Source organism: Oncorhynchus mykiss, chromosome 20, assembly GCF_057628025.1.
Source record: "Oncorhynchus mykiss isolate SJ-2025 chromosome 20, ASM5762802v1, whole genome shotgun sequence".
Lineage (NCBI taxonomy): Eukaryota > Metazoa > Chordata > Actinopteri > Salmoniformes > Salmonidae > Oncorhynchus > Oncorhynchus mykiss.
In genome coordinates, this window is record NC_143041.1 from 9,610,509 (window position 1) to 9,680,367 (window position 69,859).

Here is a 69,859-nt window from a genome sequence, read left to right on the forward strand (position 1 = left end):
GCTAATGTCTCTCAGGAACTTCTTCTTCCTCCCTTTCACAGAAAAGTATGACTATGTTGGCAAACTTCTGAAACCTGGAGAGGAACCCACCGAGTACACTGATGTGGTCAAGGACAAAAAGGACTAAAACTGTGCACAAGGGAAGGAAATTCAGATATCTTCATTTTTCACATAATGTGACGCATATTGCCTTGTGGCCATTGAGCAAAACGCTTTCTCCTGTATATGTTTTGTATTATCTCGTCATGGACCATTACCTCTTATGCTATGTTTATATACCATAGACCTTTAATTTACCAAAATACAGCAGATTTTAGGTTAAGGCTGTAACGTTTGAATACTGTAGTGTCTTTTTAAAGCACTATACAGGTAGTATACTTCGTTAATTATTTATATTTGTGTTTTTTTGTAAAGCATTCTTGTCTGATTTTGGATGCGTTCGTAAATTCGCTCTAGCCATCTACTCCGATTTCAGAGCCCTTGCCAGCGTGCCGGAGCGCAGAATAACTGATGAATTTATGAACGCTTAACACCAGTTGAATATGGCCTGTGTCGGTAAACGACGGCAAAAAAAAACATTAAAATTGTTGCCAGCAGCACAGTTAGTCACCAGCGCTCTGGATGTCATGAAAACAGCATAACCAGCTCTGCTAGGGCGAGTAAAACGGTCAAAGTGAGGTGTTCTCTCATTTGTGTCTGGAAGCAGCTAGCCAACTAACCACCATCAGCCAGTTAGCTGGGTGCCTGACTACCGTTGTGAGGTCAGAACGCTCGAATCAACCCTACTCCTCCGTCAGAGCGTCCAATGTGGCTCTGAATTTACAAACGCGGACTCTGGCACTCCAGATTGAATTTACGAACGCACCCTTTGTCTATATTATATTGTTACTTTAAAAAAAATAATAAACAAAGATATCAAGCTACCTAGCTATCAGACACATTTTCGTATATGAAGCCAGTCGGCGGTGGTAATAAGCCAGCAAGGAAGAAGCTAATCGGAAACAATATCATTTGATCCCGGAACCTAGCGTAAAGTACTTATTGTAGTGAGGGAACTATTAGTCAGACGCCCTACAGTATTTCCGGGAAAAAAACACAACCAAGGCTCTTTACAGCTTTCACATCACTTTTGTAATTAAAATATTACATATCTTGGAGGTAAGATAATATTTTTCATAGCTAGTGCCATTTGCACACGATTTGTTTAGATGTCAACCATGTCACCAAATGGTTTAACAAACTAAATAGACAAGGCGACTAGCTAGCATAGCTAGATAACTTTGCTCTAGTCCATCGCGCGATGACAATACGAGTTGCCCTTGCTCTCTGGCACGTTAAATTGATTATTTCATAGAGTTTTGAATATTTTTTAAATGACTGACTTGAATATATTCTAGAAACTCACCAAAGTAAAACGGTTACTACTGTGCTTGAGAAACACTAAATGTAGCTCTGGTTGACACCATATCATGCGCATGGACCAGAGCTACTAAAGGATAGCTCGGCTTACGTCTGGCAAGTTGTTGATGTGCTGTCAGAAAAACTTGATAGCTAAGTAACAGTGACAAAGTTATTGTTCACTGGCATTATTACTGACTGACATTATTGCTCTTCAATGCCTCTAATATTTTACACTGTTTTACGGCTCGTTTTGCAGTGACAACATACAGCACTCGAACATGAACGTGAACCAGGGTCAGGGGACAGTGGGGAGTGACCCGGTGATTCTAGCCACCGCTGGATATGACCACACAGTGCGGTTCTGGCAGGCCCACAGCGGCATATGCACCAGGACAGTCCAGCACCAGGACTCTGTATCCTTACCTTCGCCTGCTTCACACAAATCTATCAAGAGAGACATTGCTTGCTAGTTTTGCCTTTATTTCGTTTCAAGATCCCATGTCATTGTTGGTTGTAGCAACTTAGAAAGGCTCCAACTCCTTGATTAGATATCTTTTCTTAAATAAACAACATCCCCTAGTGAGCACAATATGTTGATAACATATTTTCAAACAAAAATAGTATTTTGATCTTAAGGCTGTTATTGCACAATCATTATAGCTTAGCTGCCTTTAATGCTTTTCTTAACTAATACTTTCAGCAAGTGAACTCCCTCGAAGTTACTCCCGACAGAAGTATGATTGCTGCTGCAGGTTTGTGCAGAAATAAGATATTCACACCCATACTCATCATAATCATTAACATGGTACTTGACTGTGTATCTTTTCTTCTATTCCAAAGGTTATCAACACATTCGTATGTATGATCTAAATTCCAACAACCCAAACCCGGTCATAAACTATGATGGCGTCAGTAAGAACATTACGTCAGTGGGCTTCCATGAGGACGGCCGCTGGATGTACACAGGAGGAGAGGACTGCATGGCTCGCATCTGGGACCTGAGGTACTCTTGATAATATGGCGACTGTCGCTTCCTGCTGTGTTTCTGCCTGCCTGCTATGGAATTCTCACCAAGCTACATATATTGCTCTGGTCCTAGGTCAAGGAACCTGCAATGTCAGAGGATCTTTCAGGTCAATGCTCCCATCAACTGTGTATGCCTTCATCCCAACCAGGTAAGTCAGTGTCTCAAAAGCGATGAATGAAATATGCCACCACTAGAGGGAGCACTGTGACTGATACAGTACTGTCTGAGTTGTACCAAAGACAATACAGTATGAAGGTAGGCTAAAACTGCTTCTCCAAAATAAATCTATGATCACACGTGTAGGCGATGTCATAGCGACGTTGGTTAGCGAGGCTCATGCGTAGAAACACGTCATTGGGTCTAACTGTCGTCTCGCGCCGAACTGAGCATGTGGAGGCCGTCAAATCAAAGGCACTCCTTCGATATAAAAGTTGTTTTGACAAAAATCAAAATGTCAGTTTGTCACTTTCATGAGGTTGGCGTAGTAACCTGTTCAATTACTTAAGACATTGGCTAAAATCTAGGTTGCCCCATTAGATTTTGAGAAAATGAACAACATTGACTTCTAAAACCCCAGCCTGGTTTGTTTCGCAAGTGTTCCCGGAAGTCTTGCAATGTTGCGCCTCTGAGTTCAGAAACTCTGCGGTTGTACTGTAACTGTTGATAAACGCCTAGGTTAATCCTTGCCTTCTTTAAAGCGGCAATCAGCAGTTTAAACAAAAACAAAGCGTACTCAAATCAAACGTTATTGGTCACATAGTGATATTATTGCGGGTGTAGCGAAATGCTTGTGTTCTTATCTCCAACAGTGCTGTAGTATATAACAATACACACATCTAAAATAATGGAATTAAGAAACATAAATATTAGGCCTCCCGGGTGATGCAGTGGTCTAAGGTACTGCATCGCAGTGCTAGCTGTGCCACCAGAGACTCTGGGTTCGGGCCCAGGCTCTGTCGCAGCTAGCCGCGCCCGGGAGGTCCATGGGGCGACGCATAATTGGCCTAGCGTCGTCCGGGTTAGGGAGGGTTTGGCCGGTAGGGATATCCTTGTCTCATCGCGCACTAGCGACTCCTGTGGCGGGCCGGGCGCAGTACACGCTGACCAGGTCGCTAGGTGCACAGTGTTTCCTCTGACACATTGGTGCAGCTGGCTTCCGGGTTGGATGCGCGCTGTGTTAAGAAGCAGTGCGGCTTGGTTGGGTTGTGTTTCGGAGGACGGATGGCTCTCGTCCTTCGTCTCTCCCGAGCCCATACGGGAGTTGTAGCGATGAGACAAGATAGTAACTACTAACAAATGGATACCACGAAAAAGGGGGTAAAATTTTAAAAAGATACATAAATATTAGGACGAGCAATGACGGAGTGGCATTGACTATAATACAGTAGAATAAAGCAGTATGTAAACATTATTAAAGTGACTAGTGTTCCATTATTAAAGTGGCCAGTGATTCCAAGTCTATGTATATAGGACAGCAGCCTCTAAGGTGCAGGGCTGAGTAACGGGGTGGTAGCTGGCGAGTGATGGCTATTTAACAGTCGCATGGCCTTGAGATAGAAGCTGTTTTTCAGTCTCTCGGTGCCAGCTTTGATGTACCTGCAATGACCTCACCTTCTGGATGATAGCGGGGTGAACAGGCTGTGCCTCGGGTGGTTGATGTACTTGATGTTCTTTTTGGCCTTCCTGTGACATTGGGTGCTGTAGGTGTCCTGGAGGGCAGACAGTGCCCCCGATGTTGCGTTGGGAAGTTTGAGGGTCTTAGGGGCCAATCCGAATTTCTTCAGTCTCCTTAGGTTAAAGAGGCGCTATTACGCCTTGTACCCCACACTGTCTGTGTGGACCATTTCAGTTTGTCAGTCATGTGTACGCTGAGGGACTTGAAGCTTTTCACCTTCTCCTCTGCGGTCCCTTCGATGTAGATGAGTGTGCTCCTTCTGCTGTATCCTGAAGTCCACAATCAGCTCCTTCGTTTTGTTGATGTTGATGTTTTTTTCCTGGCACCACTCCGCCAGGGAACTCACCTCCTCCCTGTAGGCTGTCTTGTCATTGTCTGTAATCAGGTCTACTACTGTTGTGTCTTCTGAACTTGATGTTGGAGTGCGTGGTCACTCGGTCATGGGTGAACAGGGAGTACAGGAGGGGGCTGAGCATGCACCCTTGTGGGGTCCCTGTGTTGAGGATCTGCGAAGTGCAGGTGTTGTTTACTACCTTCACCACCTGGGGGCGGCCCATCAGGAAGTCCAGGATCCAGTTGCACAGTTCAGACTTAGGGCCTTGAGCTTAATGATGAGCTTGGAGGGCACTATGGTGTTGAAGGCTGAGCTGTAGTCAATGAACAGGATTATTATATATGTATTCCTTTTGTCCAGATGGGATAGGGCAGTGTGCAGTGCGATGGCGATTGCATCGTCTGTGGATCTATTGGGGCGGTAAGCAAATTGAAGTGGGTCTAGGATGTAAGGTAGAGGTGATATGATCCTTAACTAGCCTCTCAAAGCACTTCATGATAACAGTAGTGAGTGCTATGAGGCGATAGTCATTTAGTTCAGTTACCTTTGCTTTCCTGGATACAGGAACAATGATGGACGTCTTGAAGCAAATGGGAACAGCAGACTGGGATAGGGAGAGATTGAATATGTCCGTAAATAATCCAGCCAGCTGGTCCCTGCCACTGTTTCGGTAAATAGCTGAGGGATTGGGCTGGAGAAATGTAACCACTCTCAAATTCATGGACAGAGCTATGAATGCAAGGACTGACTATCCATGATAACACAATTATAGTTTTAGCCATGTTCTGATGGTCTACAGTGTTTGTTTACATTTACTTTGTTTACAGACATAGTAAAACGAGCTTATTTGGGGTTTTGATGGGGTATGGAAGTTGAACTCCTGGGTACATATAATTCATTTATAAGTCCAAAAATGTATGTAGCAACTGCATATTGACCCTTTTTTTAAATTCTGCTTATTGTATCTAATTGATTCTCAATCAGGCTTGTGTATTTTCCAGGCTGAATTGATCGTGGGGGACCAGAGCGGTGTGATCCATATCTGGGATCTGAAGACCGATCACAACGAGCAGCTTATTCCTGAACCAGAAGTGTCCATCAACTCAGTCCACATTGACCCAGACGCCAGCTACATGGCAGCAGTCAATAGCTCGGTCAGTGTGCTTAAAAATATAATTTTGTTATACTGGACACTCTAGTACAGGGATGGGCAACTTTGATGGGGTTGGGGACAGAAAACATCTGAACTCGTCATGAGGTGCCACAGTTTCTCACGGGTCTGTGCAACTATAGTGCCAGTCAAAAGTTTGGACACACCTACTCATTCAAGGGTTTTTCTTTATCTTTACTATTTTCTACATTGTAGAATAATAGTGAAGACATCAGAACTATGAAATAACACATGGAATCATGTAGTAACCATTTTTTTTAAAACAAATCAAAGTATATTATATCTGAGTGAGACTCCATAACCAAATCAACGGGGGGCCCCCAGCCGGTAATTCGACATTGATAACAAGTTTAGATTGCCAAGCTAGCTGGGCGCTAAGCTATCTAAAAAAGTTACCTGACTGACATAACAAGAGGCACATTTTTGAAATGTCACTTTCTGTAGTCTCTATTCTAACTCGAAACAGTAAGTTGAAACCCCTACTGAGGGCCTTCAAGAATGGGCGGTTGCCCATCCCTGTTTTAGAGTTAATTTAGTCTAATACGACACATTTTTCCATGGGGTGTAGAGCAAATGTTTTAAAGCACGTTTGCTGCAATTCTACACATTTTGCCATGGGGCTGAGAGAAGATTTAGCCATTTTCTAACTAATTTCATTCAATTCTACACATTTTGCCATGGGGCTGAGAGAAGATTTAGCCATTTTCTAACTAATTTCATTCAATTCTACACATTTTGCCATGGGGCTGAGAGAAGATTTAGCCATTTTCTAACTCATTTCATTCAATTCTACACATTTTGCCATGGGGCTGAGAGAAGATTTAGCCATTTTCTAACTCATTTCATTCAATTCTACACATTTTGCCATGGGGCTGAGAGAAGATTTAGCCATTTTCTAACTAATTTCATTCAATTCTACTAATTTTTCCATGGGGCTGAGAGAAGATTTAGCCATTTTCTAACTCATTTCATTCAATTCTACACATTTTGCCATGGGGCTGAGAGAAGATTTAGCCATTTTCTAACTCATTTCATTCAATTCTACACATTTTGCCATGGGGCTGAGAGAAGATTTAGCCATTTTCTAACTCATTTCATTCAATTCTACTAATTTTGCAATTGGTCAGAGAGGAAATGAGCTGTTTTAGAGCTAATTTTGTACAATTCTAAACATTTCGACCATGATAAGTTTAGATAGCTGGCTGCTAAACTATACTGAACAAAAATATAAATGCAACAATTTCAAAGATTTTACTGAGTTACAGTTCATAGAAGGAAATCAGTTAATTGAAATAAATAAATTAGGCCCTAATCTATGGATTTCACTTGACTGGGTAGGGGCACAGACATGAATGGGCCTGGGAAGGCATAGGCCCACCCACTGGGGAGGTAGGCCCAGCCAATCGGAATACATTTTTCCTCACATGGGCTTTATTACAGACCAAAATACTCCTCAGTTTCATCAGCTGTCTGGGTGGCTGGTCTCAGACAATCCTGCAGGTGGTTACACGTGGTCTGCGGTTGTGAGGCCATTCGGACATACTGCCACATTTTCTAAAATTACTTTGGACTTTGGCGGCTTATGGTAGAGAAATTAATATAAAATTCTCTGGCAACGGCTCCGGTGGACATTCCTGCAGTCAGCATGCCAATTTGTGGCGTTGTGTGACATAACTGCACATTTTAGAGTGGCCTTTTATTGTCCTCAGCACAATGTGCATCTGTGTAATGATCATGCTGTTTAATAAGGATCGGACCCAAATCTAACTGCCTGTAGCTCAGGACCTAAGTCAAGGATATGCATATTTTTGATACCATGTGAAAGGAAACACTTTGAAGTTTGTAGAAATGTGAAATTAATGTAGGAGAATATAACACATGAAATCTGTTAGCTCGTATTTTTCTTCCATCTTTGAAATGCAAGAGAGAGGCCAATATATGACTTAGTAATCTAGGTGCAATTTAGATTTAGGCTACTAGATGGCAGCGGTGTATGTGCAAAGTTGTAGACTGATCCAATAAACAATTGCATTTCCGTTCAAAATGTTGTATCAAGACTGCCCAAATGTGCCTAATTGGTTTATTAATGCATTTTAAAGTTCATAACTATGCACACTCAAACAATAGCATGGTATTATTTCACTGTAACAGCTACTGTAAATTGGACAGTGCAGTTAGATTAACACAAATTTTAGCTTTCTGCCCATATCAGATATGTCTATGTTCTTGTTACTTACAACCTCATGCTAATCACATTAGCGCACGTTAGCTCAACCATCCCGCAGGGGGGACACAGATGCTGTAGAGTTTTTAATCAGCTTCTTGATATGCCACACCTGTCAGGTGGATGGATTATCTTGGCAAACGAGAAATGCTCACTAACAGGGATGTAAACAAATTTGTGCACAAAATTTGAGAGAAATAAGCTTTTTGTGCATATGGAACATTTCTGGAATCTTTTTTTATTTCAGCGCATGAAACATGGGACCAACACTTTACATGTTACGTTTATATTTTTGTTCAGAATAATTTACCAATAAAAAAAAAAAAAAGTGCTAATTTGAGTTTAAATTGTGATCACTGTCCATCTCTCACAGGGAAACTGTTACGTGTGGAACCTAGCAGGAGGGATGGGTGACGAGGTGACACAGCTCATCCCCAAAACCAAGATCCCCGCTCATAAGCGCTACTCCCTCCGCTGCAAATTTAGTCCTGATTCCACGTGAGTACACCACACACATTTTTTTAAGGAATGTGTGCATAATCCAGCATGAACTATTTAGAAGTAGGAGGCTTTGATTGCATGTCTTGTATAGTTACTGTATATGTGACTTAACTGTGTCTTTTCTCCACAGTCTGCTGGCGACCTGCTCGGCGGACCAGACGTGTAAGATCTGGAGAACATCTAACTTCTCTCTGATGACGGAGCTGAGCATCAAGAGTAATAACCCTGGAGAGACGTCCCGAGGTTGGATGTGGGACTGTGCCTTCTCTGGAGACTCACAGTACATTGTCACAGGTCAGTGTTATATTTCTTCCCAGTGTGTTTTATTATGCACGATAACAACTAAATGATTCATGTGTATTTACACTTTATCTAGCTCTGTTCCTGTAGGTTTTCACTCCAACCCTAATCTAGCGCACCCGATTCTAACAATTAGCTGGTTGATAAGCTGATCAGTTTAGTTACAACTGGGGTTTGAGCATCAACTTACAGGAGGGTAGCTCTCCAGGAACAGGGTTGGAGAGCCCTGATCTAGGGTAAGGGATAGTTTTTGCTGTTGGAAAGTGACTGACTTCCGTCCTTTCTAGTGTGGCTAGATTGTGATGATTAATCCTGAGCCGCGACGGCATGGAGCCTCAAACTCATTAGTTAACTCACTTTTGGGCAGTTCTGACTTGTGCTCCAACGGATCAATCAGTAAATGTGATGAATTTCCTTCCAGCCTCCTCTGACAACCTGGCACGGCTGTGGTGTGTGGAGACTGGTGAGATCAAGAGGGAGTACAGCGGCCATCAGAAAGCTGTGGTGTGTCTGGCCTTTAACGACAGCGTGCTGGGCTGAGGAGACCAGTGGATGAGAAGGAGCTACACTACAGCGAAGCTCTGTGACTGTATATATATCTATATCCACACACCCGTCTGTCTGCTTCCACAAAAGCTTTTGATTTATCAGGATAAGAGAGGTTGTTTTTATATTTCTCATAAGGACCACATTTTGACAGATTGGGGATACAAGGAGGTCTATGGGCTTGTTTGTGTCTTATAGCTTGGGCGAGGAGTTCACTTACCATGAAAAACTCTGGGCCATAGCTAGATTCATGTATTTGGGTTCAATAGCTTAATCAAAGGTGAAAAGTCTCAAATGTGAGGTCTTTGAAAAACTGATGGATATCTGTAATGTGGACTGAGTCCCAATGTGTGACTGTACAGGATATGATGAATTCCAGTAAAGACTAACTGGTGTGTAACATTTACTCTGTGGTGCTTTTGTCTTGATTCTCTGTTTAATACATCATAACAGGAACTACCACAAAGGCTTTGTTTTTTAGTCTGAAGTGTTGGAAAGATTCTATTTCCCTTCTCTATAGTAAAAGAGACAATCTGTATTTTACACAACTGTTCTTTATTGAAGGGATCAAGTAATTTTAACACAATCCAATAAACAGGAATGGTTACACACACAATGACTCATCTGCTGTGGGTTGCAGTACAGGAAATAACAAGCACAAAAAAAACGGACTCTTATACTCTCCAAAACTGCCACAAGGGAAGGTATTAAACATGAAGGGAGGGTGACGAGGGGAGTCTGCAGATAAACTTGACAGCTTGTTTCCTTCCCTCGGAATGGAAAGGACTGGGGCGAAAGCTTAGAAGGGACTAAGGTATCTGCAGTATTGAGTCAAAGCTGGCTGCTGTTCCCCGGTTGTATTCAAATAGGTTTTTTTTTTTTTGCAGCCGGCGACTTAGCAGGGATGAGAAGGATCACTTTGTTTCCCTGATCAGCGTTGGTATGTGCTGCCTGACAGTGGATGATGGCAGGTCACTCCGGCAGGTAGTAGAAGCAGACAGACACACAGATGTTACTAGGGAAGCAGATGTCAATACAGAAGTAGACCAGACGCTGTTTACCTGGACCTTCAGAGAGAGAGAGAGAGGGTTTGTTACTAAACAGGCAGTTTGGTAGCGAAGACCAACAAAACCCAAGTGGTGTAAAGTAAAAATAGCAGTGAGTTCAGCCTAAAGGTTGTGCTTCTTATTTACTTCTGGCACACTGCAAAGGTCACACAGCACTTCAGTTTAGCATTATGCTAACTAACTGTAGCAGGAAGATCACTAGTGCAATATCTAACCCTTACTATAGCAGAGAGCACTGATGGCTACTCTGAATCCCCAAGTGAGTAAAGCTGGAAATAATGTATAATTAACAGATGGTAGTTGGCTTGCATACTTTGGGGTTTTGCAGTGATGAAAAAAGTACTCAATTGTCATACTTGAGTAAAAGTAAAGATGACTTACTAGAAAATGTCAAGTAAAAGTCGCCCAGTAAAATACTACTTGAGTAACAGTCTAAGTTTACTGCTGCGACGCTGCAAAGGTCACACAGCACAGTAGTTTAGGATTATGTTTCTCACTCTGCCCTATTCTGGAAAGAGCTGCCAACACAAAGACACAGGGAGCAAGCCCCCCCTCAGTCTGAGGAACTTGTTTTACAAAAGAGCCCCTGGTCTTTCCTTTGTATGAAATATGACGATTTATCCCAGAATTGAATATAAAATTGGACCCACTTTAAAATAAAACAGTCCACAGTTACATGTACATCATTGTGTGAATGTGTATTTAGCATGTAGCTATAAATGTGAAGAAGGGTACTCACCGTCTTGTCTCCTGGTCCAGTGGATGGAGCTGTGTCGACACAGGGCCTGTAGAGGCTCCTCCAGGGTGGACACATCAACCTGACTGCCCCCCATCACCCCCAGGAACTCTGTCTGTCTCTGGGTCTCATTCCCCAACAACACCTCCTGGCAGAAGAGGAACACATTTTTCTCTGGATTATGAATGATGAGAGCAAGCTAAAGGGACAGCAAAAGAGGAATTATGATTGCACTGCTTGTGAGGTCACCTCAGTGTTTTTACTAACAACAAATACAAGTTGTGTCAATTAAGATTATATATAAGGATAGAACAGTGTGCTTTGGCAGACCTGAAACTCAAGCTGCCATTATAGAGCAGTGTCTCTATTAGATCACTTCAGTGGTCTATGCCAGGTTATACACTCAACCCTGCATCATTCGCAGCTGAACTCTGGTCTCTCTCATTTGGCACAATGGCCATTTAGTAATTGCACCATTTACACTGGTGATGAGTCCGATAGGGACCACTTAAAGTACCGTTATGCCTGAGCGAGCCTTCTAACAGTCCGATTCCCTCCACTCTAAAGAGCATTATGCTGCAGAACAGATATTTTGCTCTCAGAAAGGCCCAGCCTTTTCTATGTGGATGAAGTCTATCCATTAAATCAGACACTTAATGACCACAATCAGTGGGTGGTTCTCGTGCTGAAGTATAGTTCTACGAGATACTTAATACCGTGAGAGTCAGAACTCAAATACAAACACAAACGACTATGTTTCTATCAGATAGCATGAGAAAAGGATAAAACACTTGGGATTTTGGCATACGTGGCATATTTCTCTTTTGAGTTTATATGCAACTTAAGTCTGTACAACCACTTAATGATTGAATGAGTCCAGCTGCACAATGGCCCATAACTGTGGGGTAATGAACCGGTAATTAACTAATGACATGAGTAATCATACACCAGCTCTTGTGAATAAATGAATTATCCTAGGCCCTGATAACCATGATTCAATCTGATATGAGCAAGTAATCGACTCATAAAGTAAAACGCTAATGGGCCACAAAATAAAATAACTAACAAATACCCAGCAAGGACACTGGTAGATATCGACATCGCCCTGTAGATACACAGTACCACAGCAGAAAAGCAACCCATCCATTCTGCAATGACCATTGACATTGACCAAACATAGCAAAAAAATCACACCTTATTAAAGATGTCCACTGTAGGACTGGCCCTTCCCTCACTAACCAACCATTGTCTCGCCACTTTCTCCAGCCCAGTGAAGCCTTAACAAACCCAGTAGTCCCCAGACAGAGTGGCCATTGTGCAGATCTGAGCCTCACTGCTGTCCCAACCTGTAAGGGGATCCAGGGAAGAGAGAGTTCTAGGAGGATCAGATGCCCTGAGGAATTCAGTCCTGGAGAGACACTACACTATAAACATTTAAGGCCTTGTTCGGCCTATTACCTCCCACTCGTTCTCTGGACAGGGAGAGGAGAGGGATGCTAAAATCAACACTCCTAAGTCCAATAGGGTCTGGCTGGCCATGGAGTGAGACAGAGATGGCACTAAGCTATGAGTCACTTACAATTATCCACCCCCACTGCCAACTCACACATTAGCAACAGTGTAAGGTAACAGGGCACCCTCAACTGAGAGCCGGCTGACACAGTAGGGTGTTTCTGCGTACTCTTTAGTTGTTGCCATGCCAATAAGTCCCTATGTGACATATTTCCTTCGCATGGTAACAGGCTCATATAAAGTGAAATCCAAAATAGTATATTTCATACACTGTTATATGTTGGAAGGGTGAAACATCTTTACCGTTTGCATTGACTGCTGGAGAAGGGACTGCATGTTTTCATAGTCAGATTTCTCCATCTTACTCAGGTAGCAATTCTCCTGGTTCATAGGTTTGTAACATATCAAACCCTGCACAAACAAACATAACACAATGTCAGTTCAGCACCCATTGGAGCTCAGTTCTAGCATGGGAATCTGTTTCTAGACAACCAGCCTTTTACAATGCAACAATGTGGAATGAGGAAACAGAAAGGTGCACTGCAGCTTGCCTCAGTTCAATACACTTTGAACAGGTCTGCTTCTTACATGTTTGACGTCAAAGAGCACGGTGTATGTGTGGTTGGCCGGTGAGGTCACAGAATAGGTCACCAGGTCGTTGTGCTTGTCCACCAATGCTGATTGTTTGATCAGGGTTCCAGTCAGATCCGGAACTGTGATTCTGACAACCTGTAAGGACCACAGTAGAGGGATAGGTTTACTCAGTGTAAACTCATCATCAACATTGTGATTGTACAAGTGTGAGCGAATATTTTGTACATCAACCACAGTCATGTGTGCATCTACGTTAGATTTGGCTACAACACCTCGCAGTTTTAATGCCAAATACAAAGCAACATGTTCCGACAGGTGAATCAGGTGAGAGTTGTGTCTCCCACCTGTGCGTCGGGCTGTCTGACCCATAGATGCCCCCTGACGCCGAGGGCGATGATGACCAGGAGGAGAGTGGCACTGAGGGTCACCCAGAATGCCTTGTGTGGGAACTGGCAGGACACTGTTGGACCCTCGTCCTGAGGAGACATACACAACAACAGCTTATCACAATCTACATAGCCACTTGTCTGGGTGAGTGTCTGACTGTTTCTGGATTCAACAACATTGTTGACTTCAACAAGTTTGTTAAAACTGAAATAGAATGGAACACTATACCCTATGACAGTGATCACCAACTGGATTCAGCCGGGGGATGATTTTTTTCTTGAGCAAATAGTCAGGGGAGCGGAACATAATGACAAATAATTTGTAGACTTCAAATTGACCGCAAGCCCAAACAGATATATTTAACTAAAACAATAATTTCAAACCTTGCTTACATTTGTATACAATCATGTCTCTCTCTATATAATGCTTGGGAATATTAGGGAAAAGATTTGCAAAATTTCAATCACTTGTAGCTGATTTCCTGGTATTTTTTGCTCAGAAAACTTGGGGTGCCAAATAAAGCCGCCAGTTGGGGACCCTGCTCTGTGAGTGTTGCACAAATAACATTACCACAACTTAGTCTTTCTATCTGTATGAAAATAACTTTTCCAAGAGCAACAAAACCATTGAGGCTAATAAAAAAAAATCTGACTTTTGCCACAGATCATTTAAGCCACCACTGAGCAAGGTACAGATGAGTCCCACTCCTACCATGCGTTGTGAATCCTCCAGCCCGGTGGTTTCTAAACGTTTCCAACACCTCACCATCCTGTGTCCGGTGACTTCTCTTCTCTCACTCCGACTTCACCCTTCTTCTCTCACCTATCTGCATCGAGCTGCGGTCATGACCAGCACCGAGTGAGACGCTCTGCGATACACCTGGCCAACTTCTCTCTCTCGCTCTCTGAAAACCTGTCTCCCCCTCTACTCGCCTACCTCCCCCTCACACAGACACACACGTGACAGTCCAAACCCTTTGGCCGGCTACCCTCACCTTAGACAATGGACAAAGGGGTGAGACAAACTCACCTCTGTGGACAGGCTCGGTCATCGGCCATGGCAGGGTGATATGAGGAATGGACTGAAGGACCGTCCAGTCGATGAAAGGCCAAGGTGACTTTAAGAGCTTCTGTGTTAATAACACCAGGGTCCAGCACAGCCCGCTGTGTTGAAGTTGACACAATCCACAGGGAAGCCTTTAATTTTGGAAAAGGTATGTTTATTTTTTATCAGTGTTTGATTGACTTGAGTCAAGGCGAATACTTTTTCAAGGACAGAGGATGATACAGTAGTTTGATTATTGTATTGGCAGTACAGACAATCTAACGTATTATAGACCCTTAATTACTAAGAAGACTGACATTATGTTACATTAAAACACACTTAACAAGATCATTGATTATTGTGCAAACCCCTAACCTTCTAATTGAATGGGAACAAAAGGTAGTTCTATTTTTACATTTACAATACATCAGGATACAATAAGAGTATAACCCAGTTTATGTATACTTCCTCACGTGAATGGGTAATGTAAATGGCAATAAACACAGCATTGGTACAGTGAATGAGAGTGGACAACATAAGATATATAATTCCTGATGAATTGTCAGTGCACTCCAGTTTACTGTATTTCCGCATAGCTCTCTGCTTTAGATAAATATTGAGTGACGTGATTTTAAATGTATGCACACAGATGAGGGAAATACCCAAAAGGAGTGTGTACACATTTCCTCCGACTGTGTTTGAGATCATTGCTACAGAGGGATATTGAGCAAAGAACACAGGCCTTGCATAGCCCTTCTTCTTTTTCACCCAAACACACAGCACATACTTCACTACCATTTCCTGAACAACTCTTTTGAAAAAAAATATCGAAATCCATTTATCAACACTGGAAATCAGGAGTGGCTTACCCTCGTCCTGGAGAGCTACTGGGTGTGCTGGGCAGGCTTTTGTTCCAGCCCTACTATTTGTTTCCTTTTTTTGCTGCTGAATCTATGTGGTGCATTACAGCAGGGCTGGAACAAAGGCTTGCACACCCAGTAGCTCTCCATGAGGAGTCGGCTACACCGGCTGTATATCTTGAATATACATATTCAGCCATAGCATACTGTAGTTAAAATAACTTTAATATAGGTTTGTTTTGTTGCAGTCTTAGTATAATCGAAGCAGTTGATTAACTCTCTGTACCTTCCTGAATTTTCACATCCGTAATCCGGAAACAAGCCTGGGTTTTCAGACGCACACAGTCCTTAACGGTCCTTTATAATTAGTCAATATTAATCTAATTATCATCTATCAAGGCTAAAGTCTCATTGAGATAAAAACCTATTTTTCTTTTTACTGGTTATCCTTGTAGAGCAGGCAGGAGTTCTGCAATACTCTCTACGTAGTAGTCAGGCACCATGCCAAGGCGTTTTGGACAGCCACTCTCCTGATGGGCCTCAGCGTCGGCCACAGTGGACACCCCGGTCAGGGTCAGTAGGGTCTTCAGGCCACAGTTGGACCCCAGCAGGATGTCCGTGTCCAACCGGTCCCCCACCATGAGGCAGCGGGTGCGGTCCAGGCCGAACTGGCTGGCCACACAGTCGTACATGAAGTGGTTGGGCTTTCCCACCGTCTGGGCCTGGCGCTGGGCTGCGGTCTCCACAGCCTTCAGGATGCAGCCTGTCCCTGGTGGAGACAGAGAGGGGAAGACATTTAGTGTTGTTGACACATGCTTAAACATACAGTAAGAGATGAAAGATCTGACTTGGGGCAGTGGAAAACCCCTCATGTTATCGCATCACACTGGCTCGCTGTAAGCTACTAAAGATCATTAACACACCACTCATGTAGCCTCCCTGTATGTAAGCACTACGGACTATGCCACAGAGGTCTGACCCGTTGTGGCACAGATGGTGTGCACTCCATGTGTACGGTAACCACAGTCTTGTTGGTTAATACTCCAGCTGTTGTCTCTGCACAGCCAACATCCTACTTACCTGGGACAGCTTTGCCTCCTTCCAGGGGCAGTCTGGTGTCAGTGTTGGTTCCCACCAGTAGACAGTCAGGGTTGTTGAGGTACTGTAGGGCTCTGTTCAGTTTCATGTAACTGAAGTGCTCATCAAACCCAACAACCACAGCCTTCACCTCAGGGTCCAGGGGCACATTTGCCCAATCGATCTGGACACCTGATATCGGATCAGGCCCCACACCTGTCTGCTGGATCCCAACCTTTTCTAGTTCCTTCCTCATTGCATTGCTTCCTATGAGATACACTTTGCCCTGTAGTCTGGAGACATGTTTTAGGTACATTGCAGAGCAGTATGCCGTTCCAAACACTTCATCTTCAGTTGCGTTGAATCCCATCAATGCCATTTTGTCTGCATACATCTTTCTAGTTTTAGTGCTGTTGTTGGTGACGAAAAACACTTTCTTTCCATTCTTCTTGAGCAGGTTGATAACGTCAGGGGCGCCAGGGATTGCCTGATCCCCTCGCCAGATGACACCATCACAGTCGAAGAGGACACTGTCCACAGAATCTAACATTTGCTTTATTAAGGGACCGTTCAGCCGGGTGCATTTTGACACAGCCATTGGGAAAACGGGTGCGTTTTGTTCCTCGATCAGTCAGTGTCCAAAAATAACTGGCTAGCTACTGTATGCTACCACTTTCTTGCAGACTAGCCACGACGTTTAGCGAAAAATGTACGAGAACAATCTCCCCGAAGAAATATGACATTAAAATTAAGCACGAGTACTATTTCGTTTGATCTTGCAGTTGAATCATTTGGTGTCTTCAATAACGATTTATTGCGAAGTTTCCTGACCTTATATCATTGCATCAAATCCATACTGTAACACACTTCCGCACCGGTTTAAAGTGACAGGAGCATCCATGTGCCCTCTTCCGGGTTCCTTGCTAGGTTCAATATATACAGGTTAAGGGTGCGTTCGTAAATTAACTTTGGCTATGTACGATTTCAGAGCACTCTCGTCTGTGTGCAAGAGTGCTGAATAACGGATGCATTTACAAACGTGCAACACGTTGAATATGACCATTGTCAGTAAACGTCGGCAAAAAAACGTAATTAAATTGTTACCAGCAGCACAGCTACAGTCACCAAAACGATATGGATAACATGAAAACAGCCTAACCAGCTCTGCTAGGGCGAGTAAAACGGTCAAAGTGAGGTGTTCTCTCATTTGTGTCTGGAAGCAGCTAGCCAACTAGCCACTGTCAGCCAGTTAGCTGGGTGCTTGACTGCCGTTGTGAGGTCAGAACGCTCGGATCAACACTACTCCTCCGTCAGAGCGTCCAATGTGGCTCTGAACGCTCCGAGAGATCAACGCTCTGAATTTACGAACACCAACAGCGCAATTTACGAACACACCACCTAGGTTCCTTGCGGATCAACTTCACACTCCCCCATCAGCTCTGGGACGCAAAATAGTGTTATGTCTTGAGACATTTTATTTTGGAATGTTGAACATTTCAAATTCGCAGATCATTCTTCAGTCAACTGACAGATGATGCAAGACTCACAAACGACCTGGAGGATTTACAAACTTTTACAAAAGTATTTTAGTATGCAATGTATGTTTAGCCCAAACAATATTTAGTCCATATGAAGAAATATGTTAATGACATATTGTTTTATATTATGCAGACTCTGGTTAGCTATCTAGTAGCTAACAACTGTCATTAGCTAGCACAACGGACCCTGTAGCACACGCTGTAGCACACGCTCCAGCAGGTATATCTCTCTAGTCACCCCCAAAACCAATTCTTTCTTTGGCCGCCTCTCCTTCCAGTTCTCTGCTGCCAATGACTGGAACGAACTACAAAAATCTCTGAAACTGGAAACACTTATCTCCCTCACTAGCTTTAAGCACCAACTGTCAGAGCAGCTCACAGATTACTGCACCTGTACATAGCCCATCTATAATTTAGCCCAAACAACTACCTCTTTCCCTACTGTATTTTATTTATTTATTTATTTTGCTCCTTTGCACCCCATTATTTTAATTTCTACTTTGCACATTCTCCCATTGCAAATCTACCATTCCAGTGTTTTACTTGCTATATTGTATTTACTTTGCCACCATGGCCTTTTTGCCTTTACCTCCCTTATCTCACCTCATTTGCTCACATCGTATATAGACTTGTTTATACTGTATTATTGACTGTATGTTTGTTTTACTCCATGTGTAACTCTGTGTCGTTGTATGTGTCGAACTGCTTTGCTTTATCTTGGCCAGGTCGCAATTGTAAATGAGAACTTGTTCTCAACTTGCCTACCTGGTTAAATAAAGGTGAAATAAATAAATAACAATTATAGTAAAAAAATGATGTAGCTAGCTAGTTATATCTCTGAAAGGCATGTTGTTACTTTTTTTTTCAGTTGCCCATTAAGTCCATGCGGGATCAGAAAAAGGAGAAGGGATCATGTCAAATGTCTCAACCTCGGTGATAGCTCAGCCATCACCATCTGATTATATACAGATGTTTCAAGACATGTTGAGTCAAAGCTGATCTACTCCAACAGCTGACTGCAGTTATTGTCTTTTCTGTGCAGTTTTATTTAATAGAGAATACATCTAAATGTTACATGAAAAAATGCCCAAATAGCTGGTGGATTAGATTTTTTTTGTTTTGTTGATCAACCTCACATGCTGCAGAGTAGACTGGATTTATCTGAGTGCTAACCTCTATTCATGGGTATGCTGATGAGGTAAATTATGAATGGATGCTTGTATCTGCTTTTTGCTTTTACATGTGCTTTAATAGTTATTGTGTAATGAACATGGCCTATTTCTCTTTTGTCAGGATATAAGGATGGAATACATGTCAACAACTCCGACTCAATCAAGGGAAGCGGTCACCCAGCAAATACAAGTGAGAGCAGTGCATCCAAAAATGAACAAGACACGTTATGTTAATTTCTTCCCATGAGAACAGTGCTTAACTGACTCATTCTATTTTCAGACTGGACAAAGAATACAACTTCCTATCTGGTGTCAAACATTAAGCCCTCGTGGATGGTAGGGCTTTCTGCTTCAGGTGAGCTATTCAGAATTAAGTTACAAGAAAATAGCAGGGTAGAGGCAGTATTGTTATTGATGTTGCTATATTTATAATGATACATAACTACATACTTTCCAGCAGATTAAGCAATAGAAGCTCTGAGATCCCCAAACAAGAGATGACAATCTGGCTGTAAAGACTTGAAGATAGTTTGGAGCCCTATAACACATTTACTAAGTTATTTTGTTGCTTCTGCCTTTGTTATTTGTCAATAAATCTAGATTACTTTGATTTGGTGTGCAGGTCAATTTGTGCTATGGATGTGCATGAGTTCTGGAGTGAGTGATTAGGATTTAGAACTAATAAAACATCTCAAGACATATTTCCAAGACGTGTCTAAAGACAGTCTTAGATGTCTTCATTTTAGTCTTAAAACATCTCCAGATGTCACAAGACATGGTTGGTGATGGCTGGGTATGTTGTGCAAGCAGCGAGCAAAGCTCCAAATGCATGTGTGTATACACAGCAAGCATTGAATGAAAATGAATTACCTGAAGGCATGATATGCATCCTTGCTTCCTCTAATACACAATTAAACTTGATAGGCATAGACCATCTGCAAATTCATCTCAAGGAACAGACAACAGGGAAAAGGTGTATACAGAAGCTTTATTGCCAGTTAGAAAAATATTTAAGATCCCCCAAAATTCACATACCAACAACCATATCTTTAAAAAATAAATACAAATGACAAACATTCAGTACTGTAGCTAGTGGGCCTATAAACTGCCTCTGTTGAACTCAATTATCTTTTTTCTGCACGGGACGGAGGGGGAAAAATATCTCCCCCAGGTTTCTAAGCACCCCTCTACTATAGAACCACCTTTTGGACTGGTCAGAGGCTGGCAGACCACAGAAGTGGTCAGGTGAGGGGTGGCAGTGCTGGCAGACATTCCCTCGTCCCTTGTACCACTCGTTGGAGGTCTGGTTGACCAGAGCTAGGTAGGAGTGGAACATGGTGTAGCCTGCCAGGAGCAGGAAGACGAAGACCAGGAAGCCCAGCATAAACACGATCCTGGGGAAGGTCAGGAACAGGTGCTGGGGAGAGGCAGAGGAAATATACACTGAGTGTACAAAACATTAACACCTGCTCTTTCCATGAGACTGACCAGGTGAATCCAGGTAAAAGCTATGATCCACTTCAAATCAGTGTAGATGAAGGGGAGGAGACAGCATAAATAAGGATTTTTAAGCCTTGAGACATGGATTGTGTATGTGTGCAATTCAGAGGGTGAATCAGCTAAACAAAATATTTAAGTGCCTTTGAATGGGGTATGTAAGTAGGTGCCAGGCGCACCGACTTGTGTCAAGAACAGCAATGCTGCTGGGTTTTTCCACACTCAACAGTTTCCCATGTGTATCAAGAATGGTCCACCACCCAAAGGACATCCAGCCAAACTGTGGGAAGCATTGGAGTCAACATGGGCCAGCATCCCTGTGGAACGCTTACTACAAGGTGTCGAATAGTCCAAGCCCTGCCAAATTGAGGTTATTCTGAGGCGAAAATGAGCTTGAGGGAAGAGTTCTTAATGTTTTGTACACTCAGTCTATATGTGGGAAGTGAATTTAAATTAAAATATAAAAAAATAAATAGTACATCTGTAAACTGAGACAAAGTGTGTAGTGATTTCTGTGGCACATTAATGGAACTAGATAGGATTTAATTCATGACATTCATATTTAAATTAATTAAATCAGACTTGCTGGGTTTAAACAGGCAGAAGGAAATACTAACTCCATGTAAACATCAGGCACCGATATCATTGTATGTGTGTCTGTATGTCCAGTCTTTCACCTGTATGACAAAGAGCATCCCTGCCTGCTGTTGCTGCCCATCATCATCTATGTAACGGGCTTGTAGGATGCCTGACCGCACCACAGCGTGCAGTAACATGTCCACCGTCAGTAGTGCCATGTCTGCTGCCATGGCACACACACTCAGCAGGTAGAGAAGGAAGTACCGGGTGTTCTGAGCGCCGATGCAGTTGTTGACCCAGACACAGTGGTGGTCGAAGCGCTGCACACACCTATTGCAGACTCCTGGACAAAACAAGGGGAACACATTGGCTATTCAATACAGTTTAGAGACAATAATAGTAGCAGTTATACATTATTATGTAACAATGCATCTTAGGATGTTATACGCTGTTCTGAGAAGTAAAGTTTATAGACTGTACTATGCCTATATAGTAGACATTCAGAGGTACAGTATTAGAACTAATGCCTGCGACTAAAAGCCAAAGGCCAATCTGTACTACTTACTACAGTGTTTTGAGCGAGCAGGTTTGACCAGCTGACACGTTGGACAGCAGACTCCTGGGTGGAACATCCTCTTGTCATATGGGTATACCTGGAGCTGACCAGCATGGCGCTTCTTTGTAACTGTACCTACAGAGAAAGAGCGTACTTAATTATATTCATGGTGGGATTGTATTGCACAATACAATGTGCATCCATAAGAGTTTATTAAAGTACTAGCAGGAGCCTGCTCAGGTGTCATGATATTCCTCAGGAGGAAACTTTACAGAACGTTCACTTCAGATAATGTATTATGTTGTGATTTTCTGTCTACCAAATGGGCCCTACTCATGTGTTATAGTTGACTTACCAGGTTCCCTTCTAATGCAGAGGTAGAAGAAGCAGGATTTGACCACCAGTAGAACATAAGGGACTGATAGGCTAGAGAGAGTGGTGTCCATGTCCCTGCAGTATCCAAACACCTCATAGGTGAACTCTGTGTACACGGCCCCCTCCAGTAAGATATGGAGATAGATAAACATTCTGTTCCTATGAGGAGACAATGGCAGACAGTTAATCAGAGGGACTGTGTTTAAAAAATATATATATTTTCAAAATACATTTTCAAAACTAGAGTGACCCCATTTAGTCAACAGGCTGTTGTTCAACAGATCATTTTTTAGTCGGGAAGTTGCAAAGAAAACAACTAAATTCTGCCATGTCTTGATTGACACCTGTGGACTAAACCATTGCAGGGATGGCACACCAGTAGTACATTTCCCTTTAATTCCCATAATTTCTAATCTACAAAATGTTTGTTCAGTTACTGTAATTCTGTTAATGTCATATTATTATTTTACAATTCTTATTGTCAAATGACAACTTTGTTTGCAGAGCACACAACCTAGTCTACACTTGTGAGAAACAAGTTTAGGTTTGTTTCATTCCATTTACGAGTTATCAAATATAGGCTTATAAAATGTGCCCATTTGGGGATCTGATAGTATTTCTGATTGTCTTAACTCACCACCACTAATGAGCTGTAGAGCTTCTAAAAATATATATTTTCAACTCAAAACAGCAAGTTATTTTTATTTTTCTACATCCATTGAGGATGACAATAGTTCCTCAATCTTTCCAGCTCTCTCCCTTGCGATAACCACTCGGTCGGTGTAAAAGAGAAAGAACATGTAATTCTCTTATCAGGTGGAAAAGTCATAATAGACCTACCTGAAATTATTATCCTTGTACAAATAGCCTACAACTGTGTGTGTCCAGAGCTCACTGGTGAGGGAAACTGAGGGTCCAACATATTTTATACAATGTTGCAAGTTTGTTATCAGGGCTGAATGGACCAAGTTGATACAATGTTTTAAAGTTCCTTGCAGAAAGGCCATGCATAACCAATGTTTATTTTATTTCACCTTTATTTAACCAGGTAGGCAAGTTGAGAACAAGTTCTCATTTACAATTGCGACCTGGCCAAGATAAAGCAAAGCAGTTCGACACATACAACAGAGTTACACATGGAGTAAAACAAACATACAGTCAATAATACAGTAGAAAAATAAGTATATCTACAATGTGAGCAAGTGAGGTGAGATAAGGGAGGTAAAGGCCATGGTGGCGAAGTAAATACAATATAGCAAGTAAAACACTGGAATGGTAGATTTGCAGTGGAAGAATGTGCAAAGAAGAGATAGAAATAATGGGGTGCAAAAGAGTTAAATAAATCAATACAGTAGGGAAAGAGGTAGTTGTTTGGGCTAAATTATAGATGGGCTATGTACAGGTGCAGTAATCTGTGAGCTGCTCTGACAGCTGGTGCTTAAAACTAGTGAGGGAGATAGGTGTTTCCAGTTTCAGAGATTTTTGTAGTTCGTTCCAGTCATTGGCAGCAGAGAACTGGAAGGAGAGGCGGCCAAAGGAAGAATTGGTTTTGGGCGTGACCAGAGAGATACCTGCTGGAGCGCGTGCTACAGGTGGGTGCTGCTATGGTGACCAGTGAGCTGAGATAAGGGGGGACTTTACCTAGCAGGGTCTTGTAGAGGACCTGGAGCCAGTGGGTTTGGCGACGAGTATGAAGCGAGGGCCAGCCAACGAGAGCCAGCCAACGAGAGCATACAGGTAGCAGTGGTGGGTAGTATATGGGGCTTTGGTGACAAAACAGATGGCACTGTGATAGACTGCATCCAATTTATTGAGTAGGGTATTGGGAGGCTATTTTGTAAATGGCATCGCCGAAGTCGAGGATTGGTAGGATGGTCAGTTTTACAAGGGTATGTTTGGCAGCATGACTGAAGGATGCTTTGTTGTGAAATAGGAAGCCAATTCTTGATTTAACTTTGGATTGGAGATGTTTGATGCGAGTCTGGAAGGAGAGTTTACAGTCTAACCAGACACCTAGGTATTTCTAGTTGTCCACATATTCTAAGTCCGAGCCGTCCAGAGTAGTGATGTTGGACAGGCGGGCAGGTGCAGGCAGCGATCGGTTGAAGAGCATGCATTTAGTTTTACTTGTATTTAAGAGCAATTGCAGGCCACGGAAGGAGAGTTGTATGGCATTGAAGCTCGCCTGGAGGGTTGTTAACAGTGTCCAAAGAAGGGCCAGAAGTATACAGAATGGTGTCGTCTGCGTAGAGGTGGATCAGAGACTCACCAGCAGCAAGAGCGACATCATTGATGTATACAGAGAAGAGAGTCAGTCCAAGAATTGAACCCTGTGGCACCCCCATAGAGACTGCCAGAGGCCCGGACAACAGACCCTCCGATTTGACACACTGAACTCTATCAGAGAAGTAGTTGGTCAACAAGGCGAGGCAATCATTTGAGAAACCAAGGCTGTCGAGTCTGCAGATGAGGATGTGGTGATTGACAGAGTCGAAAGCCTTGGCCAGGTCAATGAATATGGCTGCACAGTATTGTTTCTTATCGATGGCGGTTAAGATATCGTTTAGGACCTTGAGCGTGGCTGAGGTGCACCCATGACCAGCACTGAAACCAGATTACAGAGAAGGTAAGGTGGGATTCGAAATGGTCGGTAATCTGTTTGTTGACTTGGCTTACAAAGACCTTAGAAAAGGCAGGGTAGGATAGATATAAGTCTGTAGCAGTTTGGGTCCAGAGTGTCCCCCCCCTTTGAAGAGGGAGATGACCGCAGCTGCTTTCCAATCTTTGGGAATCTCAGATGACACGAATGAGAGGTTGAACAGGCTAGTAATAGCGCTGGCAACAATTTCGGCAGATCATTTTAGAAAGGGTCCAGATTGTCTAGCCCGGCTGATTTGTAGGGGTCCAGATTTTGAAGCTCTTTCAGAACATCAGCTGACTGGATTTGGGAGAAGGAGAAATGGGGAAGGCTTGGGCGAGTTGCTGTGGGGGGTGCAGTGCTGTTGACCGGGGTAGGGGTAGCCAGGTGGAAAGCATGGCCAGCTGTAGAAAAATGCTTATTGAAATTCTCAATTATAGTGGATTTATCGGTGGTGAGTGTTTCCTAACTTCAGTGCAGTGGGCCGCTGGGAGGTGCTCTTATTCTCCATGGACTTTACAGTGTCCCGGAACTTTTTGGAGTTTTTGTTGCAGGAAGAACATTTCTGCTTGAAAAAGCTAGCCTTGGCTTTTCTAACTGCCTGTGTATATTGGTTTCTAGCTTCCCTGAAAAGTTGCATGTCACGGGGGCTGTTCGATGCTAATGCAGAACACCATAGGATGTTTTTGTGTTGGTTAAGGGCAGTCAGGTCTGGAGAGAACCAAGGGCTATATCTGTTCCTGGTTCTACATTTCTTGAATGGGGCATGCTTATTTAAGATTGTGAGGAAGGCATTTAAAAAAAATAACCAGGCATCCTCTACTGACAGGATGAGATCAATATCCTTTCAGGATACCTCAGCCAGGTCTGTGATTTATAAAAAAGATCAGTGGCACCCCCATAGTTCTACCTGCAAGCTGCAATGTTTTAATTTGTTGGCTTTTTTATGTAGGCTATTTTTTACATAGTTGGCAATGTCAATAGAAGTTACTTCTAGATTTGTATAGCCTCATTTTCATTATTAATCACACATGACAATGATTTTGCGATACGAATACTTTATTAAAAAACAAATGAAACAGTTCCACAAAAATGTGAAAATCATAACTGGCACGCAGATCAGTAGAAATGGTCAAATAAATTGGCACTCCAAATGTAGAAGGTTGCTGACCCCTGGTGTAGCCCATTTCCGACGATTTTGGGAGGGTAATGGCAGAATCTGCCAAGTCCAGCAGTAGTGGGAGGTGGTAGTTCGGGAACATGTTTTTTTCTTGAGGTTAGGCTCTCTCTGGCTCCCTCGAGTCATTTGTGTGTCTTAATTATTTAATCACTGTCTGCTTAAAGCGTCAGACAAGCTCAGTAGACTTCATATAGCCTTGTTGATTTTATTAAAACACATAGGGTGTGTCTATATATGGGAAACTACACGTTTTAAACCAGTCGATTGGTTGAAATAACAGAATACTGTTTTTATTCGGGACAGCCCTAAAAAAATACAAATAAAAATAAAAACATTTAAAAAGTTGTGAATTCCAGGTTGTTCACTTACCGTTGATGAAATAGCATGTGCAAGGTCCTCTGTGTAAAGCTTTGAAGCCATAGTGGTGTCCAAGGTGCTATTACCTGTCAAACAAAATAAGAGCATACTTTCATAAATGAACATCTCTATGGTTATGGCTATAACTACAATGGCGCTATAGCACCACTTTGTGTACGTTTCGAGAAGTGCCGTACTCTGATACAGTCTCTTACCTTTGTCACCGAGTCGAAAAGTAAACCAAAAGGACTTTGTTGCTGACCAGAATATTTACAAACCAAGGCAATGCAGGTCAGCACAACCCCCACATAGATAGCAAATAGTGTGAGGAAATCCATTTGTTATTAACCTGTCAGAGTAGGAAACATGTCAGGAACATTGTAGGAAACAGCCTACTGTTAGATAACTGGCTGTCAAGCACTGACTGACTAGAAATAACTAACGTTAGCTAGCTAACTTATCATCATAGTGTAAGTAGATGTAATTATTGGTGTTATTCGATGATCACGAATAACACTAAACCTTTGCTAATGTTAAAAGACGCAGGTGCTCAGGTTGGTTAGCAACGACAGGTTAACTAGCTAGCTTAGCAGCTAGCTTGCTTCCTTCCTTCGACATTTCACTGCCATAGCTAGCCTAGTTGAACAGTAGCTGAGAGTTAGCTACTTATCTAATCATGACTTAATCGAGTCACCTTGTTACTTACCCTCTTTGTGGGATGTACAATTCATCATTGAAATGTGTGCCTTAACTAGCGTTGCAGTAGACTTCATTAACTTCCTTGGACCATTCTCTTGCACGGTGTGGGTGTCTTCACTTCCGTAGCATTCTTCTTCTTCATCGGTCAGATCGGTGGAGTTTAACAGCGGTTGGCATCCAATATGTCGCATTACCGCTCCCAACTGGACTATAAATCCATTATACTTTGCGATACAAAATGGAAAACTTCCGTAGCATGTGGCTAACGTTTCTAACATTTTTTTTTATAGCGCAGCTGTTCTTCTACTACTTTACATTTGAATTGGCAGATCGCAACCGAGAGTTACATATACCGCCACCTATTGTACTGTAGTGTTAGGCCGGTGAAAAGGGAAGAATAATTGCCCTGTCAACTAAGCCTACACCTATTAAAACCTCACCACTATTCCACTACTTGGCCCTATCTGATCCTACACCAGCCCGGCTGCCTGGGAGGACACCAACCTTAATAAACCAACCTTTCTGAAGCACATGTTATTCCTCTCACTCTCTATTAGCCTCTGCCTACTCACAAGGGAGCCTCTTAGGATCCCTCGCCTTGGACCCATCTTCCTCTACTACTCTCTTTACTGCCTCAGCATATGACACTGAGCTGATCCTGGCAACCTCAACCTGTCTTTCTCTCACCAGACACTTCTAATCTCCAACACTATGGGTCCCCTACAGTTAACACACACACATTTTCCCACCGATACTACACATTCTTTTGTCTCAGGCCCTCCTGCACACTTCTCACATCTAGGAATCTCCCTCCTACACACTGCTGCAACATGACCATAAGCTTGGCACTTAAAACACCATATTGGGTTCAGGACAAATGCTCTCATGGGATAACTGACACATCCTAACTGGACTTTGTCGGGTAAAGACTCAGCATCAAAACTTAACAGGATAGACAGTGTCTTCTCTGTTTCACCACGCACTCCACCGGGTCTGCGTCACACCAAACTGCGGGAAGTCACAGACACCGGGAGTCTTCCATTTTAGTTGATCCTCCTCAATCCTTAACACCACCCCAGTTATCACTCCTTTCACAGTTCTTGTCCCTAGGCGTGTGGTGCAGAGCGCCTGCTCCTTCTGGACGGAAGAAACTGAAAAAATCATCACGAGTCCACTTCAATTTACTTTCACTGACTCAACAGTCCCCAAACTCTTCTTCACCCAACCTGACACCAGATATGGATCAGTCAGAAGGCAAGGATCCATTCTCTACAAAAAATCTCACTCCTACTGGGAAAGAAACATCTCTGTCATCCTTTCCTTTCTTCCCACTCTTCACAGGCATATCAAACTCAGCAGCTCCGAATCCGCTCCTCCTTCAAACTCTATGTCACTCTCATCAGTCTCAAGTTCTGAGCTACTAAATTAAGTTTTTCCATTTTTGTACTTCTCTCTCAACATCCTCTCTTGTCCCAGGTTTGTCCCCTTTTGTTTCTTGAACTTCTCCACTTTCTTCAAAGCTACTGAAATACTGTTTTCCATTTTTGTACTTGACACCTATCCACCTCCCGTTCTCGACCTCCATATTCACAACCCACAGGACTCAAACTACCAAAAAGTCCCTTGTTTCTCAGAACATCTACCATTGCTCTGTAACCTCCGGGACGATTAGCACAGCTGTTGCTGGTGTGACGTCAAAAAACCTTAGTGTTGCTTCTCGGCTTATGATGGATTGTTACTCGACACATTGTAAACAAATGGATACATTATAAGTCATTCATGATGGATATTTTATGTTATGCATGGCAAGGTTTGTTGTTAGTCATTTACAGTCAAGTTCCTAAATTCAATTCAGTTAGACTAAAATGCTTTAGACTTTTTTGACTTTACATTAACTCAAGCTTTTTTGCAAATTGACTACACATTGAAAATTCATGAATAAGTAGAAATGGTCACCATTTTACCCCATTTCAATATTGTGCACCTGCTCCTCAGTTTCACACAAAACAAAATACATCATGATGACACAAGCTGTTGGATCTGGTTGCTGGGCTTTGCCTGCATTTTCAAACAGGCCCTGCTCTCATGTTACACATTACTGTTAGTGAGAGGAGTGTTACTTAGAGGCACTTGCTCTGTAGTGTATTCCTTCATCTTCTCAGGGACTTGAAAGGTAAGACTGCATCTTATTCTACTCTTTCTGAAATAATAATGTTGGTTGTAGACTCCACAGTTTGTTTAGTGTTGGGAATCTCCACATGTTCTTCACTTCCACACTGAGTCACCAGCTGCTTCAATTTAGGCTGTTGTTACATGATGATGGTTTCCGCAGCTATCAACTCTCGCAGTTGTATTCATTTGTTTCAGTATCTAAATGACTTGGTTGAATATTGCTGTCGTTTTGGTCTCGTCGGTCTCTGCTTTAAACAACGTAATGTTTTGCCAATGTTGCTGAATGAACAAATAGCCCGGTACCTACCGACCAGGGTGGGTCATCTTACCTCAGGCTCAGTGACCTGTATAATGTCACTTGCTCTCACTTGCTCTTCCTTATTACTCTATACATGTGAAGTGACCATCTTGAGCGAGGTGTAAGATGAGAGTTTGGAGATACAAGTATGGCTGGAGAATAATTCACCTGGCCCTGTATGTATAACCAGGGCTGTGCTGTTTCTTTAACTTAAATATGACATGGGTACTTCTGCACTTCTGCTGTTTTCTGTTGGAAAATAAATCATTTATGTAGATGTCTTAGTATACACACTAGTGTACAGTATTTAGGCCAATTATAGGCCATGTCTTATTACTGTTACTACATTCATTTGTTATTACTATGCTATTACAATGTTATTACTGATTTCATTTAGAAGAAAAACGGAAAACTACTCTCACAGTAGCCCTGTCGCTGTGCTCCATAAAGTCCCTCATCTCCAATAAAAGTCTCTCTCTACAATGAACCCCTCTCATTAACCCCCTGCTATTTTGTGTAGGTTTATTGTTACACCCTCCTCTGATCAGTAATTCAATTATCCGGATTGTATGTGTGATGAACCTTTTTCGTTTTGAATTCATGTACTGCACATGCACTGACATACTGTATATACCACAACTCACTGGCAGTGCTCAATTACTATTGACTGAGGGCCATGTGACTAACTAACTAGCCTGCTGATTGCCCCTATGTTTCCCAATACTCTATTTCACTGTAAATTACACCAGGGACAGGTTGCTGCAGCAATGTTTTAAAGTAACCCAGATCAGAGGCATACATAGGCACCACTGAGTCCGTGTGGATATCTCCACAACCCTAACCCTAGTGAAGGGGGGCATGTGTCCCTGTCCTGATGGGGGGTGGAGGGGGAGTTTAAGATTCAGCCTGTAATCCCACTAATCCAGAGCAAAGTCTTAAATTGCCCCTGCTCCTTCTCAATGGGACTGAGCATTGTGGCACACACTTATACACCAGCACACATACACTACAATACACACCACACATATTAACGCGCCCAGGCAGACGCTCCAATTAGTGTGCTCATCGACCCCTCGCCGATCGACACACACACAGTGATTCTGGGCCAGTCTCCGTCCCTTGGAGAGGTACCTAGCCGTGAGAGAGAGCAGGAAAAGAGACAGAGGAGTATTTATAGAAGAAAATGGGGCCTCACAATACCCTTTTTGGAGAGAGGTTTTATTAAGGAGCGGAGTGGAGCGAGGGTGTCCCAGTTTTATGATTAACACTGTACAAACGGGCTGGAGGACTGCAAGGGCACATTCTGAGAGGAGATGCTGGAGCAACTCTGTGTCAAGTCTCCACTGGTGTTTCATGCACTGTCACCCTTTTCTCGTGTTGAGGTGGCAATGTGGAAGACTCTGAATATAAGTTATTTTTAATTGGCAACCCCTCTTGTTTAAATGGGGGTTGTTGTTGTGGTCCGAGTTTTTTTTTAAACTCTTGTGACACAGTTAGGGAGCCAGGTTGGATACTAGCTCACATGCAGGCCACCTGCAGTTTGATCAAGTCTGATACAAGATGAAGAAATTTCTGCAGAACAAGAAAGGCAGATACTCTTTCAGGAACCAGAACAAGCCTGCCGTTCCTCGCTATCCATCTAAGGATGACTGTAAGTCTGTCTGTATGACTTTTATCGACTTGTTGAAACACATGCCTGTACTGTTTCAAGGCTTTTGAGGTTGCAAGCAGAAACTGTCTCTGTTGTAGGGTAAATGTTAGATTATCTGTTGCACATGATCAAACAGAATAGATATTTGTATAATTCTACATTTGGTATGTTTGACCAGGGACATTTTTGGAAGCAAACTCATGTAGTCATTCTGATCCTGTTTTAATGCTGTATAACTGTTATTGTTTATATAATGTTGTAAATCTGATTGGAATGTATTACCCCAAAAAGCACAATAATCTGCACTCCTAGATTTAAATGTGTTTTCTGTGTTTGGTTATGGCAGATATTTTTGCATAGAAAACATTGCTTCTTGTACACTTGAGTCATTCTCATGCAAGTAATGGAGTGGTATTATTTCCTAGCCTTCCGTCAGATAGAGATTCCGTGAACTTGGATTCACTTTGGAAGAGAGTGCTTCCCGCTCCTCAAGGTCAAGTACTCTGAGATGCCTTTGGAGTTTTGTTCGAGGTCGGCGACCCCAAGGGTTTGACAGGGGCTGAGAGCACCGCACTGCTTCTCTTATTCTCGTCTCAATCCGCAGGCGACAGAACATCTTTCAGTTGATCCTCATCATACTCCATGTGTTTCTTCATGCTCCTCTCCTCTTTGTCATTCTTATTTTATCTTGTGTAGTCATTGCGATGCCGACGTCCAATCAGTGCTGGCCAGAGGAGTTTGGCTTCCAGCTGGGAGGAAGTGGTCCTAGCTACATCCTGTCTGTGGAGGAGGGGAGCAGTGCCTACCTGGCGGGGCTGCAGCCAGGTGACCAGGTCAGAGAGATTCTAGATTCTAAGCTAAACCGAAAGGCCTAATCAGTAATTATTTCAATCCTTTATTTAACCATTATTTAACAAGGCAAGACAATTGTCAAACATGCATTTAATAGTACTACAGGTATGTTATACTACGATGTTATGATAATAGTGTAATAGTATGAACAGGGATTTATACTGGAAAAGCTGTTTCTCGGTCTCTTCCTTATACTCTCTCTGTGATCAGGTGCTGGAGATCGAGGGCCAGAATGTGTCCACTTTGGGATTCCAGGCTGTCATCGCCATCGCTCAGACCCAGAGGAACATCCCTCCCAGCATCGGAGTTGTGTCTCGCATCCAGCAGGTCTGAACTCGCTCTGACTGGGACTCACCTGGCACCATTATGTTGTAGCACAATGTTTGATACTTCTGATTGATTTTAAGTTCCTTTTTCTGTATTTCTGTTTGTGCCTACACAACTCACTGTATTTCTTATTTTTTTCGTTGTTGTATTTTACCCCCTTTTTCTCCCCAATTCTTTCGATCTTGGCTCATCGCTGCAACTCCCCAACGGGCTCGGGAGAGGCGAAGGTGGAGTCATGACCCACCTAACCCCACTCCTTAACACCTGCCAGCTTAACCCGGAAGCCAGCCGCACCAATGTGTCAGAGGAAACACCGTTCAACTGGCACCCGTTGTCAGCCTGCAGGCACCCGGCCCATCACAAGGAGTTGCTAGAGCACGATGAGCCAAGTAAAGGCTCTCCGGCCAAACCCTCCCCTAACCCAGACGACGCTGAGCCAATTGTGCGCCGTCCTATGGGACTTCCGACCACTGCCGGTTGTGGCACAGCCCGGGATATGAACCCGGGACCGTAGTAACACGTCTAGCACTACAGCATATAATGCAGTGCCTTAGACTGCTGCGCCACTCAGGAGCCCCCGACTCACTGTATTTCTGATACCTCATGTAACCTCAGAAACTGTATGGGCAATCCTGGATTTGCCATGCTAATTTCATCAGCAAAGCCATACTTTTCAATTCATTAGTGAAAATAAATTCTCTCTATCTTAATATAATACAGTGAAAGTTAAATAAGAATTACATCTCTGCTTCTCAGATGGACATCACCCCGGGTCCTGACGGTCGTTTTGGCTTCACCATTGTGGGAGACTGCCCCCTCCTGGTGGAGGATTGTTCCCCCTGCTCTCCGGCAGGACGAGGTGGCCTGCGGGCCGGCGACTACGTCATGGAGGTCAACAGGATCCCGGTGAGGCACCACGAGATGGCGGCGGCGCTGATCAAGGCGTCCCAGGGGCGTACGCTGAGGCTAGGGGTGCTGTGTCTGGGGCCCAGACGGAAAATACGCAGCAGTGAGAGTATGGATGAGATACAGCTTGAGGGAGACGGGATGAGGACGGACCGCAAACACAAGGCCCTGGAGTTCAACAGGAAGGTGAGGCTTTCTATTAAACTAACTGCTGAATGAGTTGGAGCTATTCAGGGGAGTATTGATGTCCAGAGAAAACAACATTTTGAAAGAGAATACTTTACTGTTAAAAAATAATTACGCAAGCCTACTGAGCTTACTTCCTTAGTTAGCTAGTTGGATACTTTTTTGTGAAGGTATACCATCTTTCTTTAGGGAGTCTGTGTAATACATAGGCCCTTCAACAACAGTTATTGAAATATTTCAGATTGACCAGATTTTGGGGGAGGAGCCTGAGGTGAAGGAGAAGCTGTTTGCGGTGCTGAAGCAGTATGCTGCAGAGAAGAAGGTTGATTGGCTGGCCTCTGTCCTCCCAGACATCCTCACCACTGACGAGCAGCAGACGCTCATCGGCCACATCAGGTACCTACCCTTGAGTCTCGGCTCCCAATGGTATCATCCATAGAATGTAAATAAAGATACATACTGTAGACTTAATCTGTAGTTGTGTTCAGTATAGGCACTTGAGAAAGAGGAGGTAGCCTACCACCTGTACTCCCTGCTGAACTTGACTCAGATTATGCCCACAGAGATACATTCAAACCTTCCCATTTTGATATATAGACATCCTAGTACAACCCAGGTGGGATCCAGCCTCCTAAAATCCCAATTTCGGAGTCCCAATGAAAAGTAATGGTAATCTATGGGGATTATTTTGCGATGGGTGTGTAAACAGGCTTTTCCAATTGCTAATTTTGCTGGTAGAGGGATTACGGGGAGCTTGCTTAGTGTCAAGCATTGTGAACGTTATCACAAGACCCCATCTGCTGCAGACAGGGCTCCAAGACCAGACGGAGAGCACACAACACCGGTACCTTGGTCTTGTCTTGAATCGAAATTAAGTTCAGAATCTAAAATGACACCTAGTGTTTTATCTTTATTGCCTGTGAATTAAAATGTGAATTAAAATGTGCTTTGACACCAACAAGAAGTACCTTGGTCTTGTCTTGATTTAGCTGGAGGAAGTTGTGAGCCATCCAAGTATTTAAATCACAAATACAGTCTAATAATCCGTGGAGCTAAAATCAGACCCCTTGACATTTTCCAACTTTTGTTACGTTACAGCCTTATTCTAAAATCGATTGAATAGTTTTTTTCCCCTCATCAATCTACACACAATATCCCATAATGACAAAGCAAAACCAAGTTTATAGAAATTTTTGCAAATTTATAAAAAATGGAAAACTGATATCACATTTACATAAGTATTCATACCCTTAACTCAGTACTTTGTTGAAGCACCTTTGGTAGAAATTATAGCCTCAAGTCTTATTGGGTATAACGCTACAAACTTGGCACACCTGTATTTGGGGAGTTTCTCCCATTCTTCTCTGCAGATCCTCTCAAGCTCTGTCAGGTTGGATGGGGAGCGTCGCTGCACTGCTATTTTCCGGTCTTTCCAGAGATGTTCGATCGAGTTCAAGCCTGACCTCTGGCTGGGCCACTCAAGTACATTCAGAGACTTGTCCAGAAGCCACTCCTGCGCTGTCTTGGCTGTGTGCATAGGGTCGTTGTCCTGTTGGAAGGTGAACCTTCACCCCAGTCTGAGGTCCTGAGCGCTCTAAAGCAGGTTTTCATCAAGGACCTCTCTGTACTTTTCTCCGTTCATTTTTCCCTCAATCTTAGTCTCCCAGTCCCTGCTGCTGAAAAACACCCCCATAGCATGATGCAGTCACCCCCATGCTTCACCGTTGTGATGCTACCAGGTTTCCTCCTGACGTTACGCTTAACATTCAGGCAAAAAAGTTCAATCTTGGTTTCATCAGACCAGAGAATCTGGTTTATCATGGTCTGAGAGTCCTTTAGGTGCCTTTTAGCAGCTCCAAGTGGGCTGTAATGTGCCTTCCGTCTGGCCACTCTACCATAAAGGCCTGATTGGTGGAGTGCTGCAGAGATGGTTGTCCTTCTGGAAGGTTCTCGCATCTCCATCAGGTTCTTGGTCACCTCCCTGACCAAGAACCCTTCTCCCCCAATTGCTCAGTTTGGACGAGCGGCCAGCTTTAGGAAGAGTCTTGGTGGTTCCAAACTTCTTCCATTTAAGAATGATGGAGGCCACTATGTTCTTGGGGACCTTCAAGGCTGCAGAAATGTTTTTGTACCCTTCCTCAGATCTGTGCCTCGACACAATCCTGTCTCGGAGCTCTTTGGACAATTCCTTCGGCCTCTTGGCTTGGTTTTGCTCTGACATGTACTGTCAACTGTGGGACCTTATATAGACAGGTATGTGGCTTTCCAAATCATGTCCAGTCAATTGAATGTACCACAAGTGGACTCCAATCAAGTTATATAAACATCCCAAGGATGATTCATGGAAACAGGATGCACCTGATCTCAATTCCGGGTCCCATAGCAAAGTTTCTAAATACTTAAGTAAATAAGGTATTTCTGTTTTTTTTTATAAATTAGCAAACACTTCTAAAAACTTGTTTTCGCTTTGTCATTGTGGGGTATTGTGTAGATTGATGAGGAAAACAAATAATTGAATCAATTTTAGAATAAGACTGTAACATAACACAATTTTTAACTGGAACGGAGAGGCCAACCAACCTTTCCAGTCTGTCCAGAAGGACATCATGGTCAACAGTGATGAATGCAGCACTTAAATCCAAGAGTACAAGGACAGAGAGCTGTTTGGCATCTGTGTTAGCTCTAAGGTAATTTATCACTTTAACTAAGGCGATCTCTGTGCTGTGGTGGGCACAACAACCAGATTGGATTTCTTCAAAAATATAGTTGGCACTTAAAAACTTATTTTGCTGTTTGAAAACCAATTTCTCCAGAAATGGAAGGTTGGAGATTGGTCGAAACGTGCTAAGAGCTGAAGAATCTAGATTAACAATAGCTTGCACTTCTTCAGATATGCAACTAAAAACTGGTTTGAAGAAGGTGGTGGGGATAGGATCCAGAAGGCAGGTAGAAGGCTTAAGTTGTGATATCACTTTCCTGAGCATGTCTGTGTCCACCAGGGAAAATAAATCCATATTAACTTTGGGTGGTAGGCTAGGACACATATCAACAAACTTCTCATCAGGTCTTGCTTGACTGATACCCAACCTAATGTTGGTTATCTTATCTCTGAAATATGCCGCAAACTCATCACATTTAGATGTGGAGAAAAGTTCACATAGGTTTGCGGGGGTAGGATTTATCAGGCCATCAATGGTCAAGAAGAGCACTCTCTCATTATTCTGATTATTAGTGATCCAGTTAGAAAAATTAGCCCTTCTGGCATTTCTAATTGACTTGTTATATATGCCATTTAAGACTGAGATTCGCTTTTCCTGGGTTACAGTAAGGTCAGTGTACTTAGAAAGTAGGTTTTCCTTTTCTCGCAGCCAAGCTAACAGCCAAGCTAACAGCCAGAGGATCTCTTCCCTAAGATGCATGATGGTGGTGCATTTTCCAGTTCCACCTTGTCTTCATCTTGTGATTGTGTGGAAATCATCTCACACCTGACACATTTGTGCCCAGCCATTTGTGCCCAGTTCACGATAATCACTGGTTGAGTTGAGTGCCATTGATGAATAGAAGTTAAGCTCAACGATGGCAAAGCCAGTTTTAGTGTGGTCATTTGAAATTCTACCCGATGTCGACAAATCTTGCCAGCCTTGTTCCTGTCTGAGATCAGCTCAAGGATCTGCCAATTGTATTCATCACTGTCTCTGCCTTTTTGAATTAAATTTGTTTGTTTGTGACCTCAACTGAACTCAGAGAATACTGGCTGCTATGGCTAAAGACTCATGTTGTCAGACATTTTAATGAAGATATATTTGCATAACCGTTTGTCTCGTGTTTTTTCTTGTGTGAAAACGACCAACAAGACTCTCACTAAACCCTTAATCCAAGTACACTTTTTCCTTTAGAGTTGTCGAGATTACTGTTACTTCTATTCTCTATGAAGGGAATAAATTAGAGAGAGGGATGGGCATATTTAATGTGAGATGACACTTCCCGTCGGTTTCTAAGACGTTAATCTGATTGGTTGGTATGAGGAATCCATCTGAGGGAATGTGGACCATGGGGTCTTACCAGACCATATCTTTGATTATCTGACCTTAACTTGAATTTACTAGAGGGAGGCAACGACACAGAGGTAAACAATGTGGATGTGGTGGATTGTGGGTATTGTATCGCAATGTCACTTACTGGTACAGTCTTTACCGTGAAATACTTGTTTACGAGCCCTTCCCAACAATGCAGAGTTTAAAAATAATCATAAAAATAAAAATAAAATAGTAACACAAGAAGAATAAATTAAAATACACAAGAATGGAGCCAGTACCAGATCACTGTGCAGAGGTATGAGGTATTTGAGGTAGATACACTACCCTTCAAAAGTTTGGGGTCACTTTTTTCCATGAACTCATACATGAAATGAATTGCAAAATGAATAGGAAATATAGTCAAGACGTTGACAAATATTATAAATAAAGATTTTTTATATAAATAATAATTGTGTCATTCAAACTTTGCTTTCGTCAAAGAATCCTCCATTTGCAGCAATTACAGCCTTGCAGATCTTTGGCATTCTAGTTGTCCATTTGTTGAGGTAATCTGAAGAGATTTCACCCCATGCTTCCTGAAGCACCACCCACAAGTTGGATTGGTTTGATGGGCACTTCTGACCAAGAACCATACGGTCAAGCTGCTCCCACGGCAGCTTAATAGGGTTGAGATCCGGTGACTGTGCTGGCCATTCCATTATAGACAGAATACCATCTGACTGCTTCTTCCCTAAATAGTTCTTACATAGTTTGGAGCTGTGCTTTGGGTCATTGTCCTGTTATAGGAGGAACTTGGCTCCAATTAAGCGCCGTCCACAGGGTTTGGCATGGCGTTGCAAAATGGAGTGATAGCCTCCCTTCTTCAAGATCCCTTTTACCCTGTACAAATCTCCCACTTTTTCCCATCTTAATCTTTTATTTTTATTGGCCAGTCTGAGATATGGCTTTTTCTTTGCATCTCTGCCTAGAAGGCCAGCATCCCGGAGTTGCCTCTTCACTGTTGACGTTGAGACGGGTGTTTTGTGGGTACTGTTTAATGAAGCTGCCAGTTGAGAACTTGTGAGGCATCTGTTTCTCAAACTAGACACTTTAATGTACTTGTCCTCTTGCTCAGTTGTGCACCGGGGCCTCCCACTCCTCTTTCTATTCTGGTTAGAGCCAGTTTGCGCTGTTCTGTGAAGGGAGTAGTACACAGCGTTGTACGAGATCTTCAGTTTCTCGCATGGAATAGCCTTAATTTCTCAGAACAAGAATAGACTGACGAGTTTCAGAAGAAAGTTCTTTCTGGCCATTTTGAGCCTGTAATCGAACCCATAAATGCTGATGGTCCAGATACTCAACTAGTCTAAAGAAGGCCAGTTTTATTGCTTCTTTAATCAGAACAATAGTTTTCAGCTGTGCTAACATAATTGTAAAAGGGTTTTCTAATGATCAATTAGCCTTTTAAAATGATAAACTTGGATTAGCTAACACAACGTCCCATTGGAACACAGGAGTGATGGTTGCTGATAATGGGCCTCTGTACGCCTATGTAGATATTCCATGAAATATCTGCCGATTCCAGTTACAATAGTCATTTACAACATTAACAATGTCTACACTGTATTTCTGATCAATTTGATGTCATTTTAATGGACAAAAAACGTGCTTTTCTTTCAAAAACAAGGACATTTCTAAGTGATCTGAACTTTTGAACGTATGTACATGAAGGCAGAGTAAAGTGACTAGGCATCAGGATTGATAATAATAGAAGTAAAATAAAGTTTGCGTATTGTGAATGTATGTGTGTTTGTGTTGGGTCGTAATGCGTGTGTGTGTTATGTCGGTATGCATGTGTGTGTTGTGTTTGTGTATGCATAGGTAGTGTATGTGAATGTGTGTGGGTTTTGTGTGGGAGTGTCAATGCAGTGTGCGAGAGTGAGTATGTATATGGTGTGTATATATAGTCTGGTGAGTGTGCGTAGGGTCAGTGCAATATCAAGTCAGATCCTTTGGATACCATTAATATGGTATATCAGGTAGGTAGTGATGCCTAACAATTTGGGTCCTGAGTTTTTCCTGAACACATGACCAGACCAGAGAAAAGTCTTAGAAATTGTTATACTGTAAGATCCTGTACTATCTAAGGTTATACGGTTGTGTATGAATAATTTAATATTCAAATGCACAGTGATTTTGTTCAATAAGACAGTGATTCCTGATCCCCAGAGGACAGCGACACTTCTTTCCTTCTTTATTCTCTAAATATAGACTGAGTGGCATTTAACAGGCCAGGAAAATGTGTTTGTTTTATTCCACTGAATTGGACTCTCTCCCTCCTCTCCTCCTCTTTCTTTCTTTCTCTCTCTCTCTTGCGCTTGCTCTCTTTTTTTTTCGCTAACTCCCCCCTACCCCCCCCCTCTCTGTGTGGATTTTCTGTGACGGATTTGTATCTTAATTATTGTGCTTTAAGCTCTTGCTCGTCTGTGGTTGGTGACCGTTCTCCCTTGACAGTTCACTGCTGGCGATGGTTCTTGGCTGTACCATGCTGATTTTGTCCCATACCGTTATACTGCATTAAGACTTCAACATACCATTTGTGAACCTATGCACTTACTCACATTTACTATTGTATACTCCTCATAACGTTCCTTCTGATTCTGAAATATGACAGGCTACTGACAGTAATGAGCTGTTTGGGGTGAGTACTGGTTTTATTGTTGGGTGTTTTGGGCTGTGGTACTAGCATTTGTCTTGCAGTGGTGTACTGCTGAATGCACACATCTGTTTCAGTACAGGTAGAGACACCGCAGTATAGTGTGTCCGACTTGCCGTAGGTGGGCAGATAATTATCCTGGTACAGTACTTTACCTGTGTACTTTTACTCTGAGGGGTAGTGTGTGTTGGCTGGCAGCCCATGCTCTTTTTCAGAGACTTGTTTGAGTGTTTTCTACTGTTTATTGTTGTGCAATGATTTAATGCAGTGGTCTGAATTACTTTTTTGCAGAATTGAATTCAGTGTTAACCATATACTTTCTTGCTTGCGTATTGGCTCTCGTCACTTGAGTGAGACAACATGAAACATTCCAGGATTTTCTACTAGATTATATGAATCATACTTTTTGTCTCTAGCGATTCCTAGAATAAGCGATAACCTAGAACTCATCATGATAAGTGATGGGGCTTTTTTTGTATCTAATCTCTTGTGTTGTTTTTTTCTATAGCTAAAACTGGATTATGGAAGCTCCAGATTATTATGTAATTGTAGTCTGTGAAAAAGTTACCTTAAAAATGACTGAACTTAAGGTGCTATTGATCATTTGATTTATTGATCCTGCCATGTTTGATGTATCGGTATATGAGTTATTGCTGCCATATTGATTGTGTTTAAGGAGGCTAAACTAATGTCAACAAAAAGAGTCTTCTTTAATGTGGTGGTGCATACCATAGAAGTGTAATGTACTGTAACTACAAAAGCCTCCTCACACATTTACAGTAAATTACAGCATCACTCCATCTAGCAAATCACTTTACAATTTACATCCACTCTCAACCATAGATCTTCCCTCATAGGTCATCATCACATTGCTCTCCCACTGCAACACTCCATTTCCAGACAGGTTGGAGTGTATTTGATAGGTGTATTAGAGAAATAGAGGAGGTTTCAGCTGCGTAACCCCCACCATTACTGGACAATGCTTTATTGGCCTTAAAAAGCTTCCTAATGCTGGAAGACATCTGGGTCTGATGGCCACTGACCAACGACATAGTGACCCTAATCACTGGTTTTCAAACCACATAATCATCTCCTAAATCCCTCCCCTCAATCTTTAATGTCCACCGGTCATTTAGTGCCTGGCAAGGGACAGTGTGGCAAGGCAAAGTAATAAATAGCGACAGTACAGTCTCTCACATCTGGAATGGAAATGAAATGAGGTCTCCCAGTTAGATTTCTATTTGTCATTTCTCCCTTTGGAGACATCCATCCTCCCTCCACCGTCTTAGATAATTATAGAGCACCACTCAACTCTGCTGCAAATGAGGTCACATTGGTTGAAAACTCAATTAGTTCCAAAGATAAGACAGTTTAGACAACTTTTATGATGAGGCGGCTGTTTGAAAAAAATACAATCTTGTATTGAGCAGTGAAGGCTCAATTGTAGTTGTGATGCCAGATAAGGTTTTCTTAGAAATACCACTGAAGGACACAAGGATGCCAGATAATAATGTGGCTAGAGATGTAGAAAAGCTAGTAGAGAGAAAGCGACTCTGTGGGTTGGTGAGAGACCAAGCTATACGATGCTGCATAAGTACATCACAACAGTAATGAGTGTCCACAAATCGCTTTCCGTGGAACAGCAGGTTCTACACGAGTTCCAGATAGGTCTCCATGTGTCTGGATAACTCAGGAGCACTGTGGAAGAATCCTAGCTAATTAGCAGAACATTCCCCAATGGTGGCTAGAATCCTTATTGTCTCTGTGTCCGATTTGCTTGATTTAGCTGTCCAACTTGTTTGAATTTGCATAATTTGCTAGTTCATTTTTACACGTTTCTGCACGTTGCTTCTCTTTCTCTCTCTCTCTCTCTCTCTCTCTCTCTCTCTCTCTCTCTCTCTCTCTCTCTTTCTCTCTGTTCTGTTTGTGTCATATTATTTGTGTTTGTGGCCAGTTAGTCTGTTTCCAGGAAATTCTCCACTTCATTATAATTGATGTCTCACCACTCATCCTCACCTGCGCCTCATGACACTCACCTGGACTCCCATCACCTCCTTGATTCTCTTCTCTACATCTGTCAGTCTCCTTTGGTTCTTCCCTCGGGTGTTATTGACTCTGTTTCATGTCGGTGTGTTTCGTGTTTATTGTTTTGTTTATTTATGAAAACACTCACTCCCTGAACTTGCTTCCCGACACTCAGCACACTCGTTACATTTATACTGTATGTACTCACATGATCTGTATTGGATGATGTGTTCATTGGGAGCATGTGTTTTAATTCCCATAAACAATTCCATCTGTATTAATGCAATGTTGTTCATCAGTTCTAATTTGCTAATGCATACACACCGTTCCTGTTTAAACCAGCTGTCCGCTGCCCTGTGTGTGTGTGCGCGTGTGGTATGTGTGTGTGTGTTGTTTTCATCATCAGCTGTTGCTTTTACATCTGTGTCACAATTGCTGTAATGAACCGTATGTTTTATATCTTCAATTAGCAAAGAATTAGTTCTCTGATTAAATAACACCATACCGCTGTTCTCTTGGTTACGTTATTAAAGACAGACAAGACGATGGCTTTGATCAGTGTGATTGTCTACATGATGAGAAGATGATAATCCTTCACCTCAAATCATTCTCCCTCTGAGAATCCCACAGTTCCTAGAGATGCTCAGAAAAGCTATTGTTCTGCTCCTCAGATAGATAGGCAGGCAGGCAGATAGATAGAGAGATGACAGCAAGAGAGAGAACAAGAGAGGGAGAAAGGGAGAGAAAAGTGATAGAGTAATATATTGCTGACTCCCACACCTTTGCTGTCGCTGTGTTGGTATCTCAAGCTGCAGCAGAGTGAATCCACACTGTAGCAAATGACGCCACTGCACAGAGGGCTGCCTCACTGACTGGCTCTATAGACATCTCTCTCCCTCTTTCTCGCTATCCAACCTTCACTTCTCTTCTTTATCCATGGACTACAGCGACTAAATGGAAACGTAGCGACTTTTTAGAAGAAGTGCGTTTGTTTTGTTTCTCGTCAATCTATGGATTTCTAAGTATGTTTTATAATGATTCTCTTTCACCAAGTCAACAGTGATATGTATTCAGCTGCGTGAATTTTCTTGTCCAACCTGGATGCTTGTTTCTCAGTTCTAGCTCTGACTTTTTCCTCTGCATCTCAGATCAGGGCTTTGGTATGAGTGGTGTGGTTTTGGGCACCAGAGTTGATACAGACTACTGAGGTATCTAGTAATACCTTCTGATTCCCGGAGATCTCCAGAGATCTACATAATCTCTCTCTTCATCATCTCTGATTCCTCTGGGCAGAGGTGACAGACTGTTGAAGGGTGACTGCTGAGGTCTACCTGGTGGTAGCCCCTTGGATCCAGGGGGAACTCCACCCATCCACCTCTCCACCCTCCCCCTACTTTCTCTTCCTCTTTACATGCTGGTCCCTCTCTCACCATGTTCACCAGGATCTTCATCCCCAAGAAGCACCGGCAGCGGTTTGACGAGGCCGTTTCCCAGAGCCTGATCCAGAGGATCTGTCGCAGTAAGAGCATCAGCGAGCCGGGCCCACAGGGCCGTCTGAGACGTAGCCGCAGCGAGGACCACCCCGACCGCCACTACGGCTCCAAACGGGCCAGCTCAGTACCCCGGGACCCCGGGGAGGACAGAGGGGGAAAGGAGAGAGGAGAGAGGGGGTACAGGAAGTCTATGTCGGGCATACCTGTGCATCAATCAGGAGCCAATCAGAGGTTAGTATACAGTATGGTGTATTTAGCTGTGACTCCCACTCACCTGAGAGAGAGAAGATTTAGAATATGCTGTTTGTGTGGTTGGAGTTGGAAATAATGGACATTAATTGGACTTAAAATTACTACTGAAGTACATTTAAAAAATAAGTGTTCCAACCCTCTGGGTAATATCTGGGTAATTCTCTAAATGTTTAAATGTGATGTTTGTTGATAGATGATTTGGAAGCACCTGTTGATTAGGGAACCGTCTCTGTTAACCATTGAGTCTGTTTACTCACCTGATATTATAACGCCACACAATGATTATATCTTTCAGGGTCCAACCGATAATAACATGGAGGAATTAAGATTATGACTCAGAAAGTCAGTACCATACAGCAGGCTCAGCTCAAGCCATACAGTAGCTCACTCCATTCCAGTTTTACAGATATACTTTGCAGTAGACTCAAGTCCGTGTTTTACCAACAGCCCCTCCCCTCCCCAAGGCCTATATCCTAATGAGCAGCATGTGGGAATATGTCCTGTGTAATCATCTATCATTATTTATGGTAAACTTCCTTTTGAGGGGTAGGTTTCAAGTCAATATGGAATAGTGAATAGAGCAATATTGAAATCTCCAGTGATGATAGGTTACTTGATTGATTGTTAATTGAATCATCAACATCATGTTTTTAGCTCCTCTTCTGTGCTGCTTCTTGGGTTATGGAATGGTACTGATGTAGTATATAAAGTACAAATGGTAGATGAGGGGAGAGATGAGATCTGTTTTCTTCACCTTTTCTAACCCACCAGTTTATTATCCCCAGTGCTTTGCAGTGCTGAGCCTACCCTCTGTGTCTCTGTACGTATAGCACAGTACAGTACTCTAAAAACCCATTTGAATAGTTTTCATCTGTCCCGTCTTACATAACAAGCATAAAGACAATCAAATAATGGATTTTACCCGTTTCCTCTCCTCTCCTTCTTCTGCTTTATGGAACTCCTGTTTATATCATATGATGTTGCCTTGAGTAGTTTCCATGGCAACCGTGATATCTCCATCCCAGTCTTTGATGGTAATGCTTCTTTCTGGGAGCCAGGGAACAGAGGCATCACTGTCTGAGCTGGAAATTATACCTGTTATGTGGTATTCCTACTGGACACACTAGCTGCTGTTTATTTTTTACTCATTCACATTCCTTTATTGTTCAAGTTACATAACAGACAGCGTGATGTGGGCATGATAATATGAAATCCCTGTAGAATTGTTATTTACTGTTGAGAATGCTCGGCTATTCTAAACACCCAGTAGTACTTGATAAATACAGTTGAAAGCTGTTGAAAGCCCATTGATAAAACATCAGTACACAACAAAGGTAGTAATGTAGTTCCTGAAATATTACAACTATAATGTTACAACCATATCTTTTACTACTTCTACTGTAAAAATGTACACAAATGTATGTTCTGACAGAAGATAATACACACTTTGTAATGTTCCCTCAGCCTCCATGCTCCCCCTAGGACAGTAAGGGTTTACAGAGGGAAGAAGAGTTTTGGGTTCACCCTGAGGGGGCATGCCCCTGTCTGTATCGACTCTGTCATCCCAGGTAAGTTATGATGCACTGCTGATTACACTTCTCTATGTGGTGCGCTGGGTGGATGAGGTTCTATGTTTTGTGTTGGGTAACACTGTATTGTACTGGGCTGGTATCAGGTGGGTGGTGTTGGCTGTTGGGGATGCTGTAGTCAGTAGTGGGTGTTATGTGTTTGGGATGCTGTGATCATTATTTTATGTATTTATTTATTTATTTAACCTTTATTTAACTAGGCAAGTCATTGGGATGCTGGGAAAGTGGGGTGCTGTGATCAGTAGTGGAGGTTGTTAGGTGTTGGGGATGCTGTGGTCAGTAGTGGAGGTTGTTAGGTGTTTGGGATGCTGTGGTCAGTAGTGGAGGTTGTTAGGTGTTTGGGATGCTGTGGTCAGTAGTGGAGGTTGTTAGGTGTTTGGGATGCTGTGGTCAGTAGTGGAGGTTGTTAGGTGTTTGGGATGCTGTGTCAGTAGTGGAGGTTGTTAGGTGTTTGGGATGCTGTGGTCAGTAGTGGAGGTTGTTAGGTGTTTGGGATGCTGTGGTCAGTAGTGGAGGTTGTTAGGTGTTTGGGATGCTGTGGTCAGTAGTGGAGGTTGTTAGGTGTTGGGGATGCTGTGTTTCAGTAGTGGAGGTTGTTAGGTGTTGGGGATGCTGTGGTCAGTAGTGGGGGTTGTTGTTGGGGTGATCTGGTCTAGAGGGGTGTTACCTGAATACACAGTATGTTTCAGGAGGTGGAGGCGTGTCTCTGAGTCAATAACTAATCAAATCAAATGTTATTTGTTACGTACACATTGTCCAACATCCACCCACTGTACAATAAGACAGACAGGACAGTCATGCTGGGCCATGCTTTTATTGTTGTATTAGTTTGATTAAGGGCCCTTTAAGGGGATGAGAGGAGGGTGAATACATGGATGGATGTGGATGTTGCTGTGTGCAGTGATGAAGATGTTCTGCTGTAGTTCTAAATGAAGAGGTTGGGGCAGCAGGTAGCCTAGTGGTTAAGAGTGTTGGGCTGAAACCGAAAGGTAGCTGGTTCAAATCTCCAAGCCAACTAGTTGAGAAATCTGTTGATATGCCCTTGAGCAAGTTACTTAACTCCAATTGCTCTGGATAAGAGTGTCTGCTAAATTACTAAAATGTAAAATGTTGTACCAGAGTATAATAATATGGGGTTTACCGGATGCTCATCTTTGTCAGGACTGAGGCGGGGGAGGAGTGTGTGTGTGTGTGTGTGTATGATGCCGACCACCCACTACAGATCTGAGCAGAGGCCAGCAGTAAGTTACTCACTGACTCAGGACAGCTGTATATGGAGATGCTGTGGGTGGATGAGATAAGATCGTGATGTACAGGCATCCATAAGAACACACTGTCTCGTGTCAGAGAGCCTGCATGGCCATGTGGTACTGTACACCTACTTAAGAATGATAAATAATAATATTATGCTAAATTGGTTCCTACCGGCATAAACCAATACATCAGGCAACACATGGTGCATAAAAACAACAACAGTCAAATACCACGTACTGATTTGGTTAATGAGGCTTTTATAAATGTTATGCTTTTGCGTATCATCTTGGATTGTTATGTGTCTTCCCTCCTTTTCTCTCTGACTCTCAACCCCTTGTCTCTCTTCAGACAGCCCTGCTGAAGACTGTGGTCTCAAACCAGGCGACCGCATCCTTTTCCTCAATGGGCTGGACATGAGGTACACAAACCTGTTATGTCTTTACTTTACCTTATGATGCACACAAGAGAGTGAGTCAAGCTGGGCTGGTGTGTTTCCTTGTGCACGCACATGCGTGGATGTGTGTGTGGAATGGCATTTGAGAAAATTCTTGTGGGAAGTCCTTTGACGCCCTTTAAACGGACTTATTTTCCCTTTTTATTCTGAACTTGAAGAAGTGTAGGAGTGCCCATTAGAACACAGCCTGGCTGGAATCACATTTGTTCAGGAGGGCTCTGTCAATATTTCACCGCCCATAGCACAATATCACCCACAGTATCACCCACAAATACCTCATTATACCACCATGTAAACTATGGGTCACATGGGTGAGTAGTCGAACACACTACTGAATACTGTAGATAGTAACTCTCTGTACCTTTCAGTGTCTGTAGGAGCTAGTCCAATGACAGCATCCTTGCACATTGATCTTATTACTGACAGTGACTGTGTGTGTGTGTGTGAGTCTTCAGGAACTGTTCCCATGAGAAGGTGGTGTCCATGCTGCAGGGCAGTGGTGCCATGCCAACCCTGGTGGTGGAAAGCGGCCCCTCTGGTTACTCCCTCCCTGACCAGGGGGACCAGGAGGACACTTCCCCAAGCGTGGCCCCTTCAGTGGCCCCAAGGTCCCGCTCCCCGGTCCCCCTCAGCTCTCTACAGTGGGTGGCTGAGATCCTCCCCCCCAGCATCAGGGTCCATGGACGCACCTTTAGCCAGCAGCTGGATCACCTGCTCACCGTGCAGGAGAGATACACCATCTGCAAGGCCCTGGAGACCTTCTTCCAACACAGGTGGGGGGGTGGGGTATTAGAGGATGGAGAGGAAGTAGGAGAGAGAGAGAAGGAAGTAGGAGAGAGAGAGAGAGAGAGAGAGAGAGAGAGAGAGAGAGAGAGAGAGAGAGGGAGAGAGAGAGAGAGGTATTTTATCTCCTTTCAAATGTCAGGAATGATGTTTTATTCATTTGAAATGGCTCACACATTAATAGTAAATATTACATACATTTTATGTTTACCTACCCTAAAGGAGAGTTACAGAAAGTTCCCTACCAAATAACATCCTACCCCTCAATAATCTGTTTGAATCCTAATATGGTTCATTACATCTTATTACATGCACTAAATGTAAATTATATAATATATACATTATATAATGGTAAACTTGTCTAATCTAAAGCAATACATGTTATTTTACAGAGTACAGAATCAAAGAGTCACCAAGACAAATTCCCTATCAACGTTACTGAATAGCAATAAACCTTTTCGAAAGTAGGATTTTCTTTTGATACTTTTATTTTGGCATGTTTGAGAAAGTGAACTTGCACACGTTAACAAGCTACCAGGTGCATGGGAAAAAGTATTCTTAATGATAAAAAGAAGAAAAACTCCAGCACACTGGTAGGAGTTGAGTTGTACCTCCCTGATGAAACATTGGTTAAAATATCTATTCAATTCATGGAAGAATGAATATTACCAGTGTGCCTGAGATTTTTATTTATTTTTATTTTAGCATGTTTTAAAATACTTTTTGTAGCAACAAAAAGGTCAGATTTCGATTTTTTTTTTGTCTGTGCTATTCAGAAGTATCTAAAATAGTGACTTTTTCATTGTATATGTTCAGGAACGTGGACACCCTGATTGTTGATGTGTTCCCGGTGTTGGACACTCCAGCCAAGCAGGTGATCTGGCAGTTCATCTACCAGCTGCTGACCTACGAGGAGCAGGAACACTGTCAGAGCAAGATCTCACGCTTCCTGGGCTTCAAGACCGCAGGTGGGTTAGCCATTAGCAACATCTCTCTGCCTGCTTGGTTGGGTCTGTTGTGTGTGAGTGATTTGAGTTAGATGTGGGGTCTCTGTCTGGTTATGCTCTCACCAGGTTAGATTTGATATAATGTTTTGTCTTTCATAGTGGAAGATTGCTTTGCATCTTTACAGGCAAAGGCCTTGCAGAGGCAAAAACGTAGACAACTAGAAGTTACAATGAAAATAGCTGACAACTAGAGAATATATTTATTGTTCAGTGGGAGTTGGGTGGGATGTTCTTAGATATTTCCTCCTGTCATTCTAATTCATTTGAATTCGTCTCTCTCTTTCTCTCTGTGTGTGTGTGTGTGTGTGTGTGTGTGTGTGTGTGTGTGTGTGTGTGTGTGTGTGTGTGTGTGTGCGTGTGTGTGTGTGTGTGTGTGTGTGTGTGTGTGTGCGTGTGTGTGTGTGTGTGTGTGTGTGTGTGTGTGTGTGTGCGTGTGTGTGTGTGTGTGTGTGTGTGTGTGTGTATGCAGCAGCAGCAGAGCCTGAGCCAGAGCAAGGTGCAGGACATGAGCACCACAGGAGGAGCAGCTCAGTGCGTGTGTCAGGTACCTCCTACAGAAGCACCGTACGGGAGAGGAGCTCTGACGACTGCATCATCGGAACACACCTGGGGATGGGTACGAATGTGATCAGCTCAACAACTATTTGTCCTTATCCTTGATTGGAAGGCTTTCCTCTCAACTAGCCACTCCAGGGCTGAGGGTTGACTTGCTGCTTCTAACAGAGAACATCTATCCAAGCCAAGTATTGCATTAAGCCCATCTTAACTCTCATAGGGCCAAATCCTAACTTGAGAAATGCCTACAGTAACTTGGAATTTAGCATAAACCTCACATTGACGCCAATGGGAGATTTGTGCAGAAATTCAAGTTACAGGTGTACTGTGTAGTGTACAGTAAATCTCAAGTTAGGATCCAGCCCATAGCTCAAAATGCACTAGGCCTCTGTCGCTTCTCCATGCTGTTAAGGACATTATGACGCTTCCTGCTGTCTCCTGCTGTCTCCCCTCCTCTCTGGGCTTGAGAGGAGGTGGATCCTCATGACTGTTTGTCCCTTCATGTGGACGCAGGGATTCATGTGGATGCACCAGGGAGTGGGACACCTGGAGAGAGACAGTGTGGAGACGGCACCTCCTTCCCAGAGTCCCCTGACCTGAATCACGTGGGTATAAAACTACAACACAATGGTCAGCCATGCAGAGCAAGCGGTGCTAATGATGAGCCGTCTGTTTATAAAGAGAAATACTTACAGGGCTCCGCTGTACTGCAATGCTTTTACCAGTGCTTTGGGAAACACTTTATCTGGACGTCTGCTCACGAACTGTCTGTAAATAGTATTACATAGTTACAGTATGTTCACATTTTTTTAAAAAAGACAAATATGACGCATGTTGTTTAGGATTTTTACTCAAGGTTAATAATGGTTAACAAACGATCTAGTAATGATTCATAAAGAGTTTATAAGCAGACCTTGTGATAAAGAGTTCCTAGTGCTTTGTGCTAACGGCCTGCTCACACCCCCTACGACCCCTAGATGTCAGGAGTGTACACAGAGCTGGAAAGTGTGTACACAGGGAAGAATGCCATGCAACAGAGTCACAGTCGTTGCTCTCCACTGACCCTACCAGACTTTGAGGAGCTGGGACAGACTGACGCCAATGGCCAGTCTCCTGCTCGCTCCTCCCTCAGTCAAGGTAGCACAGGTAACACAGACACACACACACACCCACACACATCGTTGACATGGCAACCACTTGAAGCCAATGGTCAGTATATCATAAAGGTTACAACAACATCACCATTAACGTTGTCACTCATGCTCGCTTTAAGGATGACAAATGAGATCATTTAAGATGGAACCCATCTGGTTTAAGAGACTTCTTTAGAGTAAATTGAACAAACAGTTGCCACGTGGGTCAAGTTTTATTTAAACCAAATAAAACGCAGAGTCACAAAGTCCTTTGTTAGATATCTTTGAAATAATGCAGCGTTTCTTCTCCCCCCCACAGGGAACCGTAAATCAGGATTGTCTCTGACATGGAAGGAGCCTCTGCCCGACCCTCTGTATGAGTTCTATCATGAGGGAACCACCCCGTCTCCCGGCAGCGTTGACTCCAACCCTTACGTGAGCCTGGAGAGCCCCCCTCCGTCTCCCCAGCACTCTGATGACCCCACCAGCCCCCTGTCCAGACGCAGGAAGCTCTTCACCTTCTCCAGACCCCCCCGGAGCAGGGACACGGACAAGTTCCTGGACGCTCTGAGCGAACAGCTGGGACACCGTGTCACTCTGGTGGATAACTTCCTCCCTGGAGAGAACGATTATGAGGAGGTGAGAGACAGAGACAGTAGATGAAGAGATAGTCACTGTGAGGAGGTGAGATACAGAGACAGTAGATGAAGAGATAGTCACTGTGAGGAGGTGAGAGACAGAGACAGTAGATGAAGAGATAGTCACTGTGAGGAGGTGAGAGACAGAGACAGTAGATGAAGAGATAGTCACTGTGAGGAGGTGAGATACAGAGACAGTAGATGAAGAGATAGTCACTGTGAGGAGGTGAGAGAGCCAGAGAGTCACAATTAGACGATATGAGCTCTAAGAGAATTGGTTTGAAATGTTAATGATACCAGATCAAATTCGCCAACAGGCCGTCTGTGCCCACAGTAGTGTCATTGAGTTATTTAAGTATCTACAGTGTAGTAAATCCAATGATTATGAATAAGATACAGACGGTACAGTATGTGAAGTTGTTTTTGTGTCGACAGATACTGTATTTATGGAGTTGGTTTCCATTGTTTCTGAAGAAAAGCGGTGCATATGAATAGGAAATGATTAGATACATTATTAGTCGTACAATAAAGGTTGTTTATAAGGTGTGTGCAGACTATTCAGGATGTATACAGTGATAAAATGACCATCAGATTATACAGTATGTGTGCATCTGATTGTAAGGTTTCTGAAAACTGTATACGGTTATAATATGTAAATCAGATGACATGGGTGTGTCTAATTATAAAGAATGAGAATGATCATTATCTGCTGTGTCCAGATGAGTTTCCAGGATGAGCAGGAAGTGAGCTACCTCCCCCGCCAGCTGAGCAGTGCCAGCAGTGAGGACATCAGCAGCAACGATGACGCCACCTCCCTCACCTACTCCTCCGGGTCAGAACACATCCCCATTCCCCCGCCCCCCCAGAGCGCCCCGCCGCCCCCACCCTTCCCCACCCCCCTACCCCCGCCACCATTCGGCTTCTCCGACCCCCTCCCCATTACCTCGGTCCTCTCTCGCTTTTCCCCCGAACACATCCCCCGGGCGCGCATGTCCTTCCAGCCGCAGCACCCCATCATCCCCCCTCCCCCGCCCCCTCCACGGACCTTCACGTACAACAGGCCGACCCTACACAAGTTGCTGCCGACCAGGGATGAACTACAGGGCCGTTTCCACCACCAAGCACCCCAGATGACTCTCCCCCTGGCCCCTTGCTACTCTCCCCAGCCCTCTCGCCCCAGGAACCTGCCCCGCCAGGCCAGCCAGCCTCAGCCCCTGACCCAACCCATCCTGTGTCCCCAGCCCTCCCCTCAGCCCAACAGGCAAAGCCAGCTCGCCCTCCAGAGACACCACCAGCTTCACCACCAGCCCTACCAGCCCAGGCTGAGCCACCAGCCCTACCAGCCCCAGCTGAGCCACAGCCTGCCCCCCCAGACCCCACACCTGTCTCAGCCCCAGAGTCACCCTCTCCAGCCCCCTCACCTGTCCCAGTCTCAGAGTCACCCCCCCCAGCCCCCTCACCTGTCCCAGCCCCAGAGTCACCCCCCCCAGGCCCCTCACCTGTCCCAGCCCCAGAGTCACCTTCCCCAGCCCCTTCTCTCAAAGACCTACGAGACCCCTGTCTCAGTGTCAGAGCTCCAGAAACACAAGGTGCCCCCACCGCCCCCTCCACCACTTCCGCCCCCGTGCGACCCGCCTCCACTGCCCAATTCCAGTCCCTGTGCTGGGGACACCAACCACATGAGTGTCAAGAGGCTACGCTGGGAGCAGGTAGAGAACTCTGAGGGGACCATCTGGGGACAGGTACGTGTGGAGTATATTATATTAACCCTGAACCTGGAATAATACTGTTTGTTGTTGTTTTGTTCAGACATGTATTGACAGATACTTTGTCTGCTTTAGCTTGGAGAGGACCCTGACTATGACAAACTGAGTGACATGGTGAAGTACCTCGATCTAGAGCTGCACTTTGGTACCCAACAGAGTTCCAGTAAGTTCTTTATTATGACCTCTTCTCCTCAAACATCTCATCTCGGGGGTGTCATATCATATCATGTATTCATATCACTGTATTACCAGTTAAACCACCTCTATGATGCAACTTTTTAATATTGTCCTTCTACCGTCATTGTCTCTGATTTGATATGTATTTATTTTAACATGGAGTCCCACTGAAGGTCTCTTTTGCAAGGGAGCCATGCATATATAATGCAATATAATGATTTTATATCATCGCTGTGTACATCACATTCATTAATTTTTTGTGTTTCATTGTGTAAGTGTATTCCTGATATTCCATGTTGTTGCCTTCACAGTTCACCAAGTTGTCCCATGGTCTACTAAGCTCCTCCATTCACCTGCTCATCAAATCCATTATCCATATGGCACCACCTCCCATCCCATCTCTCCTCTCTTCTCTCATTACCCATCCATCTTTAGTGCCTGTTAGCGTTTCCACCTCTGGTGCCTGGAGAGCAGCATCCTTACACTGTGAATAAATGTGTCAGTCTCTCTTCCAGAGCCAGCCTTCCTGCCCGAGAGCTTCAAAAAGAAAGATGTGGTGGAGATTCTGTCTTATAAGAAGGCCTACAACGCCTGTGAGTATGACCATGCCGTAGCCCCCAGGGATCTGAACCTTTCTCTCAATGATCTGAACATACCCTCTATGGCCACGTGGCTCAAACACAGGTTCTCTGATTTCTACAGAAGCAGTTGAATGGTATTGTTATTGTTGTTGTTTTTCATCAATGAAGGACTGTGACTGTCAATGACTGTTTTGTAGTGTGTTTTCTGTGAACCCCAGGATGAGTATCAGTTGCTTTTGTAACAGATCCAAATGAAATACAAATAAATCTAGTCTCCTCCATCCCTCCATTCCATTCCTCCTCTCCTCAGCCATCCTGATCGCCCACCTGAAGCTGTCTCCTGGTGAGCTGCGTAAGGTGCTGATGACAATGACCACAGACAGGCTAGAGCCGGCCCACATCAAGCAGCTGCTGCTCTACGCCCCCGATGACCAGGAGGTCAAACAGTATCAACGCTTCGACCAGGACTCCGCCAAACTCAGCGACCCTGACCAGTTTGTCCTGCAGGTAACAGAGACACTGTTGTGTCAATGTTTCCCAAATGGTGGATCGGGACGTTGTTTATATTGGTCCAGTCAAATCAAATTAAATTGTATTTGTCACATACACGTGTTTAGCAGATGTTATTGCGGGTGTAGTGAAAATCTGTCTAGGCTGCGGCTAGACTGTTTAAAAATATATATTTCAGTATTTTACTGTATAATATAGTAGTAGTTTAACACAGTATTATGCTACTATACTAGCAATAGTAACAATATTTTTCAAGTTCATAATCTGTGTGCCCAGATGCTGATGGTCCCTGAGTATAAGACTCGTCTGCGGAGCCTCCATTTTAAGACGACCCTGCAGGAGAAGACAGAGGAGATGAAGGCTGGATACGAATGTATCTACAAGGCCTCAGTGGAACTCAGGAGCAGCAAGAAACTGGCCAAGATCCTCGAGGTAATACAACCACTGTAACTCGCTCCGTGGGAGATGAATACAGGAGCTTAATGGTTGAGAAATGGCAAACGACTGTTGATTTCATATTCTTTATGGTACCCTGCTGTCAAAATCTAAGGTTATTAAAGAACCAGGAGGATTTAAGACCAAAGACCCAAGATGATTCCGTTAAGAATTACAATTTTGGAGATTTGTCTGTCTATAAAATCATATAGGATAAGGTAATAAGAAACAGACTCGGAGGTATGCATAATGTTTTTATCGTGTTGTGTTACCTGTAAACTGTTTCTAAACCTCTGTTTCTGTTAACAGTTTGTGCTGGCAATGGGGAATTACCTGAATAATGGTCAACCCAAGACGAACAAAACCACTGGCTTTAAGATCAACTTTCTCACTGAGGTATGGATGTATGTTCATGCTCTTGCAGACTGTGCTTTAGCCTCATTTGCCTCTATAGCAGTGGTTCTCAAACTAATTCTCAGGGATCCCCAAATGTTTCACAATTTTGTTGTAGTCCTGAACTAAGTCACCTGATTCACCTAGTCAAGGGCTTGATGATTAGTTGACCATTTGAATCAGGTGTGCTAGCTGTGTAATAGTTTGAATACGTGGAATGACTAGAGGTCCCTGAGGAGAGGTTTGAGAACCCTTGCGCTATAGTATTTGTGTTGTCTTTGCTTTCTACTGCCAAATCCTATCTCACCTTAATTCTTACAGCTCAGCACCACTAAAACAGTGGATGGTAAATCCACCTTCCTCCACATTCTTGCCAAATCGCTATGCCAACACTTCCCAGAACTGCTGAACTTTGCCAGGGACCTCACAACCGTACCACTCGCAGCCAAAGGTACAGTAAGACGACACCACACAATGTTATTTTCCTGGCTCCAACCTTCAGCTGGACTCTGAGGTTCACTAGCAGAATGAACACATTCTATTTAGTACATTTACACAGTCCACAATATGTACTAAAAGTCATGTTCTTATCTTTTTCCTGATAATCCCCGGTCGTTTCCTGATAATCCCCGGTCGTTTCCTGATAACCTCCGGTCGTTTCCTGATAGTTCCTTTTCAACATTCCGATATGCCTTACAGCAGTCATCGCATAAGACTGAAACACTACAGAAATGACTTTATAATGAATGGCACTTGACACTTGAATTTGCAATGGATTTGTCTCATATGAGTCATACTGTATGGTTTTGTATTGAACTTCCTCTGCAGTGAATCAGCGAATCCTGACAGCTGAGCTGGGTGACCTCCACTCCACCATCCAGGACATCAGGACAGCGTGTCAGATGATCCCTGCCACGGCTGAGGACCACTTCGCTGCTGTCATGAGTGTATCCTTTTATCAACAACAACAATTCCCTTCACAACAGAACATTTCCCACACACACATAATCATGGTAGACAGTATAGTTAGTGTGTGCCACACAGTAACACACTGTAGTGATTAGTAGTAAGTAATTACACTGTAATTGTATATAATTACACCATACATAACAGTCATCAGGATGTTACTAGTCAGAATGTTTCACTGTGCTTCAAATGGTCTGACAGTTTGACAGTTTTATCCTTGACCCTGGAGATAAAGGGCTTCCTGGAGAACAGTCACCCAGCGGTTCAGTCTCTGGACTCTCTGCAGCTGAGAGCCATGGATGAGTTCACTAAGGTGGCTTCTTACTTCGGAGAGGACAGCAAAGCCACCTCCACTGAGGCCTTCTTCGCCATTTTCGCTGAGTTTACTTCCAAGTTTGAGGTGAGCCGGTAGCCATAGTGATGCCCTTGATAGGTCTCTGACCGTACAATTTGACAGCATTCAAGTGTGTCTGTGACTCATGCATGATTTTGATTGGTTCATGTTTTCCAGAAAGCACTGAATGAGACCCAGGCTACAGAGAACCCCTGTATCCCCAGAGTGGCCTCTCCCCTGGCCTGGTAGAGATGAGAGACTGGATAACCCCTCTGCTCTCCTCAACCAAAGTGCCAAGACAACACAAAGAAACAGTCACAGCTACTGGGACACAAACAACATGATCTTCAACACTGCGGAATGACCTATGGCCAGGAGTTCTTCCTGAACATGTCATCTGACCAGAAAGAACTCTGAGCCCTAGGGCCCACAGTTGTCCCTGGTAAGGTCAAGTGGTACAAGAAATTAGTAATGAAGATTAATATGTTTAGATAAGAGTATATATTTGATATTGGATTATATGAAATTGAAATTATATTGAAATTGTAAAGCATAGATGTATATGGAAATGACATTTTAGATGGCTGATAGTCAAACGTATATGAATGTTATCTAGAGCTGAGCACTATTTTCACAGATGGACTTGATCTGAAAAGTGCACAACACCAGAAACTCAAATTCCATTCACACACACTCACTGCCTCTTAGATTATGTGATGATAGAACGCAGTATTAACCTACCAAGAATCATTACATTGGCATGACAATAGTACTGTGAATTATTATTTTAAAAATTAGAAGCTTTCTGGTGTCAACGTACCTGCAGTCATCCTGACGTACCTGCAGTCATCCTAACGTACCTGCAGTCATCCTGGCGTTTGGCATTTCAAAAGTTCCACTCGGCAGGGGAAACAAAAAATAATGCCAGACTCCTGCGGGTTTTAAGTGTTTTATAGTATGATGAACCACATGAAATAAGAGGGTTAACCCACCGGGGCTAGTATATGGATAGCTGATAACAGAAAGACATCCATTCATTTTAGCATTGAGTGGTCTTGGCAGCTCTTACTGTCACTGTGGTTGTTATTGATGAACCGTCCATCTCTGCCATAAATTCACCTGAATTTGTATCTTGTTTTAGAACAAATGTTCACTTTTTTTCTGATGTTAATTTAAAGCTGTTTTGATGGTATTACTTTAATACTATACGTGTTTCTACTTTCCCTCCATAATTCCCTTTTACATTGGAATTTCAGTCAGAGCTGCCATCATGAAAATACAGATGTATTTATTTACAGACCTGTCGTACCAGGCAATTTGTCATCATGTTCAAGAAGACACTGCAACACATTTAAATATTGCCCCTGGTGCAGTACAGTGTTGACAACTGTCCGAAGCATTTGCATGTTTGTATAGGTGTTGTTTTGTGTTATATCTGGATTTGTTTACTTTTATTATATTCTGACAAATTGGGTCTGAAATGTAGGCCTATTATAACATTTGGTCGATTGAAGTTTATTGTTAATTTATTGAAATGTTCATTTTGTAAACGTGTGTTTTATATGTTTTCATTGATATTATTGGAGTACTTTGTATAGTTAAAAAAATATTGACTTTTTATGTTGGCCATGTGGTTGCTTCTGGATCAGTTGTATTTGGATCTGTAAAAAAAAAACCATGAATGCTTGACAAATAAATCTGCCTGATACCCTCGAGCTTCTTTGGCACTAATGACAATCATGGACCAAATAAAGTGGAAATTGTTTTGTGGTGAGGCTGTTGCCATAGTAACAGGAAAATGGCAGTAAATCCTTTGCCATCATCAAATCAAATCAAATTGTATTAGTCACATGCGCCGAACACAACAGGTGTAGACCTTAAGGTGAAATGCTTACTTACGAGCCCCTAACCAACAATGCAGTTTCAAAAAAGATGGACAAGCATAAGAGATAAAAGTAACAAGTAATTAAAGAGCAGCAGAAAAACAACAATAGCGAGACTATATACAGGGGGGTACCTGTATATGCAGGGGCACCGGTTAGTTAAGGTAGTATGTACATAGGTAGAGTTATTGAAGTGACTATGCATAGAGAACAACAACAGAGTAGCAGCGGTGTAAAGGGGGGGGGGGGCAATGCAAATAGTCTGGGTAGCCATTTGATTACAAGTTCAGGACTCTTATGACTTGGGGGTAGAAGCTGTTTAGAAGCCTCTTGGATCTAGACTTGCCGTGCGGTAGCAGACAAAACAGTCTATGACTAGGGTGGCTGGAGTCTTTGACAATTCTTAGGGCCTTCCTCCAACACCGCCTGGTAAAGAGGTTCTGGATGACAGGAAGCTTGGCCCCAGTGATGTACTGGGCCGCTCGCACTACCCTCTGTAGTGCCTTGCGGTCGGAGGCCGAGGAGTTGCCATACCAGGAAGTGATGCAACCAGGATGCTCTCGATGGTGCAGCTGTAGAACATTTTGAGGATCTGAGGACACATGCCAAATCTTTTCAGTCTCACGAGGGGGAATAGGTTTCGTTGTGCCATCTTCACGACTGTCTTGGTTTGCTTGGACTATGTTAGTTTGTTGGTGATGTGGACACCAAGGAACCTGAAGCTCTCAACCTGCTCCACTGCAGCCCCGTCGATGAGAATGGGGGCATGCTCTGTCCTCCTTTTCCTGTAGTCCACAATCATCTCCTTTGTCATGATCACGTTGAGGGACAGGTTGTTGTCCTGGCACCACAAGGCCAGGTCTCCGACCTCCTCTCTGTAAGCTGTCTCGTCGTTGTCAGTGATCAGGCCTACCAGTGCTGTGTCATTGGCAAATTTAATGATGGTATTGGAGTCGTGCCTGGCCGTGCAGTCATGAGTGAACAGGGAGTACAGGAGGGGACTGAGCCTTCACCCCTGAGGGGCCCTTGTGTTGGGGATAAGCATGGCGAATGTGTTGTTACCTAGCCTTACCACCTGAGGGCGGCCCGTCTGGAAGTCCAGGATCCAGTTGCAGAGGGAGGTGTTCAGTCCCAGGGTCTTGAGCTTATTTACGAGCTTTAAGGGCACTATGGTGTTGAACACTGAGCTGTAGTCAATGAATATCATTCTCACATAGGTGTTCCTTTTGTCCAGGTGAGAAAGGGCAGTGTGGAGTGCAATAGAGATTGCATCATCTGTGGATCTGTTGGTGCGGTATGCAAATTGGAGTGGGTCTAAGGTTTCTGGGATAATGGTGTTGATGTGAGCCATGAGCAGCCTTTGAAAGCACTTCATAGCTACAGATGTGAGTGCTATGGTTCTGTAGTCATTTAGGCAGGTTACCTTAGTGTTCTTGGGAACAGGCACTATGGTGGTCTGCTTAAAACATGTTGGTATTACAGACTCGGACAGGGGGAGGTTGAAAATGTCAATGAAGACACTTGCCAGTTGGTCAGCGCATGCTCTCAGTACACGTCCTGGTGATCCGTCTGGCCCTGCGGCCTTGTGAATGTTGACCTATTTAAAGATCTTACATCGGCTGCGGAGAGCTTGATCACACAGTCTTCCGGAACAGCTGGTGCTCTCATGCATGTTTCAGTGTTATTTGCCTCAAAGCGAGCATAAAAGTAGTTTAGATTGTCTGATAGGCTTGTGTCACTGGGCAGCTCTCGGCTGTGCTTCCCTTTGTAGTCTGTAATGGTTTGCAAGCCCTGCCACATCCGATGAGTGTCGGAGCCGGTGTAGTACGATTCAATCTTAGTCCTCTATTAACGCTTTGCCTGTTTAATGGTTCGACGGAGGGCATAGCGGGATTTCTCATAAGCTTCCGGGTTAGAGTCCCACTCCTTGAAAGCGGCAGCTCTAGCCTTTAGCTCAGTGCAAATGTTGCCTGTAATCCATGTCTTCTGGTTGGGGTGTGTATGTACGGTTACTGTGGGGACGATGTCATCGATGCACTTATTGATGAAGCTAATGACTGATGTGGTGCACTCCTTTTATAATTTAACCTTTATTTAACCACGCAAGTCAGTGAAGAACAAATTCTTATTTACAATGATGACCTAGGAACAGCGGGTTAACTGCCTTGTTCAGGGGCAGAATTACATATTTTACCTTGTCAGCTCAGTGATTCGATCTAGCAACCTTTCTGGTTACTGGCCCAATGCTCTCACCACTAGGATATCTACCACCCCAATGCCATCGGAGGAATCCCGGAACATATTCCAGTCTGTGCTAGCAAAACCGTCCTGTAGTTTAGCATCTACTTCATCTGACCACTTTTTTATTGATCTCGTCACTGGTGCTTCCTGCTTCTATTTTTGCTTGTAAGCAGTATTCAGAAGGATATAATTATGGTCAGATTTGCCAAATGGAGGGCGAGGGAGGGAGAGCTTTGTATGCGTCTCTGTGTGTGGAGTATAGGTGATCCAGAGTTTTTTTCCCTCTGGTTGCACATTTAACATGCTGATAGAAACTTGGTAAAACTGATTTAAGTTTCACTGGATTAAAGTCCCCAGCTACTAGGAGCGCCGCTTCTGGGTGAGCGTTTTCTTGCTTGCTTATGTGTCACGAGAATTTTCAATCCTAATGATAATAACTGACAATCAATAGTTCTGACCAATCCCCGAGATCTGTAAGACCATGGGTTTAATAATAATTAGTCAAAGACTCAGCTTATGCAAAAATATAGTAGTTTATTCAGAGAACGTTCTAAATTCCATGATACAAAGACATCCATTTTTTAGCTGCGCACATACTTCCACACAAACAGTAGGTATCCTACGCACATACTTCCACACAAACAGTAGGTATCCTACTCACATACTTCCACACAAACAGTAGGTATCCTACGCACATACTTCCACACAAAGAGTAGGTATCCTACGCACATACTTCCACACAAACAGTAGGTATCCTACGCACATACTTCCACACAAACAGTAGGTATCCTACGCACATACTTCCACACAAACAGTAGGTATCCTACGCACATACTTCCACACAAACAGTAAGTATCCTACGCACATACTTCCACACAAACAGTAGGTATCCTACGCACATACTTCCACACAAACAGTAGGTATCCTACGCACATACTTCCACACAAACAGTAGGTATCCTACGCACATACTTCCACACAAACAGTAGGTATCCTACGCACATACTTCCACACAAACAGTAGGTATCCTACGCACATACTTCCACACAAACAGTAGGTATCCTACGCACATACTTCCACACAAACAGTAGGTATCCTACGCACATACTTCCACACAAACAGTAGGTATCCTACGCACATACATCCACACAAACAGTAGGTATCCTACGCACATACTTCCACACAAACTGTAGGTATCCTACGCACATACATCCACACAAACAATAGGTATCCTACGCACATACTTCCACACAAACAGTAGGTATCCTACGCACATACTTCCACACAAACAGTAGGTATCCTACACACATACATCCACACAAACAGTACGTATCCTACGCACATACTTCCACACAAACAGTAGGTATCCTACGCACATACTTCCACACAAACAGTAGGTATCCTACGCACATACTTCCACACAAACAGTAGGTATCCTACGCACATACTTCCACACAAACAGTAGGTATCCTACGCACATACTTCCACACAAACAGTAGGTATCTTACGCACATACTTCCACACAAACAGTAGATATCCTACGCACATACTTCCACACAAACAGTAGGTATCCTACGCACATACTTCCACACAAACAGTAGGTATCCTACGCACATACTTCCACACAAACAGTAGGTATCCTACGCACATACTTCCACACAAACAGTAGGTATCCTACGCACATACTTCCACACAAACAGTAGGTATCCTACGCACATACTGTACTTCCACACAAACAGTAGGTATCCTACGCACACACTTCCACACAAACAGTAGGTATCCTATGCACATACTTCCACACAAACAGTAGGTATCCTACGCACATACTTCCACACAAACAGTAGGTATCCTACGCACATACTTCCACACAAACAGTAGGTATCTTACGCACATACTTCCACACAAACAGTAGGTATCCTACTCACATACTTCCACACAAACAGTAGGTATCCTACGCACATACTTCCACACAAACAGTAGGTATCCTACGCACATACTTCCACACAAACAGTAGGTATCCTACGCACATACTTCCACACAAACAGTAGGTATCTTACGCACATACTTCCACACAAACAGTAGATATCCTACGCACATACTTCCACACAAACAGTAGGTATCCTACGCACATACTTCCACACAAACAGTAGGTATCCTACGCACATACTTCCACACAAACAGTAGGTATCCTACGCACATACTGTACTTCCACACAAACAGTAGGTATCCTACGCACACACTTCCACACAAACAGTAGGTATCCTATGCACATACTTCCACACAAACAGTAGGTATCCTACGCACATACTTCCACACAAACAGTAGGTATCCTACGCACATACTGTACTTCCACACAAACAGTAGGTATCCTACGCACATACTTCCACACAAACAGTAGGTATCCTACGCACATACTTCCACACAAACAGTAGGTATCCTACGCACATACTGTACTTCCACACAAACAGTAGGTATCATAATCACATACTTCCACACAAACAGTAGGTATCCTACGCACATACTTCCACACAAACAGTAGGCAAGTTTCATCCTTCTCTATAGTTCTCACCGCTGTGTATCACTGCCCAGCCGACAGTTCCATTAGGGACACCTTAGAGAAGGTGATTAGGGACACCTTGAGAAGTACTCCCTATGCTATCATAGGTTCCTCAGAGGCCTAGCCAGGTCGGTCCAAACACAGTTTAACTGTTCTCAGTTTTTTTCTTCGGCACACACATACAAGTTCAAATCCTAAACTACGCCTTGCTCAGAAAGTCTGTGTTTTCCCACTATACAGATACATTGTTTAACCTAATTCTGACTAAAACTACACACATAATCAGATTATAATTTTATGATTCTAATCAATTTCATACAGTTATAAGGTTTCAGAGTGGAATTATTTTATCATTATCTTTCAACATGCACATTATTTTATCATTATGGCGGAATACAGCTCATTCAATGCTGTCTTAGTGCCACCCTCTGACTGTGGTGGTATGTAAACAACTACACAAAATACAGCTGAAAATCCTCTAGGTATATAGTGTGGTCTACAGCTTATCATGAGATACTCTACCTCAGGCGAGCAATATCTCAAGACTTCCTTAGATATCGTGCACCAGCTGTTATTTACAAAAATACACAGTCTTGTGTCTTACCAGACACAGCTGTTCTGTCCTGCCGGTGCAGTGTGTATCCAGCCAGCTGTAGTGTCGTCGTTCAGCCACGACTACAAGAGCATAAGATGTTACAGTTTTTAATGTCCCGTTGGTAGTTTAATCTTCCACGTAGCTCGTCTATTTTATTCTCCAAACATTGCACGTTTGCTAGCAGAATGGAGGGAAGTGGGGGTTTATTCGATTGCCTACGAATTTTCATAAGGCAGTCTGCCCTTTGGCCCCTTTTTCTCCACCTCCTCTTCACACAGATCACGGGGATCGGGACCTGTTCCTGAGAAAGCAGTATATCCTTCGCATCTTGCTCGTCAGAGTCGTGAAAGGAAAAAAAGGATTCTGCTAGTCCGTGGTGACTAATCGCAGTCCTGATGTATAGAAGTTATTTTCGGTCATAAGAGACAATAGCGGCAACATAATGTACAAAATAAGTTTAAAAAATTGTTACAAACAACGCAAATAAACTACCAAAAGAAACACAATGGGTTAGGGGACACGTAAAACCTCTGCCTTCCTCTCCGGTGCCGTCAATCCATATGGCAGCATCAATCCATATTTCAAAGCCTTTGAGTTGCTCGCCGTTTGCTCGTCGTCATTCCAGAATACTATGAGCAATTTTTGTCAAAATTCCTGAAAAACACACTGAAAAAGTTGCTGGCATATCCCAAAGGTATGTATCATTTATTTGATGAAGGTATGTTGAGAATTAACAATTTTACTTTGCTTACAGATGTAGGAGGATCTATATTAGCCTATTAATATTCATATTATAAGTGACATTTGTTTGGTTTTAGTCCTCATCAGAAGTTCTCCACATGATTCTGGAAGATCTGAATGACGTTGAGAAACGCCCAAAGTAAGTTTTCCTCTGACTCCTCATTGAGGCATGGCCCTTGCTTTGCTCGGTTATCTGACTGTGGTTGTTTTTGGCCCATCTGCCCACTGAAGGAGGTTTGTATCCTGGTGGTGTCTCATTGTGTGCTGAGCCGTATGTTCCCGTCGTAGGGATACCACTTCGTGATGCAGCCCCTCAGCCTCCAGGACCCCACCCCACAGATCCAGCCGTAGAGACCCTGGTTCCAGACAGCCTGTCCATGATCTGCGCGTGCCTACTCAAACACAGGGTAAAGCAGATGCTGAACACTGTTGGTGGCAAATTTCAACATCATTGTTGCATGTCAATTTGTCCATATCACAGACATACCAGTTGTAAGACAAATTCATTATTTCCTTTGTAAGGTATTTTGATATGATGTAAGCCCTCCATGTTTTTGTGATCTTTGAGGGGTTGTGTCACAGGCCTGTCGGTGTGTGTGTTATATAACAGGGGTATTCAACTCTTACCCTACGAGATCCACAGGCTGCTAGTTTTCTGTTTTACCTGATCATTTAACACACCTGGTGTCCCAGGTCTTATTCAGTCCCTGATTAGAGGGGAGCAATAACAAAAATGCAGCGGAACTGGCTTCGAGGTCTATATTTGAGGGTTCTATAGGTAAGCTGTTCAGTGTGTGTTGTTCTACAGGTAAGCTGTTCAGTGTGTGTTGTGCTATAGGTAAGCTGTTCAGTGTGTGTTGTTCTACAGGTAAGCTGTTCAGTGTGTGTTGTTCTACAGGTAAGCTGTTCAGTGTGTGTGTGTTGTTCTACAGGTAAGCTGTTCAGTGTGTGTTGTTCTACAGGTAAGCTGTTCAGTGTGTGTGTGTTGTTCTACAGGTAAGCTGTTCAGTGTGTGTTGTTCTACAGGTAAGCTGTTCAGTGTGTGTGTGTTGTTCTACAGGTAAGCTGTTCAGTGTGTGTTGTTCTACAGGTAAGCTGTTCAGTGTGTGTTGTTCTACAGGTAAGCTGTTCAGTGTGTGTGTGTTGTTCTACAGGTAAGCTGTTCAGTGTGTGTTGTTCTACAGGTAAGCTGTTCAGTGTGTGTTGTTCTACAGGTAAGCTGTTCAGTGTGTGTTGTTCTACAGGTTAGCTGTTCAGTGTGTGTTGTTCTACAGGTAAGCTGTTCAGTGTGTGTTGTTCTACAGGTAAGCTGTTCAGTGTGTGTTGTTCTACAGGTAAGCTGTTCAGTGTGTGTTGTTCTACAGGTAAGCTGTTCAGTGTGTGTGTTGTTCTACAGGTTAGCTGTTCAGTGTGTGTTGTTCTACAGGTAAGCTGTTCAGTGTGTGTTGTTCTACAGGTAAGCTGTTCAGTGTGTGTTGTTCTACAGGTAAGCTGTTCAGTGTGTGTTGTTCTACAGGTAAGCTGTTCAGTGTGTGTTGTTCTACAGGTAAGCTGTTCAGTGTGTGTGTGTTGTGCTATAGGAAAGCTGTTCAGTGCGTGTTGTGCTATAGGTAAGCTGTTCAGTGTGTGTGTGTTGTGCTATAGGAAAGCTGTTCAGTGCGTGTTGTGCTATAGGTAAGCTGTTCAGTGTGTGTGTGTTGTGCTATAGGAAAGCTGTTCAGTGCGTGTTGTGCTATAGGTAAGCTGTTCAGTGTGTGTTGTGCTATAGGTAAGCTGTTCAGTGTGTATTGTGCTATAGGTAAGCTGTTCAGTGTGTGTTGTGCTATAGGTAAGCTGTTCAGTGTGTGTTGTGCTATAGGTTAGCTGTTCAGTGCGTGTTGTGCTATAGGTAAGCTGTTCAGTGCGTGTTGTGCTATAGGTAAGCTGTTCAGTGTGTGTTGTGCTATAGGTAAGCTGTTCAGTGTGTGTTGTGCTATAGGTAAGCTGTTCAGTGTGTGTTGTGCTATAGGTAAGCTGTTCAGTGTGTGTTGTGCTATAGGTAAGCTGTTCAGTGTGTGTTGTGCTATAGGTAAGCTGTTCAGTGTGTGTTGTGCTATAGGTAAGCTGTTCAGTGTATGCGTGTCTTACAGGGTAGAAGTTCAGGCCAGGATGCTCAGGAGCCAGCTTTACTGTTAGCGGATACAGTAATCTACACCTTAGTTTTGAAATCAGAATCAGGAGTGTTTTAAACAATTATTCGGTTTTTATTTTTGAAATTGTGTGTCCAACACACCAGACTTTACTGGTAGGCGGAGATTGAAGAAATGATTACTAGACAATCGTCCTCCCATCCATAAGACCAAATTAATCATTTTCTTACTCATGTTGTGTGAGTGATAAAGCCATGACTCACAACCTTTTCACATTTTTCTTCATATACTTTATTCAGAAAGGGAGTATAACCAAGCAGTCATTTTACATTTGATTTATTTCTTGTTTCAGCTCAGTCTGCATACAAAACTAGCTGAGCTCAAAACGCAGCTTTAACATTTGTAGTTTAATGGCATTTGTTCATCTTTCAGAGCCTCGAAACAAGGTACTCTTTCTGCAGAAGGATAAGGCAGCAAGTTAAAGGAAAAGATGAGATAGAGGGGAATCTCAGCAAGACTACATGGATGATGATGGTCTCTGAAAAGCAGTACAAATACTGAACATGTTTTCAGTGCAACTAAAGCATCCAGAAATGTGCCCTTTAGTTGATACCATTCAGGGTCTCTTCTCTAGGAGCACAACCCTGCACTATACTCAAGGAAAAAGCAACGTGTATAAAAATAAAAGAGAATGAAGCTTTTCTGGTCTAGTGTATCCAACACCACCTCACGACTAGGTTGTTACATTGGTTTGTGTGTAAAACCCAGCTCAGTGGGAAAGGTAGAGCAGAATGATCTTCCATATAGAAACCTGTTCCCTGGAAAGCAAGCGCTTGTGGGGTTTAGACTTGGTTCAATATCAGCTGTTGAAGTGATTCACTAGTCAGATGACAAGGTAGCTACAGTATAAGCGCTTAAAACAGTCCTTTCCTATATTCACTTATACAGGAACTGTCACTTTAATGCCCCAGCAACATAGACGTAAACACAGAAGATTAGGAAGGCACCTACAAGCCAAGAGGATAAGCATGTACACTGAAAGTATATAGACCTATCCCTGCTACGAGTTATGGAACCAGTAAGGCATGCTTCAGAAAACTGCATGATTATTAACTCAAGCTACAGGGAATGTGTTTTAGGAAATAAATACAGAGAGCAAAGGATGGGTTTCATACAAAAACAGGGATTAAAAAAAAAGGTATAATTGTGAGATAGACTGGAAACCTGCTACACTTCAGCAACAGTTATTATTTTGGCGGGATTCTACTTTTACCCACGTTTACTGTGCTTCACATTTACAAATAGTATTTTTCATTTCTTGAACTAAGGCCATCATCAAGAACAACACACCAATATCAAAGAAGTCTGTCGGTCCACTGTTAACAACCCACTCTACTAGCAGTTCCTTAACCATCATAAAACAATTCCGTATGTTAGCTTAGAAACCCAGCCCCGGGCCCTTAAAACTCATTAAGGTGCAACATCCCATGCAAATGCATACCGTTTTCAATCCAAACCTCATCATCCCCCCAAAATCTACAAAGCTTTATCGAGGCTTCATCAGTGCTACAGTTACGATTTCCTGGTGGGGAGGGGCCAGGGGGAGGCCTGTTCTGTAGTTCCACTGGGGTGGTTGAGTTGACTGTATGGAGTTGTAGCTGTAACAGGCCTGCAGTAGAGCGAACCAAGTGGGTGGTGAAGGGAAAGTTAGTGTGTGGAGGACACCGGGAGTTGGAGTTGAGAGAGAGCAGCAGATGTGTGGTGATCTGAGGGGAGCTTGAGGTAGAAGTTGACACTAACCACAAGTCTAGGACCAGATCACCCTACCCCTAGACCTAAAGTTAACCATTAGGGGATGACACTAATATCTGACCCTGGACCTGTGGTTAGGGTCAACTTCTAACCACACCTGGAGAGGAGATGGAGAGGGGACAGAGAGACAAGGCCAGTCCTCTTCCTTATAGAACGGTACTCTCTGTGTCCAGGTCTGAGTCTTTGGGCTGGGGCACGGACGTCATGGAGGGGGCGGTCACTGGCTGCTGGTCCACAGCAAACTCAGGGATGAAGGCTCGAGTCAACCCTTTGAGAGACAGGGCTGGGTCTGGACAGGACAGAGACAGTGAAATGTTAGTGCTGCAGCTGACTGAGTAGTTCATGTTAAAAGTCTGCTAAGCTGTAGTTGCTTGTTGAGAGACTGTATAAAATCACTCACTTATTCTTTAGCTAAATATTGTGGATTAACTAAGTAAAAAATACTAAGAATTCAATTAATAGAAATGCCTAAAGGAGAAAACAAAAGTGGATTTTAAAACCAAATGGTGACTTGTGTTCAGTGTTAGTTTGTTTTGGCAAGGATGGTTGACATTCTTAAGACAGGCATAATGCAAATTGAACCTGCAGTACAGACAATCACCCCCCCATGCTACTACCTTCAGTACCATCATCTGAAGGATCTGACATCCAAACAGTGGTTTCAACCGATGCAATCTATGACCATTTTCCATTGGCTTAAATAGGAAAATAGCAGTGCACCATCAAGTAGCGTTAAGTGCCAGCCACACTATGTAGCATATCAGAGATGATGCTGAGACAGATTTATTCTTCAACAGAGTCATGCTAATGCTATCCACATTCCATCATAAAGGCAAATAATGCAGCCCTCTTTATTGAAAACCACATCACAGCCATCATCAGCACAGAGTTAAAGAGAGCTTCATGCATCCAAGGCTTGCACCTTAAGTACAATCCTGTTCCACGCATACCAGAACACTAAAACCTGATGCGGTTGGGTTGCCAAACTAAAACACACCTAAGTCAAGTTAGGCATTAGGCATGCAGTGTGTTTAGCCTAAAGTGAATATGTATGAAAGGCTATGATCATGCTTAATATTCGGATGTACAATAGTATAGGCCAAGACAAGGAGCAGGCCATTATGGGGACAAGTCTTCCAATCAAAATGACAACAATGTCTTAACAAAAAAACATTTCCAGAGGGCGAACAAATGCAATTTAAGGCTTTGCAAAAGACATCCTGACACAATCTATCAAATTCAAAAAGTTTATATTCTGCCAATTCCATGAATCAAATTGTTTTTTTGTTTGTTTCCGGTATGCTTTCATCATTTACAGACCGACCATTAGAGATGTCCTTTGCAAATTCCACATTAAAATGTTACTGATATTTAAATGATTTAATA

At 43.3% G+C, this 69,859-nt stretch overlaps 6 protein-coding genes and 1 long non-coding RNA gene across 20 annotated transcripts in view; 3 read left to right on the forward strand and 4 right to left on the reverse strand.

Annotated features, from left to right (window-relative positions):
* Nucleotides 1-750: 750 nt before the first annotated feature.
* LOC149974351 (target of rapamycin complex subunit lst8) lies at nucleotides 751-9,585 on the forward strand. The gene is made up of 9 exons (XM_090212145.1): nucleotides 751-1,158; nucleotides 1,658-1,814; nucleotides 2,102-2,153; nucleotides 2,242-2,404; nucleotides 2,501-2,576; nucleotides 5,439-5,591; nucleotides 8,206-8,330; nucleotides 8,464-8,627; nucleotides 9,055-9,585. The coding sequence occupies exons 2-9, from the start codon at nucleotides 1,680-1,682 to the stop codon at nucleotides 9,171-9,173; spliced, it is 987 nt and encodes a 328-aa protein (XP_090068271.1). The 5' UTR covers nucleotides 751-1,158; nucleotides 1,658-1,679; the 3' UTR covers nucleotides 9,174-9,585.
* A 132-nt stretch (nucleotides 9,586-9,717) lies between these two features.
* On the reverse strand, nucleotides 9,718-14,436 carry LOC110499177 (BRICHOS domain-containing protein 5). The gene is made up of 6 exons (XM_021576136.3): nucleotides 14,187-14,436; nucleotides 13,433-13,564; nucleotides 13,083-13,223; nucleotides 12,798-12,905; nucleotides 10,986-11,130; nucleotides 9,718-10,246 (listed from the first exon to the last, which is right to left on the reverse strand). Exons 1-6 carry the CDS (start codon nucleotides 14,241-14,243, stop codon nucleotides 10,152-10,154), a joined length of 678 nt encoding a protein of 225 aa, XP_021431811.1. The 5' UTR covers nucleotides 14,244-14,436; the 3' UTR covers nucleotides 9,718-10,151.
* A 241-nt stretch (nucleotides 14,437-14,677) lies between these two features.
* On the reverse strand, nucleotides 14,678-17,711 carry LOC149974352 (phosphoglycolate phosphatase-like). Its single transcript, XM_090212146.1, has 2 exons — nucleotides 16,460-17,711; nucleotides 14,678-16,148 (listed from the first exon to the last, which is right to left on the reverse strand). Exons 1-2 carry the CDS (start codon nucleotides 17,052-17,054, stop codon nucleotides 15,823-15,825), a joined length of 921 nt encoding a protein of 306 aa, XP_090068272.1. The 5' UTR covers nucleotides 17,055-17,711; the 3' UTR covers nucleotides 14,678-15,822.
* Nucleotides 17,477-19,776, forward strand: LOC110499178 (uncharacterized). Its single transcript, XR_016489303.1, has 3 exons — nucleotides 17,477-19,356; nucleotides 19,447-19,521; nucleotides 19,627-19,776. It is a non-coding gene; the product is annotated as an uncharacterized LOC110499178 (long non-coding RNA).
* A 359-nt stretch (nucleotides 19,777-20,135) lies between these two features.
* On the reverse strand, nucleotides 20,136-27,839 carry LOC149974353 (palmitoyltransferase ZDHHC4-like). Its single transcript, XM_090212148.1, has 7 exons — nucleotides 27,055-27,839; nucleotides 26,564-26,697; nucleotides 26,361-26,434; nucleotides 22,154-22,332; nucleotides 21,808-21,933; nucleotides 21,341-21,585; nucleotides 20,136-20,583 (listed from the first exon to the last, which is right to left on the reverse strand). The coding sequence occupies exons 2-7, from the start codon at nucleotides 26,684-26,686 to the stop codon at nucleotides 20,287-20,289; spliced, it is 1,044 nt and encodes a 347-aa protein (XP_090068274.1). The 5' UTR covers nucleotides 26,687-26,697; nucleotides 27,055-27,839; the 3' UTR covers nucleotides 20,136-20,286.
* Nucleotides 27,840-30,974: 3,135 nt separating this feature from the next.
* LOC110498772 (glutamate receptor, ionotropic, delta 2 (Grid2) interacting protein, b) lies at nucleotides 30,975-58,231 on the forward strand. Its single transcript, XM_090211876.1, has 24 exons — nucleotides 30,975-31,168; nucleotides 31,865-32,001; nucleotides 32,231-32,347; nucleotides 33,104-33,439; nucleotides 33,681-33,835; nucleotides 43,639-43,920; nucleotides 45,406-45,509; nucleotides 47,133-47,202; nucleotides 47,694-48,011; nucleotides 48,838-48,989; nucleotides 49,498-49,644; nucleotides 50,097-50,188; nucleotides 50,561-50,729; nucleotides 51,036-51,355; nucleotides 52,074-53,096; nucleotides 53,196-53,283; nucleotides 53,813-53,890; nucleotides 54,189-54,385; nucleotides 54,665-54,820; nucleotides 55,133-55,219; nucleotides 55,538-55,667; nucleotides 56,045-56,163; nucleotides 56,418-56,582; nucleotides 56,694-58,231. The coding sequence occupies exons 1-24, from the start codon at nucleotides 31,078-31,080 to the stop codon at nucleotides 56,763-56,765; spliced, it is 4,605 nt and encodes a 1,534-aa protein (XP_090068002.1). The 5' UTR covers nucleotides 30,975-31,077; the 3' UTR covers nucleotides 56,766-58,231.
* An 8,697-nt stretch (nucleotides 58,232-66,928) lies between these two features.
* The window catches only part of arhgap17a (Rho GTPase activating protein 17a), a 49,350-nt gene continuing 46,419 nt past the window's right edge, over nucleotides 66,929-69,859 (reverse strand). For all 14 annotated transcript variants that reach the window (XM_090211879.1, XM_090211878.1, XM_090211882.1 and 11 more), the window contains one exon: nucleotides 66,929-68,762. In XM_090211879.1, the coding sequence (XP_090068005.1) occupies nucleotides 68,620-68,762 (143 nt within the window). In that variant the 3' untranslated portion in view covers nucleotides 66,929-68,619. The remainder of the gene's footprint in view (nucleotides 68,763-69,859) is intronic.

What these genes read in the sequence shown, in the direction of transcription:
- LOC149974351 (XM_090212145.1), top strand. Translation starts at nt 1,680, where the DNA reads ATGAACGTGAACCAGGGTCAGGGGACAGTGGGGAGTGACCCGGTGATT. An exon ending in AAGTATGATTGCTGCTGCAG is followed by an intron (nt 2,154 to 2,241) that starts GTTTGTGCAGAA and finishes TCTATTCCAAAG; the next exon opens with GTTATCAACACATTCGTATG. An exon ending in TATGCCTTCATCCCAACCAG is followed by an intron (nt 2,577 to 5,438) that starts GTAAGTCAGTGT and finishes TGTATTTTCCAG; the next exon opens with GCTGAATTGATCGTGGGGGA.
- LOC110499177 (XM_021576136.3), bottom strand. Translation starts at nt 14,243, where the DNA reads ATGGTGAGGTGTTGGAAACGTTTAGAAACCACCGGGCTGGAGGATTCA. An exon ending in TGGAGGATTCACAACGCATG is followed by an intron (nt 13,565 to 14,186) that starts GTAGGAGTGGGA and finishes ATGTCTCCTCAG; the next exon opens with GACGAGGGTCCAACAGTGTC. An exon ending in TCAGACAGCCCGACGCACAG is followed by an intron (nt 13,224 to 13,432) that starts GTGGGAGACACA and finishes TGGTCCTTACAG; the next exon opens with GTTGTCAGAATCACAGTTCC.
- LOC149974352 (XM_090212146.1), bottom strand. Translation starts at nt 17,054, where the DNA reads ATGGCTGTGTCAAAATGCACCCGGCTGAACGGTCCCTTAATAAAGCAA. An exon ending in AGGAGGCAAAGCTGTCCCAG is followed by an intron (nt 16,149 to 16,459) that starts GTAAGTAGGATG and finishes TGTCTCCACCAG; the next exon opens with GGACAGGCTGCATCCTGAAG.
- LOC149974353 (XM_090212148.1), bottom strand. Translation starts at nt 26,686, where the DNA reads ATGGATTTCCTCACACTATTTGCTATCTATGTGGGGGTTGTGCTGACC. An exon ending in TTTTCGACTCGGTGACAAAG is followed by an intron (nt 26,435 to 26,563) that starts GTAAGAGACTGT and finishes TTTGTTTGACAG; the next exon opens with GTAATAGCACCTTGGACACC. An exon ending in GGATGCTCTTTGTCATACAG is followed by an intron (nt 20,584 to 21,340) that starts GTGAAAGACTGG and finishes GCCTCTCCCCAG; the next exon opens with CACCTGTTCCTGACCTTCCC.
- LOC110498772 (XM_090211876.1), top strand. Translation starts at nt 31,078, where the DNA reads ATGAAGAAATTTCTGCAGAACAAGAAAGGCAGATACTCTTTCAGGAAC. An exon ending in TTGTGTCTCGCATCCAGCAG is followed by an intron (nt 32,348 to 33,103) that starts GTCTGAACTCGC and finishes TCTGCTTCTCAG; the next exon opens with ATGGACATCACCCCGGGTCC. An exon ending in AGATCAACTTTCTCACTGAG is followed by an intron (nt 55,220 to 55,537) that starts GTATGGATGTAT and finishes TAATTCTTACAG; the next exon opens with CTCAGCACCACTAAAACAGT.